General features: G+C 54.0%; 1 protein-coding gene across 1 annotated transcript; it reads left to right on the top strand.

Annotated features, from left to right (window-relative positions):
- The first annotated feature begins 935 nt into the window (after window positions 1–935).
- On the top strand, window positions 936–30,566 carry CYTH4 (cytohesin 4). The gene is made up of 13 exons (XM_019753012.3): window positions 936–1,094; window positions 9,035–9,117; window positions 11,043–11,107; window positions 12,389–12,455; window positions 13,939–14,057; window positions 15,393–15,473; window positions 16,901–17,013; window positions 18,869–19,017; window positions 24,906–25,017; window positions 26,483–26,559; window positions 26,917–26,988; window positions 27,341–27,495; window positions 28,802–30,566. Exons 1-13 carry the CDS (start codon window positions 1,076–1,078, stop codon window positions 28,872–28,874), a joined length of 1,185 nt encoding a protein of 394 aa, XP_019608571.1. The 5' UTR covers window positions 936–1,075; the 3' UTR covers window positions 28,875–30,566.
- Window positions 30,567–60,948: the final 30,382 nt, after the last annotated feature.

Genomic DNA, 60,948 nt, shown 5'->3' with positions numbered 1-60,948 from the left:
TGGCAGGGACGCTCCCAAAATCCAAGTTCTCAGACGCCAGCCAAGGGCCGAACTTGCAAACAAGCCTTCCTAGGGAGAGCAGTCTCAGACTTGCTATGCTAACACTTTTCTGCCCAGGGAATCATACCTTTCTCCCCATTTTTCTTTTTAAAATGACCCAGGAAATGGTTTTTTATGCCTCAGGTCTGGATTTGTTGAGAAAAATCTAGTTTACCATGGAGAGAATTTCAACAAGTTTCCTAGAAAATAACCTTGAGTTATGCAAGAACCTGTAGGTGGGGGGCGGGGAGTGGCAAGTTCAAAGCAGTTCATTGCAGATAAGTGACTTGCCCAAGGTCACAAAGGGCTGAGTGGCAGAGCTGAAAGTCATACAGCTGAGTCTAGCCCCAAAGTCTGTATGCTACAATAGACAGCTATAAAGGAGCTTCAGATTTGACTGTGAGTTTCCTAGTAGCCTGGGGGAAAAGGGAAACTGAACATATTGCCCAACTGGTCACTAGACGGGAAAAAGCCAGACATTTCATTGAGGAGAAGCAAAGCCCTTCCTAGCACTGAATTAATTTTTCTTTTCTCAAGGGAGAGTTGATGAAAGGGAGTTTGTGGGGGTGGAATCTATGGAGCCCAGCTTAGACTGTCCAGGTTAAGTGACCCTTCACTTTACATGTGGGGAGGTTGCTGATTAAGTACCCATTGTTCCCTGGTGAAGATTCTGTCCTCTAGTAACCATCTTCCTCTATGTACGTGTATATGTGTGTTTCTCTCGGTCTCACTGTCTTTCCCTTTTTATCCCCCAACCCTCCCCCCGTCTCTTTTGCCTATCCCTCCCTTGTTCACACCCTAAATGCAGAGTCTCTGCTACTCAAAACTGCTCATTTTTAGGAAGTGCTGCTGCTACGTCAAGAGCCTACGCATCAGACCCCAACAAGACAGGACTTCCTCCCTACACGGAGCTGGGCGGGGCAAGTGAGAAAGGGCCTGTGGCAGCCGAGGTGACACGTCTCTGCCTGGCCAACCCAACGAGCAGCTGGTCAGTAGGCAACGGGAGCTCAAGCCACCCTTCCCTGGGGGCTTCAGAATGGACTTGTGCCACCCAGGTAAGCACCTGGGGCCAACCTCTCTGGGCCTCAGTTTCCTCTTCTGTAGAATGGGGATAATAGTGCAGGTCTCACAGGATCCTGGAAGGAATCAATGTGTAAACAGATATAACAAGGGTGGGAAATGCAAAAGCAAGTTGATAAGCTCAGGCTAGCTGCCAGGTGTGTTCCAGGGGCCGAGAGTGCAGTGAACAAAACAGGCACTGTTGCTGCCCTCATGAACTTACATTCCAGAAGGGAGAGAGATAGTAAATATATGAATGTCATCTGTCAGGTGGTAACACAGAGACGGAGTGATCCTTGTGGGTTTCTGGAGAAAGAATATTCCAGGAGGAAGGAAAAGCCAGTGCAAATGCACAGAGGTGGCGCTGAGAAAGGTTGCTTGTGTTGAAGGTGACAATGCTGGTGACAGTGATGCCTATCTGGGTTCTACAAGAGCCCCAAAGCCCCTGTTTGGCCTTTTGTGGGGGTGAGGGCGGCCTTTGGGGGCACTGCAGACACCACCTAGCACCCATGGGGAGGGCCAGGAATAAGCAGCAGCGGGCCCATGGCTGAAACTCTCCCAGGGAAGCAAGACTGTGTGTCTGGAGGGAAAAAGGAAAGAAGGAGGCAGTACAGTTGGTGTGGGAGAGAACAGGATGGCGCTGTGTTTCTGTGAGGCAGAGAAGAGGGGCCCAGCGTCTGTGCCCCGTGTCTCAGGATGTCGCAGCATTTCCTGCAATTCCAGAAGACAAGGGCTGCCAGGAGCTGTCTGGTTGCCCAGGTCAGATGCCCTCAATCCTGTTAGCAACAGAAACCTTTCTTCAAACAAAACCTTACACAGAGCAGTCTGACCCCACCCCTTGGGCCTCCCCTCACCCCACCGATCAATTTCAACAACCCCGTTTACAGATGGAACAAAGGAGGCCCAAGAGGGAAACAGTCTTGCTGAAGCAGATCATTCCCCATCTCCCGAACAGGGATGATTGTCCTCATGATGCAAATGAGGAAACAGAGGCTCACTGTGGTGAACTGGAGGAGAGAACTGACTTGTCCAAATTCAGGCGGTCGGGAAATGGCAAAATAGGGACAAGCCCCTGAAAGGAGCGAGAGCCCAGGTTAGCCTGGGCTGTGGTGGGCAGGGGCATTCAGGGGAGGCCAGGAGGCGAGTCACTGTTTTGCTTTGGCTGGCCCTGGAAGGAAATGGATTCAGTGGGGTCAACACAAGCAGTCTGTTGGGAGATTTGAAGTCTCTGTTGACTGGTGCTTTTATAATCCATTCATTCATTCTATACATAGTCCTCTGGTGTGCAGGCCCTGTGCTATGCAATGCTGGGGACAGCACTAACCAACCCTGGGGAGATGCTGGTCTGGGGTGTTGGGGGAAGGGGGACAGATCTGCAGGACAATGACCCAGGGCAGATGTGCAGATGGGCACAGACCTGGAGCATGGAAGGAAGCGACTTTCCACCCGGGCAGGGGGAATCTGGGAAGACTTCCTGGAGGAGGTCAGAGAAGGTCATTAATCTGTTTTCCTGACTGGGTCTTAACCAAAGCGCCTCCGCGGCCTGGTCATTACCTCTCTCTGAGCTCAAATTTGTCATTTATAATTGAGTACTATCATCCCGGCCTGACCTGGGCAATGAATGGGGATTTGGAATCAGCCAGACTTGGCTCGGGTCCCAGCTCTGCACCAACCTGCCAGTGGTCATGATGGGCCTCAGTTTCCCCACCTGTACAGTGGGCAGGTGTGTGATAAAGGTCCCCCCAGTGTTGCCTCCCCTCCTCCAGTCATGGGTGTGTGACATCCAGGAGCAGGTCAAGCACCCTCCCCCACAGCCTGCCAGGAAGGTGAGAGGTCCAGGCAAGAAAGCCCCGACATAACCAAAGATAGCACTGGGCCGGTGCAGCGACTGACTGACCAGCACAGTTAAAAATAGAGGCAGCTCAGCCGCTGGGGGGAAGCCACACGATGCACCCTGCACCCTGCACCAGCAGGGCAGGCTGAGGCTTGGAGCAGGTCCCTCCCCACACCCCTTCTTGCCCAGTGGCCCTCTGCCCTCAGGGCCCCAGGATAGCACCCTCCTCCTGCCCTGGAAAAGAGGAAGCGAGGCCAGCTGTCCTGGAAGTGGGGCTGTAAGCAGAAGGATTTCTAAAAATACGATGGGAAAGAGGAAGGACAAAGGGGAAGTGGAGAGGAGTGGGGCAGATAGTGGGGCAGGCATCAGACCACGCATGGCTGGACTGAGCCCTGGGGGCAGAGGGCAGCCCCAGCCCCAGCATGGGTGGGGTCATAGTTTAAAGGCAGGCCTTGGGAGGTGTGAAAAACACAGAGCCAAGTGGGGGGGAAACAGAGCTTGGGGGGGAGTGGGGGGTTGACGACTGTTATTACCATGTTGTTATTTTTTGTTTTATTACTGTTGTCGTCATTATTATTGTTGTTGTTGTTGTTAAAAATCTACCTCCTGTGCGCTACCCAGTGACTGAAACAGGCCCGGAATCAGAAGCGGCCATTCTCGGGCTGTGTGTTTCTCACACTCCGTGAACCTCAGTGTCCTCAGCTCTGAAATGGGGAGAAACCCCCAATTTTTACCAAATAGGTGAAGGGTGGGAAGGCACCCATGTACCACATGAGGATTGTAGCAGTCTAGGGGCTGTCCCCACTGTCTCACAGGTTCAAATGCACTTGGCCAGTGGCACCTTCCGGGGTCATGACCCCAACAGAGGGGACAGTGGGCCAAGAGTATCCACGACTCCCTGTCAAACCACAAAAGGAGCTATTATATGAAGAGAAATGCAAACAGCCCCCTCACTTCCCCCCACACTGTCCCACCTCCATCCACACCTGTGCCTCATTGTCCCCAGCTCTGTGATATTGGCTTTGTTTAATTTCTTACCCCAAAGGGGCTCAGACTGTAGGCATCATTCTGCGTCTTTCCTTCATTCTCAAGCATGTAACTATGGTCGGCATTTCCATGTCAAAATATGCAGGGTTAGCATCTGTTGGGGTTTTGATGGTTTGTAGGGTGATATTCAGATGATTGACGTCAGGGTTGAGTCCTCAGAAGCCCAGATGGGCCTGGATGTGAATCCCAGCTCTACCCCCTTCCAGCCGTGTCACCTTGGGCAGGTCACTTAACCCCTCGGAGTCTCAGAGGTCTCACGTACAAAATGAAATTAGAAATACCTTCCTTCCAAAGCTGTCATCAGGATCAAATGAGATAGTAGATGGGAAGAGCCTAGAGCACACAGGGTCTGGCACATAGCTGGTGCCCAGCTATTACTCCTGTCCTTAACCAATGGCTGGGCTTGTTTATTGAGCTACGCAGATTCAAGACTTACTGCAGTGAGTGGTGAGAAGGTGAGAGAGAGGATGATGCCCAGACAGAGCCCAGGAAGCACCTGAGAGGAAAAGTAGAGCTCCTGAGCAGAGAGGAGAAGGAAGGGCATTCCAGCACAGGGAACAGCATGTGCAAAACCTGCAGAGGGAGAGAGCACCTGGGAGCAAATGTAGGGCAGCCAGTGAGGCCTCAAGCCTAGGGTGGGGGGCGGGGGGACACAGTGTGCGATGAGGATGGGGGGTACACCAGCAGGACTGATGGGCCCATAAGATTGGGAGTCATTATCCCAAGAACTATAGGATGCCAAGGGAGGCTGGATTGGAAGGGCAGAGTGGAGGCAAGGAGACATGGACAGGCTCTACATCAGCCAGAGACGGGAGCCCACGGTCTGGGTGAGGGGAAGGGCCATGGAAACAGGACGAACACAGATAGGGCTTGGTGAGGAAGGAGACTGTACTGCGGGAGACCCTGCTCGCTGCGCCATTTGTCGTGCGGGGCGTCCCGCGGGGTCTCTGGTCCCGCTCCCCATACAAGAACGCAGGATATGGTGAGGCCAAAAAGGAACACCCACGGAGCCATAGGTAGGGGAGTCATACCACTATATTCTCTCTGGCGGCACTATACTCTCACTGGAGGCTGGATCCCCACTGTCCGCAAACCGCCATCCACACTTGCCAGCCCAGCCGCCGTCTTCTTGCTAGCCCCCATTCTTCCCCTCTCTGCTAGCGTAGCCACAGCAGTTATATTAGTGGCCAATGGCTCACTGGTTACAGCTGACGGCCAACTAGCCACAGCTGATGGCCATCCCATCACAGTTGATGGCCATTTACTACCTGAGCCAGCACCTGTCTATGTGAGGCCGAGAGCCTGGAAACTACTTTCTGGGGCTCTGCCCCCACAGAGACATAAGGGTGAGAGAGGGGTGTGTCTCCAGCTGCCTCCTGGGGTTCCGGCCCGGGTATCTTGGGGACCATCCCACAGCTCGGGAACTCAGAAAAAATCGAGGGGAAATTCTAGGCCTTCCGTTTTGGTCGTAATGACAAGCCCCAATGATAAGCGAGATGACGGCCAGTGCCCAAGGGGATAGAAGGGTCTGAAACTCAGGGTGGGGTTGGAACTGAGGGTGTGCAGTGTGGCTCCTGGCCTGGAAGAGGAGCTGGGAGCTCAGGAGACCTGGTGAAAAGAGGAGTCATCCTAGGAACCAGCTACCAGAGGCCATAGCTCACCTGTTGACCATCCACATTAGGGATTATCCATTGAAATGCTAAAACCTGGCTTCTCTCAGACGAGCAGCCTCTAACGGTGCATTGCAGAAACTGGACTCAGGACACAAGCCCCAGCCAACAGAAAAACAATGGGAAGCATACAAACAAAAGAAAAAATCTGATCTTTCACCCCAGAGTCAATTAGAGGTGCCTGGGTTTTTCCATGAGAGCACTCAGCCTCCCTCCCTGTCCTGACTAAGGAGTTCCAGGTCCCAGCCTCTAGCACTGCTATGTTCTTGCTAATGTCTCCATAGAGATGGCTCCTCACGTCTCTTTTTAGTCCCTGGAATGTCCCCATAGCATGCAGAATGCACCTCTCTTGGGACAGAGTGTTAGGTGTCAGCAAACCAGAGTTCTAATCCCAGCACTGCCATTTCTTGGCTGTGTGACCTGGGGCAAATCACTTCACTCAGACACACTCTGAGCCTCAGTGTCTTAAACGGAAAAAGACTCACTTCACAGAGTTGTGAGGATTGAACGACACAATTTATATGAAGCTGGAAGCATGGAGTAAAAGTTTTTGATCTTAAAGTTTAATGGAACTCTTCTTGCTTTGTCTTCTGGTGTAAGGGCCACTTCCCCCATCCCCTGGAAACCAGGAACTCTAGAGCTGCAGAGCTGCTGAGTTGCAGGAACAGAAAGGAAAACTCCCAAGTGAGTCACTAGGAAACGGTACTGGATCCCCTCCTCCTCTTTGTTCTTGGATCCGTGTAGATGACTGGGGACAAAGCACCGTCTGATGGTCATTAATTTAAGGTGTCGAGGGTATCCTGAGCAATGGTGCCCATCCAAGCAGAATAGCATCTCCAAGCTGGCACCTCAGCTGCACCTCCAAGATGCTGGTCCATCGTTCCACCAACCCAGCGTCTTCTGGTGGGGAAACGCTGACTGGCCCACCAGGTCCTGTGGCCATATGCTCCTCCCACAGCTCCTTTACTGTAAAGAAGGTCCTTCAATCTAATGTAATGTCATGAGTGCTCTGTGTCAGCAGATCAAACCCTCTGGATATCCTTGGCAACTGATGCTGGCCGAGGCTCTGAGGGCAGGAAAGGCTACACCTGTCCAGAACGTGTGTGGATTCCAGTAAAGATGAATTGCTGGCCTCTGCAGCATACAAGGGATGCAGAGTAATCAATTTGCTACCAAGTTGCTAGCTGATCTTCTCAAGAAATAATGAGTCTCTGTTGCTGGCAGGTCAGATATTCAGCAGTGGCTCAAGGAGCCTGAGTGAGTGGATCTATGCATCGCCTCCACCCAGGCCACATGGCTATTTCATTCATGTGCCATTGTACCAACACTGGGCTGGCCAATCAGAGACTGGCTGATGTCAACTGGCCAGGTCATTCTGCCTTTCCTGTGGTAGATGCTTGCTGCGGTAATATAAATGTGCTTTACAAAAATCTTCCCACTCTGTGTCCATTCCCATAGGGCCACCCACTTCCCTCTTCCCCAGACCTATTTGTTCCCAATCTTCCAATCTTTCTCCTTTCCAGCCTCTGACCAAGAAGTGAAGCCATCCTTTACTGCCCATGAATGTATGTATATTCTTACTTCACATCACTTCTCTTTCCACATGAAATGGATGACCAGGTACCCTGCCCATTGGCAGGAATTCTCACCACTGTCTTTCTAGACTACTTTTGAGCAGGACTATATTAATATCTTTCCAGTTTTCACTTGTACCCAAACACTGAGCCACCCATCCTGAAACCAAGCTCAAGCATTTTCATCCTTTGTCAGAAGGTCACAAGGAGGGCACCCATGCAGACTGGATGTGAGCTGAGGGACAGGTCCTGGTGCAACAGAAGTGGATGACACAGGGGTCTGGGCCATCTGTCCATGGGGCTTACTAGAACCTGCTTGCTCTGCTCATGCCTGTTCTTAGGTGAACCACTTACGAAGAACTGCGATTGGGCTTGCTTGACTTTATAACTTAGTGGGTCAGACAGATCCATCTTGGTTATTTGCCCAGAGGAATCATTACCATATATGCTTGCCACAGTGTTGCAGGACCCTTCCTTCTGGGGACCCAGCCTCTCCTTCAATCAATAGGTACTGGGTCTGAAAACTGGCTCAGGTCCAGAAACAAGGCTTTTGATTGCAGTGACTGCCCTATGGGAGGGGCATATCCTTGGGTGAGACAGCTCCATTTGGCTGAGGTAAATTACTGGGGAGGGACTCAGCTATAAGGCATTAGCAAGCTATATTCCTAGCAGCTGGATGACACAACACAGCATCCATTATACATGTGTTGGACCCTTACCATATGTCAGATACTTGCTGGATGTTTGACAACATTCAACTCTTTTAATCCTAACAACCACACTCTAGGTAAGGATTATGGTTCATATTTCACATGATATGGATCACAAATAAGGACACTGTATTGATTAAGTTTCAGGTTTGGCTGCTGTAACAGAGACTCAGAATAATGGTGATGGAGACATTCTCAAAACCTATTTCTCTTTCATTGAAAAATTCAATTGGGTAGTAGGTCAAGGTGAATATGATGACTCTTCTCCACAGATGCCCAAGGCCCAGGCTCCTTTTAGCTTGGTACCCTGCCATTTCAATATGCAGCTTCCATCTTAAAGTCCAAGATGGCTACTCCCCATCTCACATACTAAGGATATCAGGACCACCCTACCACAAGCTCATTTTCCAGCCTCCCTTGCAGCTAGGTATGGCCATGTGACTACATCTGGCCAATGGGATGTGAGGCAAAATGATACACCACTTCCTGGCTGGGCAAATAAATGAATAAATGACAGACATGTGCTCCCATGAAGAAGTAAATTAAAGTTCCAGGGAAGGATGAATGGCTCCAAAAATATTTTATTGAGCATCTGCTGTGTCAGTTTCTTTTTAGCTGTGGAGGATGCAGCAGTGAACAAAATAGTTGAAGTGCCTGCTTTCACGAAGCTAAGAGTATAATGAGTTCAGTAGTGCACAGATCATTTCAGGGTATCTATACCTGAGGGGTAGAAGAAACAGTAATTTGGGTAGGAGAGGAGGGGGAGGAGCTGATTCAGACAAAGTGGTCAAGAAGGGCCTCTTGTGAGGTGAGTGGTTAGCTCAGTTGGTTAGAGCCTGGTGCTAATAAATGACAAGGTTGCCAATTCAATCCCTACATGGCCACTGTGCGTTGCCTCCCTCCTCATACAAAAAGAAAAAAGAAAAAAAGAAAGGCCTCTTGGAGGAGGTGACATCTGAGCCAAGTCCTGAGCGAAAAAGGCAAACAAGTCATGGGTTTCTGAAGGAAAGAGGACTGGGAGAGTTAGCCAGTGTAGCTGGAGCTGAGTGATGGAGGGAGGGCGGTGAGTCAGCCAGTAACCACTGGTTCACCTCTTTCCAGACCCAGCGGAGCTGAGCAGTGGAGAAACCGAGGAGCTTCAGCTAATCAAATGGCACCGGAAGCAGCTTCTGGAGGACATCCAGGTAAGTGCACACTCATACTCACAAATATACATACTCATGTCCACACACACGCACTTACACACGTTCATACTGACACACTCTCAAACCACACATATCCACAAACACTCATACATGCTCACACCCCTCCCACTCACTCCAGAGCCCAGCCTGGTCAGAGAGGGGACCAGATTCTAGCCACACCTAGCTTCAGCCCCAGCCCCCCGCAGTGGGGAAGAACAGAATTCCCACGGGACTTCCCCCACTCCTGGGCTCAGCTGCCAAGAGAGAGCCAGGAGAGTGGGGGAGGAAGGGCAGCCATGGATTAAGCCCCTCCTATGTGTAGAGCCCATCTGAGGCTCTATACACCTCATCGAATGGTAGGTTCTACTCTCCCCTGGGTGCCCTCAATCAACTCTCATCCCCATGATGGGCCTCAGCTTCATCCCTCCTAAAATGGAGACCATTTGATCAACATAACACCAATATATGCCCAGCACTTGCCAGTTCACCAGCTTTTCAGATTTGGCACGTCTGATTCTCAGCAGCCTAGAATGTGCCATGCTCAGTTCTGCCCCGGGGCCTTTGCACTCACAGTTCCCTCTGCCTGGGCCTCTCTCACGCTCTCGTTATGCTCCTCCTCATTATTTCATTCTCAGCTCAAATGCTACCTCCTCCTAGAGGCTGCCCTGATCATGCTGGTTAGCGCTGTTGGGACCCCACCCTCCACCCCGACACACGTCCACCTAAGACTCCAGGGAAGGATGAAAGTACCACAACATTCACTCAGCAAGTATTTAATGAGTGCCTATCATTGCTGTGATCATTTTCTGCACAGTGATTTCATTTCCCTGTGACCACCATGATCTCAATCCCACCAAACTGTGAGCTCCATGTAAGCAGAGCTTGGGTCTGTCTTGCCCACCACTGTATCTGCAGCCCAACAGTTAGCACATAGTAGGTACGCGATTAGTACTTGAGAGTGAGCCCCCATTTTCAGTGGCTCGGCCAAGAGCACATGGACAGGAGCTGACTGGGCTCAGATATAGGCTCCAGGACCCATGCTGTCCCTGGGTCCCAGGACAAGCACCTGGGACCACCCATCCCACAGATCTCAGGGGAGGTAAAGGAGAGTTGGGTGCCTTTTGGGGGTTCTTGCCAGCGCTCATGCTGCTGCCCTGCAGGGGGATGCTGGAAGAGCTGCCCGCTTGCCCATCTGCCCAGTGGTGGCAGTTAGCAGAGTGGGGGAAAGCCGAGACTTAGTCAGACCTTAGATATGTCACTTCACCACTCTGTGCCTCAATGTCCTCTTCTGTAAGTTCCACTGCGATTGCAAAGTCCCTGAGAAGAGGGACTGCGCTCTCCAGTACCTGGTGCACCCACAGTACCTGGCACACAGTGGGCACTGAGTCAGGGGCAAGTGACAGAGTAAATAGATGGATGGAGGGACGCTGGCGAGGAGCTCAGGCCTGCTCGAAGGGCCAGAATCTGTGCCTGCTGAACTGGGGGGAGTGGGGGCAGGTAGTGGAGCGGTAGAAGGAGTTTGGGCACAGGCAGGGCAGATACCAAGTGTGCTCCAGAAAGATGGCAGCTGGGTGGAGGAGGGCTTGTTGGGTGGGCTTGGCTAGTGGGCAGGAGACTTTACAGCTTCAGAGAGGAGAGATGGGAAGGCCAGAAATACCATGGGGCAAAGGGTGGGTACTTGGGAGCTGCCCACTCCAAGTCAGGAGATGCTGGAAGAAAGGGTACAGATAGAGGCGATAGTTGGTCCCAGGATTTTCAGGATATGAGACATCTGGGGAGGGGATCTGTCCGGACAGGGCCGTTTGGGAGTCATGCCCAAGAGTGAGAGTGGTTGTGGGGAAGGGTCCATAAACCCCTTCTGTCCTGGCCTCTGCCTCCTGACTCTCTCTCCCTGTCATGTCCTCCCCACCCCCGCCACCCCACAGAAGCTGAAGGACGAGATTGCAGATGTGTTTGCGCAAATCGACTGCTTCGAGACCACGGAGGAGAGGTGAGGGGCCTGGCCAGGATACCCTGGACAGCTGCCATGGTGGCTTCCTAAGGGTGTTACACATTATGAATCAGCAGAGGACATGCCTAGGCTGGGCCCTGGTAAAATCAGGGATCAGGCCCCCCAAGAGGAGGAGGCAGCGGGGTGTGATAGAAACAGGATGACCCCGAGACTCCATCCCAGCGGTCTGGTCCTTGTTTCCAGACAGCTCCCTCTCTTGAGAAACAGCCCCATCCTCCCACCTCCACCCAAAGCCCCTTTCAACCTACCCTGACCCAGCCCCTGACCAATGGCTGCCCATCCCAGGAACATCCTGGGATGGGCCAGGGAGAAGGAAAACTCATCCCCAAGGATGAGAACAGAGAAGCCAAGGGCCTCAGGGGTCCAGGAGCCCGGCTCGTGGCAGGACCAAGGCTGGTCCATGTCACCCCACCCACATGGTGTCATTCATTCCCCCCCTTCTATAGGAAGACCCCCATGGGCTTTGGACCCAGGGCTGGTCCCACCCCTCTCTGGGCCTCAGTTTCTCCACTTGTGAGATGAGAAGGTTGGTTCCTACATAATCCCCTAGGACCCGGGGCAGATTCCTACATCCAGTGTCCCAGGAAATCCCCACCCTGGCCTTGCCATCCCTTAGTTCCCTGTTGCCTCTGATCTCCTCCGCCTGTTTGGCTCCCTTCCCTGACCCACAAATGCACACGGGCACACCTACACCCACTCCTACGTGGCCCTGTCTCCAGAGTCCCTGGTCAGGCCCTAATTACAATGTAACATTGCCAGAGCACCTACCACCAGCTATTTTCAGCGCTTTTACCTCCCAACAATGCTGGGAGACAGGTGGCAATGTCGCCCCATTTTACAGGCTAGAAAACTGAGTTCCAGATAGATGAAATGACTTGCCCTAAGTGGCTGAGCCAGAAAGCGGTGGGGTGGGATTTGCACCAGGTGGCTGGCTCCAGAACTTGTGCTCTCACCCCCAGCTTCCCCGATTTCTTGCCCACATTCCAAGCACAAAGCCCCTCTAAATGCTCCTTCTGGCGTGACTCTGGGCTCCCCAGGCTGGGGGGCTGGGCCCATTGGAAGAATCTGGTGTGGTAGGTCTGAGAGGGTCCAGACCCTGCATTTCTCATGCTCTCACAGGTGATTCCGACGTGGGGCTTGGGGCCCCCTGTTGGAGGCCCCTAGGGAATATTGGCTCTAGCTGAGGGGTGTCCTCAAGGTCCTCAAGGGTCCTTGGGTATTGGAGCGGGGCTGCCCACACTGACTTCTTCATCTCTACAGCCGGGCAGCCCAGAAGGAGAAGGAGCAATGCATTGGGCGCAAGAAGTTCAACATGGACCCCGTGAAGGTAGGCAGTTTTGGGGGGGCTGAGTCCTGGGGTCGGAGTTGCTGCATGCCGGACCTCTTCACAGTGTTCTCTCATTTCCCTCAACGGGCACAATAACCCACCCTACAGATGAGGAAACTGAGACCCAGCAAGGCTCAGCATCTTGTCCAGTGGCCTGTGGCAGATCACGGCTGGGGCTTCTGTCACACACAGCACAGCAGCCTCAGATATGAGGTGGGAGCCAGGAGGATAGAATAGAGTCTGTGATGTCCGTGGACTCGGAGTCCTTTGACACTAGGCCTCTGTTTCCTCCTCTGTGAATAGGGCATTGGACAGGGGGGTCCTTAGATTCTGGGGCTCAGTCTCCAGAAGTGTCTTCCAGCCACTTGGCTGGTGGGGGGCAGACATGGGGTGCCAGCACAGAGCACTGAGAGCTAAGCTGCTGCTCTCCCCACCCCAACACCTCCCCCACTGGCCTCAGAATAGCCCCAGCCCTCACCCCTCACCCTGCTAGCTGGCTGTGGGGTCTGGTCCTTTCCTGCAGGAACTGAGGCAGGAGGAAGCCACAAACTGACATACAAAGAAGGTGGGGCAGGGCAGCCAAGGGGCCCTGGAAATTTACTGCTCTGGCTTAGAAGGCTGCCTCCTTTCCCTGTCACAGGCCCACAGTGTCACACACCCATTCACCTCCCACAGCTGCAGTAATCAGACCCCTGCCCCCATCCACCGGTGCCACACACACACCCACATATGCACACTAACTCACACTCCCACCCAAGCACCGGGGAGGGGCCACTGAGGGGTCCCCAGGGCCCTCTGCCTGTCACTCAGAGTCCCCACAAATTGCCTCCCATCTTCCAGAAGCTCCTTCTCCAAAAGGAGCAGGGACATGAAGGAACCATCACAGAAAACCAGACGCCAACCCCTGAAACTCCTAAAATTAGGATGACAGACTCCGAGTGCCTGGGTCTTGGGAAGAGATGTTTGGGACGCTGTCAAATTGGAAAAGCAGGTTCCAACGTGGTGGGCGTGGCATGTTCCCACTTTCATGTGGAAGGGGAAGAAAGTCACCACCATGGCAACTGCCTACCTCCGAGCGGTAGAACTTAGGCAATTTCCTCTCCTTTTGATTTAGCTGGGTTTTTTTTCCTAATTTTTATACAATGGACATAGATTACTTGTGAGACAAAATGAAACACTGTTTTTAAATAATGTGAACTTTAAGGGGACAAAAGGAATGGCTAAATCATTGAATCTTAAAATTATGAATTCATGGAATCATTGAAGCATATAATCAAAGAGCATCAGAATGAAAGGGACCCAGGGGAGAACCTGGCATGAATCTGGTTCATTCCAGGAACCCCATCTCTCTTTGCATGCCTCCAGAGTTGGGGAACTCACTACCTTACAAAGGCAGCTTCTGTTAAGGAGGGACACAGCTTCCTAGAACGGGCTGTGCCAGTGCCAGAATGCCAGTCCTCAGGGCTCTGTGTACCACCTCCAGGGCATCCAGTATCTCATTGAGCACCAGCTGCTGACCCCCAATGCCCAGGACATCGCCCGGTTCCTGTACAAGGGCGAGGGCCTCAACAAGACGGCCATTGGCACCTACTTGGGGGAGAGGTAAGGGGGCAAGGCCTTAGGGAGGCAGGGAATGCGGGTGTGCAAGTTTGTGCAGGTGAGAGTCTTTGTGTAGTGCGTGTGTGTATATGCGTGAGTGTGTGTGTGTGTGCAGGTGAGTGAGAGGGTGAATTGTGTAAGAAAAGTCATAATTCCTGGAGCTCGAGGGGGCTACTGATCACTCCCCTCCAGATTCTGAACCAAAACTTTCCTTCTTTCCTTCTTGCCTTCCTTCCTCCCTCCCTCCCTTCCTTTCTTCCTTCCTCCCTTCCTTCTTCCTTCCTTTCTTTATTCAACAAATAGATATTTGTTAGTATCTACTCTATGCCAGGCACTGTTGTAAGCTCTGTATTTATACCAGTGTTTAAAACAGACAAAACTGCCCTCTGGGAGGTACATTGTAATAGGGAAGATAGACCCCCAAACAGGTACAACATGTTAGAAAAGTTTAAATGCTTCAGCACACAAAGCAAGCAGGGAAGGGAGGTGAGAAGTGCTGGGAACCAGGGGCCGAGGGCTGTGATTTCAGTGTGCGTGGGAATGGTCTCACAGAGAGGTGATGTCTGACTGAACTTAAAGGAGGAGAGCAGTGTAGGCATCTAGGGGAAGCGCATTCCAAGCAGAGGGAACAGTATGTGCAAAGGACTCAGGGCAGTAGAACGCTGGCGGAACAGCAGGCTGGTGAGACTGGAAGAGAGTGAGGGAAGGAGGGAGGAAGTAGTAGGTGAGAAGGTGGGGGTCTATGGGAGGGGTCTGGGCAGAGGATGGTCTGAGCGGACTCCTCTGGCTGCTGGGTTGAGGGGGGGTGGCCTGTAAGGGACAGAGTGGAACTGAACCAGCGAGCCAGCAACCCTTCTCCTAGGCTCCCCAGAGGATACATGCCTTCTCCTGAGCAAGCAGGGGACACAGGTGACAAGAAGGGCAGCAATTCCTGACTGAAGAGCTGGGAAGAGAGAGGAAATGGAGTGAGGCGTAGTTGTCTCCATTTTAGATGAGGACACTGGTTTGGGAAAGTCCAGAGGCTTGAGTGGGGTCACCCAAGTAGGCAGTGACAAAGGAAGGATTTGACTCAGGACAAGCCACTCCAAAGCCAGATTCCCCTCCCGGGTGAGAGCAGTGCTGGTGAGCTGGGGGAGTGGCAGGGGCCTGCTCGTACGTGGGAGGACGTGGGTGAGGGGGCAATGTGGAGTCAGACTGATGTGAGCAGACCAAACAGTGGCTGGATCCAGAGGAGGCCATCTCTCCCCTCCTCTCCCTCCCCCGCGTCAACTCCCTCCTGGAGGTGAGTACCAAAAAGTTCCCCGGTGCATCCCAGCCTCCCTTCTGCCCCCTCCGCAGGGACCCCCTCAACCTGCAGGTCCTCCAGGCTTTTGTGGACTGCCATGAGTTCGCCAATCTCAACCTTGTCCAGGCCCTCAGGTGAGTGGTCCAGGGGACAGGGCCCGGCCCTGGAGGGTGGCACAGAAGGGAGGAGCTTGGGGGTCGGGGAATCACGAGCCACATGGCTAATAGCACAAAGAGCCAGGAGCAAAAATGAATGAATGAGGAATAAAAACGAATGACTGACAGTACCTGCCTCATACAGCAGAGGCTGGGTGAGATGATAGCCGTGGACGGCCTGGAACAGCACGTCTCATTACTGCTGCTAATATCACTGGTATTATTTCATTACAGCATTGTTATAACAATATTTAATCTTTGTAATTATTATGACTACTATTACTGCCGTTCCCACTACTTTTCGGAATAGTGCTGGTTTAATTTTATTAATACAGCTTGGTATATATTGCATTATTATTACTTACTATTTTCTAATTAAGAGAGTATCGTTCCTACTCTGATTTTTATCACTACAAGAAGCATGACAGTATATCAGTTAAGAGCACACGCTTTGCAGCCAGGCTGCCCAGTTCATATCCCAGCTCTGCCATTCACCCCTTGTGTGACCTTGGGCAAGTTGCAAAAACCTCTTTGTGCCACAGTTTCTTCATCTGTAAAATGGGGATATTAGTACCAACCTCATACAGTTGTGAGGACTAAACAAGAAAATGCTTAGACTTGGCCCATAGTAAGTGTTTAGGAGTCTTGCTGCTGCTTAGTGCCTGGAAAAGTGGCTCCCAAGAGGGTGCATTTGAGCTAGGCTTTGAAGGGTGAATAGGAGTTTTCAAGGCAGAAAAGGAAGAAGCCACCACCATCCAGGCAATGTGGCCTTCCTTCCAACTACCATGCTTTTTGAGGGAGAGGGGTAGTCCTCAATATTCATTCATTCATTCATTCATTCATTCATTCATTCATTCAACAAGCCTTTTACAGAGCAGTTCCTGGGTTCCCAGGCCTATGAGAGGCCCAGCAGGAGATGTGAGAGGAATAGGCACAGCCCTCGCCCTCAGGGGGTGGAATTTAAAGCTGTGGAAATCATCAACTTCCAGAGCTGGAAGTTTAGGTTCCAAGAAAGGAGTCCCACCCAGGAGAAGGCACTCTGCCCAGGTCCCATAGTCAGGCCATTGGACCGATGGCCAGGCAAGGGGAGCTGCAGAAACTGGCGCAGGCAGAAGCTCCATCATGGGCTGAGGCACTGGGCCACAAAAGGTGCTAGGACTCAGATGGGTAGAGGGGAGCGCACACTCATTCCCATATTCTGGAAAAAAAGGGGGCCATTTCTTGGAAACCTTCTGCATGTTCGTCAGGACAAATCCCTTACTCCCCACCATGAACCTAGATGGCAGGTGCAGACTCACCCATTTCCAGGCTAAAGAAACCAAGAGTGTAGAAGCAGAGCATCTTGTCCAGGGTCCCCCTGAGCGTCCCCACCAACCTCGCTGCCCATGGCCCTGCTCCTCCCCCAGGCAGTTCCTGTGGAGTTTCCGGCTGCCCGGCGAAGCCCAGAAGATCGACCGGATGATGGAGACCTTTGCCACTCGATACTGCCTCTGCAACCCAGGCGTCTTCCAGTCCACAGGTGCCAGTATGGGGTGGGACCCGGGGCTCCGGAACCCCTTCCACATTGCCAGCCACAGGTCTGCTTCCCAAAGCACCATGGCCACCACGCCCCCTCTGCCTGCCTTCAAGCAGACCCTGGGAGCCCAGATCATTTCACGAGCCCTCACTGAGCGTCAATTCTGTGCCAGGCCCTCTGCTGGGTGTTTGTTTGTTGGGCAAAGATGCTTAGGGCATGATCCTTGGAAGAGAAGGCAGGAAATAATGGAACAGGGGGTTAGGGCAACAACACACCTGTCTGAGGGCAAGGATGAGGGAGTCAGCATGTCCGGGATGGCTTCCCAGAGGCAGTGGGGTCTGAGTGGGGTTCTGAAGAATTAATAGGAGTTCTCCAGGAGGCCAAGGGGTAAAAAGGCCTTTGGGGCAAGAGTTCTAGTTCAAGCAAAGATCCTGAAGCACGAAACAGCCTGGGCAGGATACAGGGAGCAAAGGAGCATAGAAGGATATCAACAAATGTCAGTCCTCCATACTCTCCCGTACAGGGTAGATAAGAAGCCTTCATAGCAGATTTGTCCTGGCCTCTTCTCTGGATCTGAAGTTACCATAGCAACAACAACCAATTTTATTTACTGAGTACTCCCCTGCGCTAAGTGCTTTACTCATGCAAAGTCATTTAATCCTCACAGCCACACTGCGAGGTCTCTAGTATTCTCAGTATTCTCATCCCTGCATAGAATACAGATTCAGAGAGGTGAAGTGACTTGTCCACAGACACAATACTTCCTGGCTGTGTGTCCTACAGAGCATCTGCCCTGGCTTGTAGGTATATACGATTTCAGTGGTTGCTTGTTTTATTATCTGCCAGCTCCACCAGTCTAACTGTCCCACAAGGGCATAACAATATCAGAATTATTCACCAGTGAATCCCCAGCCCCCAGCACTTAGTAGGTACTCAAATATGTGTAGAAAGGAAGGAATTTTAAAGCACCAGATTTGAATCACAGTCCAACTACTTTTTAATTCTGTAACCTTGGGCATATTACTTAATGTGCTTGTGCTGCAGTTTCCTCATCTGTAAAACAGGGGTGGTAACAGTACCTTCCTCACTGGGTTGTCATGGAGATGGGAAGAGCTTAGCACAGGGCAAACAACAACAATGTTAGGTGCCACTGTTATCAGAGGTAGCATCACTGATGGTTTAGAACATAAAGCTACTTCAAAGTTAAAGCTCCGAACGTCACAGATGGGGAAGCTGAGGCTCAGCGAGGTCAGGGACTTTCCCAAGGTCAATCAGAGAGTTGGGGATATTAGCTGGACTTCCCTGGTTCTGGACATACACCACAGCGTAGTAGTCTTCTCCCTCCCAAAGGCGCCGCCCAGGCTCCCTGCCTTGCACCTGAATCACGGGACAGTCACTCTGGCTCCAGAAGCCCCACAATGTCAGCCAGATTACCAAGCAGCACGTGACTAAGCCCTGAACAGTGGTGCCAACAATAAGTGCTCTCCGAGATCCAAGGAGGCAGAGGACAGAGTGGGCAGAGGGGCTGAAAGGGCTCCGCGGGGAGGAGAGCTAACCGCTGGAGCTAAAAGGGGGTGTGAATGAGTAGAAAAGGGAAGAGGAAGCATGCCTGGCGGGGGCCGCAAGAGCACAAGTGCAGGGTGGGAAGGCACAGAGGGGCTTGGAACAGGACGGCGGGATTTTCTTGGGAGGAGTCCAGTGAGAGTGGGAGGTGAAGCCGGGCTTCGAATGCCAAGACGGGAGGACACGGTGGACCTTGGGGCCTTGAATGGCTGACCTTCAATCCCTAGAAGGGGCCAGGACAGAGGAGGGGAGAACCACCAGGGCCAGGACTCTGACCTGCTGTCCCAACCCACAGACACCTGCTACGTCTTGTCCTTCTCCATCATCATGCTCAACACCAGCCTCCACAACCCCAACGTCCGGGACAAGCCCCCCTTCGAGCGCTTTGTGTCCATGAACCGCGGCATCAATGATGGTAGTGACCTGCCAGAGGAGCAGCTGAGGGTAAGAGAGGCGCAGCCAGACCCAGCCCAGTCCTACAGCATATGGGCGGGGCCTGTCTTAGATTGACAGCCCAAGGGGGGCTGGGCTCCTCTGACATAGACCATCCAGGTTGGTGACTGTCGTGAGATGGACGACCACAAAAGAAGTTGGTCCTGAGATGGCTCTTCCTAAGTGGCCCCCATCTTCAGAATGATGGCCAGAGATAGACCACCCAGGAGGTCCCGCCAGATTTGAAGCTATGGGAAACTGGGCACCCTTCATTCACACCTTCCAGAAAGGGTGCAGCCCAAAAGTATTTCTTAGAATCCCAGATTCTTAGATTCTCAATGCGTCAGAGCTAAAAACCCTCACACACTGTGCCCAAACCCCTCCCTCCTTCACAAAGAAGGAACTGAGGTCTTCCAGCAGGTTGCAGGGCAGCTTGAGCGCTGAGCAAAACCCAGGCCTCCCGTCTCCTCATCTAACAGCCCCCACCCCTGCCACACTGCACCAGGCACTCTGCCTGGCATGGGGCAGACAGGGATGAATCACCCTGCCCAGGCCAAGTTCAGGGTCTGGTGGAATGATACACAAGTGAATGACAACCCTGGGTGATTCATGCTATGCTAACTATGGGAACACAGCTATGGAGACACAGGGGACAATACTGTCACTATCTTGGGGACAGGGGAAAGGTGCCAGCTTAGAAGACTCCACAGAGGAGGTCACTTTTGAACTGGGCCTTGACGGTTGAATGGGAGTTTCCCCAGAGGAGAAGCAGGGAAAGGACATTCCAGAAAGAAGAATTGGCCAGAACCCAGGCCTGGCATGACTGGGAAAGGGCGGGGCATCCAGTGTGCCTGGCTGGAGTGTAGGAGCGAATGGACACTGATGCGTGGAAAGGTGGGGCCAGAGTGTCCAGGGCTTCGAATGACAGCTTCAGGAGTTTGTCTGTTTCCTGTGGGCAACAGGGAGTCAGGAGCAGTTCTGTAAACACAGGAGTGAGATTCAGAGCCTGGCTCAGCAAAAACGAATCAACAGTTCATTTCTAGGATTAGCGATGCCCCAGAACTCCATAGAGCTTCAGTCCTCGCCAGGTCAGAGCCCCGCAGGAAGGAGAGAGTGTGAACCCCACTATCCCAGCTTAGCACCCTGTGTACCTCCTGTTACAAAAGTCTGGGGGGAGCCTAGGTCTGGAATGATTCTTGTGTCCCCTCCTTGTTTGAGAAGGGCGCCCTTTGCCACCACCCTCCTTTGTCCCCAGAAGAGAAAATTGATCATGGTGGGGAGCTCAGGTGAAATCTCTGCACCCCCACCCCCATTTGCCCTCTGGGTGACCTTGGGTAATGACTCACCCTCTCGAAGCCACCATTCCCTCAACCAAGAGAATGGGGCTAATGCCTGTGTCATAGAGCTGCTACGAGTAGTAATTTCTTTTAATGTAAAGGTCATAGCCCATGCCAGGTACATAGCACAGGCTCTAAATGGCGGCTTATGTCACTATTAAATAATTAATGATCATTTTAAAACCCCGGCACCTAGTAAAATGGCTGAAACACAAAAAGCACTTGAGAATTGGTGACTCATATCATTGTGGTACTCTTGGCAGGAAGCTGGGCTCACCTTGTCTGGCAGTTAATGAGTTAATGATAAGCCAGCACCAGTCCTGCCAGATCTCCCAGGTGCCACATTATTGCTTCAGCCTCCAAAGAGCCTCCAACATCTCCCTCCTTGGATATTTTTCCCAATTTAAGCCTTTTGTTGACAACAATAGGCTGCATTTGTATAGAGCTTGTGACTTTCTCCTCAAAGGACTTTCAGGTCTATTATCTCAATTTAGCTTCCAGCTCTGCCTGGGAGGGCTGGGAAGGGTTTATTATCCTCCTTGGCTTCCAAGAGAGGCAGGGACCTAGTGGGGAAAAGAACAGAGCGCTGGTCTCACAGGCACATCCAAGTCCTGGCTCCCCCACTTTATGGTTGTGTGGCATCAGGTAAGTGGCTTGACCTTCTGAGCTCCCAGCTCACAGGATTAGTGTAGAAAGGTAAGGTCTTTAGCAAAGTGCCTAGTGTATGTAGTTGGAGGGGGCTAATTAATCCAGAAGCTTCCCAGGGCCCAAAAGGAACCACACAGGCCTGTTCCTTGCTGTTCAAGGCTTTTGCAAATAGCTGCTGTGGATTAAGGAAGAGTATGGTGGGGGTGGGGTCATCGTCTCACCTTCTCTCTGGGCCTCATTTTCCCCATATGTAAAGCAAGGACGTGGTTTTAGGCACCTTCAGATATTCAAAGTTTGCCACTTTGCAAAAGGATTCTCCATGAAGCTACTGCAGCTTGGGCCCTGCCCAGGACACGTAATGCTTTCAAGTGGCCTGATTTATGAAATTAAACTGACGCAGATACATTACGTAAAGAGAGGTCACCCCAAGGTCTCACAGACCATGAGCGTGCGCATCTGGAAAGGCTTTGGAGAGGGGCGTGGTGGGAATGAGGGACAGGTGGATTGAGCAGGTCTTGCTCTGGCCATTGTGATGGGGACGGGACAGAGTGCCTAAGAGACGCAGGGCAAAGGTAAGGGGTGTGGACTCAGAGGACAAGAGATCAAATCCCAGCTCTGCCCTGATGGCTGTGTGATCCTGAGTGTGAGCCTCAGTTTCTTCATCCGCAAAGTGGGCTGATGACACTGACTTCATGATGTTCTTCTGAGAAGCAGAGATAATGCACTTCAAGTTCTGGCACTTGGCAGGCACCAGAGAAATACTGAGAGGAGTCACTCACTTTGAGAGGGAGCTAGGGTGGAGGAGGGGAAGAAGGAGGGCTCTGAGGTTACAGGTGGAGAAACTGAGGCCCGGGCAAGACAACGGTCTTCCAGTTTAGGGTATCTTCTGCTATTGGCAGTCCTGGACCTCCTGGGTCCTTGTCCAGGTGACTCCATCAGAACTGACCATATCTGAGCTCAGTCAAGGTTCTTCATGTACCCATGAAGTCCTCCCCAAAACTTTAGGCTGCAGGTACCATCCCTAGTTTACAGTGAAGGAAACCGAGCTCCAAGAGGGGTCGCTGGTCAGGGGGCCTCATAGTTTGTGAGGAGTTCAGATTCGAACCCATGTCTGTCTTGACTCCAGCGCCCTTCCCTCTTCAGAGACCAGAGGCACAATTTTAGACACAGAGGACTTTGCTGTGTGTCCCTGCTGACAGTTTCTCCCTGGCGAGAGGAATCTCAGCTCATGGAACAGAAAAGATCAGGGATCGATTTGACTTCAGATCAGTTGGCTTCAGGCTTGGCTAGATCCAGGGCTCGGGGAGGTCAGGACTCAGTCTGGTCTCTCAGCCCTCAGCAACCCAGGCCTCCATCTCAGCTTCCCTCTCCAACAGGCTCTCCCCAAGTTGTGGCAGAGATGGCCCAGGCAGCTCCAGGCTTCCCTCTTGCTTAGCAGTTTAAACTTTAAACTTAAGTCCCAGAATTAAGGCTTATTGGATGGCTTGGGTGACATGTCCCTCCCTGAACCAGTCACTGTGGGCGGCAGGATGAAATGCTCTGATTAGTTAGATGAGAGTCATTCACACCCCACCCTGGAGCCTGTGGGTGGCGGACAGTGGGTGTCAAGCCCCCTGAGCAACCTGGACAGAGAGTGTGTGTTGTGTGTGTGTGTGTGGGGGGGTGATTCCCCAGAGGAAAACTGAAAAGGTGGGCAGGGACAGATGCAAGGCCAGCAGAACCACCAGAAAGTGGCCGTTGTCTGTCTGATCACATCTACCCACACGAGAGAAGACAGCCTGGCCCAGTGGTTTGGTGGTGGCGAGTGCAGGGGTGTTTTCTTACAGAGCAGGGGCGTTGTTTACAAAGTACAGGAAATGTGGGTGAGCTGAGCTGTTTTCTTTGTGGGGGCAGAATGTGTAGGCTGATATGGCGCACGCAGAAGCTGCTGGGCCTCCTGTGGGTGCTGTAGAGGCTGCCGGCTGCTCTCCCGCCTGCTTCCTTGGGCCTTCCAAATATTTGTCTGTGCTGACAGCTTTGCTGACAAGGCCTTCCTGCTGCAGGCCTTTGTTTAACCAGCCTGTGCCACTTGGGAATTCCCAGGGCCAGGCTGGACCTGGGCGGGAGGGGCTTCCTGGCTGCTCTGGGGGGTGCAGGGGCTCCAAAAACAGCAAGAGGTTCCTGCTCTTCCCTACACCCACCCACCACAGCCAGGCTGAGCCCAGGGACTCTGGAGTCCATGTTCGGAAACACCTCTGTCAAGACCAGGAAAACCTGCTTCCGCCCTCCCTTCCCGCAACCCCCCCCCCCCCCATCCTCCCGTGCCCTAGCTCTCAGGTCAGAAAAGACCTTTCAAAACCAGCATGCTATTTCTAAAACTTTTGGGGAATCAAACAGTACTTATGAAATTTTTCAATTAAAATTTTGAAGAATCCTTCTGAACAGCAGCACTCACAAATGCAACAAAAGGAAATTATTTAATTATCTTAAGGATGGAGACCTAGTATTGTGTCTGATTTTAATAAGCAGACATAGACAATTTGGAATGGTTTTCATGGAACACGGAGCCCCAGAGAGTTCAAAACACACAGGGGTGATCCATCGCCAACATCCACAACTCACCCACAGGAAAGTCTCAGCTCTGGCTTGCATACCTCCAGTGACAAGGCACTTATTACCCTCCAAGGTTGCTCCTTCCATATTTCAGCACGTCTAACTGCTAGAAAGTCCTCCATGAAATCTGCTTTCTGGAACTCCCCATGCCCAAAATCAGAACCCACCCAGAACAGGTCTTTGCCCTTGACAGCCAAGGTCAGCATTCTACCCTGAGTCCCTCCTTTGGCCAGGCCTCTACTCAGTAACCATTCCCAACTTCCGGTAGCTCCTCTGTGTCCCCCCCCTGTCCCAGGATACACCTGCAAGTTTTGCTACTGCACCTAAGCGACAAGGAGACCCCTTCCCCATGGATGTTGACTAAGGAGGCCCTGACCTCAGCTGCTATGCCCTGCAGTATGCGTGTGTGTTCGTATGTACACACACACACATGCGCACACACACAGGTGAACATGTGTGGGGTGGGCAGTTTCCAGCCGAGTGTTCTTGTCTCCAACACCTTCAGACACAGGGATAACTGTCTTTGACTCACTCATCTGACCCAGAAGAGCAGTGCTGGGTAGTCGGGGTGCAGGCGGGGGCTGTACTCCTCCCTCCTCATCACCTTCCCTTGACTTGGAGAGGTGGGGCTCTGACCCATGCGTAGTCCATTTACTCCCCCCAGAACCCAGGCCAGTTAGCCTTGTTTTCTCCATTTATCGGATGAGGACACAGCAACTCAGAGAGGTTGAGGGACATGCCCAGGGTGACACAGCCATTGAATGACCGGGCTAAAATTTGGACCAAGATGGCCTGACACCAAAGCCTATGCTTTTTTCCTGCCATGCCAGTGGCTGGAATTCCAGATGGGGGTGGGGAAGGGACCGTTATTCCCTTGGTCAGCAAACAGTTGCCAACCTGCTTTAGCCCAGGCCCTGGGAAGCCTCGGGGTTATGACACCCAGGCCTGCCCTAGAGGAGCTCCCCGCATCTAGGGAGGTCAACCCCAGCCGGCAAACTGATGTTGAAGTATTGATAGAGTGGGGGCCATGGGTGGGGCAGCTGGCACCATCTCTCTGAGGTACTAACTCCCACTGGCTCTGCCCCACAAGAGCACAGGGGAAGGCATGACATAGTGCAGGGGCAGAGGAGCACCAGTGGACCTGGGAGACCCAGGCAGGGTTTCGCCACGAAGGCCAGGGACCAACGGAGGGGGAAGGAGGGGGAAGACTTTGCCCAGGGGTCTTGTGACCTCTCCGAGGCCACACTGGTCAGGCCAGGCCCAAGCCCCAGACTGCGATGGACGTCACAGCCAGGCCTTTCCCTTCCTTCTCTCTTGGGGCAGAACCTCTTCGACAGCATCAAGAGTGAGCCCTTCTCCATTCCTGAGGACGACGGCAATGACCTTACTCACACCTTCTTCAATCCTGACCGCGAGGGCTGGCTCCTCAAGCTGGGTAAGACGCACACTCAGGCACATGGGCGCACAGCTGAGAGACTCGTGCACACTCACTGCCATGCCCGCACACTTGGACACACCACACACACACACACACACACACACACACACACACACACACACACAAGTCGACATGTAGGCTCAGGGGGGAGTCGGGACAGCCCAGGTGTCCTGACTCCCAGTGCAGCAATCTTCCTACCCCATCTCTCCATCTGTCTGTCCTGGAAATGAAGGGGGCAGTGGCAGAGGGGAAGGACGAGCAGGAAGTGGGGATAAGAGACTGACAGATCCACAAACCCTTCAATTGCAGTTCTGTCTCTCTTCCCGGAAGAGAAGAGAGACACCTGCCCAAGGCCACACAGCCAGCAAGTGGCAGATTTTAGTGGGCAAAGGATGGGGTGTCCCTGAAGGATGGGGGGAGGGAGAGTGACAGGATGTGGCTCAGGGGAGCTTTCCCTCAACACAACTAGTGGGCAGGAGGGCCTCGGATTTGCAGAGAGGAGCTGTGGGTGGGTGTCATGGTCGTGGGGGCTGCGGCTGCAGAGTCTGGCAGGGGAAACACAGGGCCCAGCCACTTGCTCCTGCCCCCACTCACACTCCCGGATGCCACCCAGCAGGGGCATCCCAACCAGGCACAGTGGCCTTCAGAGGCAGGTGAGGACAGCGCCTCGTCTCGTGTTGGAGCAGGGGCCTTGGCCTGGGGTGTGCATGCAGGCCCTCCGTCTCTCCATGCCCACCTCCCAGGCCTGCCTTCTTGCCCAACGGACTGTTCTCAGCCCCGGGGAGGCTCTAAGCTGCAGATACCAGCCCTTCCACCCATGTGCTGGGGTCGGGTTGCTCAGCCTCAGCACGCGCACACACACGAACATATGTGGGGGTGTACAGGTCCCAGCCGAGATGTGAAATGGGCAGAATACATAATCACTGGGAGGGCTGAACGCATAGCAAAATGGCCAAGTGCTTGGTTGTGGAACTAGGACCCTGGGGTTCAAATCTCAGCTCTGCTGCAGGACCTTGAACAGAGACTTGGTCCCCTCATCTATATAATGGGGTTGCTAATGGTCCCTTCCTCCTAGGGGGTCATGGGGGTTAACAACGAATATTTTTTTAACCCTCATGAACATTGCCTGGCAAATGAAAAAGGAAACACTTGGCCCAGTGCCAGGCAGGGAGCAGGCCATGGGATCCTCCTAAGGGATAAAGCGGCAGAAAAACTCAGGGAACGGCCACCTGTCCTGGGGCCTGATCATGGGGGAGCCTCGAATGTCGGGTGAAGCAGCTCAGGGAAGCCGGTGGACGATGGGGGTCCCTGAGGTTTTTGAGTGAGGAGGGGGTAGATATGGGGGAAACTGTGTGGGGGCTCAGGGGGGAGCCCAGGGGGAAGCATGCAAGTTCCCTGCTCTTCCGTGGAGGGAAGTGTTAGTAGCCGGGGACTGACTGGCTCCACCGCTGACCCCTTGCAGGGGGCCGTGTGAAGACGTGGAAACGGCGCTGGTTCATACTGACCGACAGCTGCCTCTATTACTTTGAGTTCACCACGGTGAGTCTGCCCCTGCCCCCCACCCCCTTTCAGACTCCCACCAAGCGGTCAACTCACAGAGCTGGGGGCCTCTTTAAAATCACACAGTCCACCCCCATTTCACAGATGGGGAAAATTGAGCTACATAGAGGAGGAAGGACTGTGCCAAGGGCCAAGGCAGAGCCAGGGCTTAAAGTCAGGTCTCCTAACTCCTAGCCAGGGCTCCTCCCGTGCTGCTCCCCCTACCCTGCCAGGGCTGGACAGAGTCTGGGAAGATGGGTACACTCCTCTGGGGTTTGAGGAGCCCAAGTTCACTCCCTATCTTCTGCCTGAAGTCTCTCTCTGCTGATTTTGAACTTCTCCCCCGTTCGCCTGCAGGACAAGGAGCCGCGGGGAATCATACCCCTTGAGAACCTCTCAGTGCAGAAGGTGGATGACCCCAAGAAGCCAGTAGGTGTCGGGTGGGGCCTGAGCCCGGAGCAGCTGGGAGAATTTCTGAAACAGGGAGGGAGGAGAGGGCAGCTGGGCTCTCTAGGAGGCTAGGCATGCCCAGCACACCTTCCTGGGAGCTCAGGGTTGCCTCAGTCTCCCTCTTGGGGCCGTGGGCTCTTTGCCTGCCCCTTCACCTCTCACAGGAAGCAGGCCTGGGGCAGGTGGGTGCCACTGCTCGTCTGAGCTCTGGTCTTGCCCAAGTGCTGTTGCCCTAGTCCTCTCTGAGTCTCCTGGAGAGCCCACCCCAGCTGCCCTCCCCTCCCCTCCCCTCCCATCCCTGCCCTGCTCTCACCTGGCCACCTCCCCACAGTTCTGCCTGGAGCTCTACAACCCCAGCTGCCGGGGCCAGAAGATAAAAGCCTGCAAAACAGATGGTGATGGCAAGGTGGTGGAGGGCAAGCATGAGTCTTACCGGATCTCAGCCTCCAGCGCCGAGGAGCGGGACCAATGGATCGAGGCCATCCGGTAAGGAGTAGCCAGCTACTGGGGATGGGCTTCCTGTCACCTCCCAGAAGCCCCTGCTTCTCTCAGGGCCTTGTTTCCTTGTCTGCAAAGGGGGCTAACTCTGAAATCTCCCTCCTGGTTCTGGCATGCAAATCCCTCCCACCTGTGTTCTGTGAGCACCTCCTCTGCGCAGGCACAATGCCAGGCCCCAGGACACAGGGGAGTGAGGCACCAACTTCATGGGGCTGATGGGAGGAGCGGGCGAGATGTGGCTTGTAAAGCTCTCTGCCCAGTGCCTGGCACTTGGTAAGTGCTTGGGAATGGCATCCTTGTTAGCCCTGGAAAGACCTGGTGGAGATGGAGGCAAGGGTTTTCCAGCTGGAGGGACCAATGCAGGCAAAGATGGGAGGTCAAGTCAATGTGTGGCAGCCCCTCAGAGTCCTGGGTAGCTGCTGCTGGGCAGTGTGGGGGCAGGCAATGCCAAGCAGTGCAGGGGTCTGGCTGTGTAGGGACAGGGCACTGTGGGGGCTGAGCAGGAAGAGATGAAGCTGCAGAGGATGGCAAGGCCTTGGTCGCCATGGCAACAAGCTTGGGTTTCTCCTGGGGGCCCTGGGGAGCCACAGACTGGTAAATAAAGAAGGGGTGTAGCCCCGTGAGAAAGGCACGGTGTAGGGGCTGGGTTTATGAAGACAGGCAATGAGGACAAGTAAAAGGGAGCTGAGTGAGGGACAGGACGACAACCTTGACTGATCCAGTGGGGAGACGCAGGCAAGGGCGCACCCTGTAGGCCACAGGAGGACACAGGGCTAGTCTCTGGACAGGGGTCATGTCCCAGGGACTTGCAGGGTCTTTTCCCTCAGGCTTTGCAGCATCCCTATGAGGCTGCCAGGCTGAATCCATTCTCACCTCCATTTTACAGATGAGGAAACTGAGGCCCAGAGAGGGAAGGCCCTAGCCCAGGGCCACACAGACAGTGAGGGACAGAGCTAGGCCCAGCAAGCAGGTCTGCTGACTCTGCCCACGCTCTTTCCACCTCCTTCTGAGAGTCTCATGGGAGTTGAAAGAGGGGTCCAGGGACATTTGGGGACAGAATTCCCCAGGCTCTCTGTCTCACTTTCTCCAGCCCTGTTCATGGGACTCTGGGTTAGACCAACGAGGCTGGACTCACCCTGACGTGCTCCTGGTTGGGGTCGTCTGGCCTTTCCCCTGTAGTGGGGCAGGCTGACCCCTCCCTGAGAGACCCACACCCTTGTTACAAGCCCTGGGAGATAAGACCGCTTTGATGGCCAGCTCAGCCCTGAAACATTTTCACCTACTCTCCTTCCAGAGCCAGCATCACCCGTGTCCCATTCTATGACCTGGTCTCTGCTCGGAAGAAGAAGATTGCCAGCAAGCAGTGAGCTTTCTGGGAGGTGGTGCTGGGGGCTGGGCATCCAAGAAACCCCATGACTGTGGTACCTCGAGACCCACCTCCCACCCAGGGCACCCTGTCCTGGCCTGCAGACATCCTCACCCACCCCCCATTACTCCAAGTTGACAAGAAGGGGGAGGCAGAGCTCAGGAGGGTGGGTGGGAACCACCAAGGGCTCAGAGCCAGCAATGAGACCCCTCGGCACCCAGCTGCTGCCAGGAAAGGCTTGAGGAAAGCAGCTGAAGAGAAACCAGCCTCAGAACCCGGCCGCCTGTTCTCTCTCTGGGTCTCGGTTTCCTCTGCTGGTAACGTCTCCTTGATTCTGAAATACCATCAGTCCTCAGTGAGAAGGGCTGTGGGGCTCCGAAGCTCCGTTTCCAATATGCCGTGTGCCCTCTGCCCAAGTCAGACTCCTCCTCTGGTTCTTGGAACACTGTGGTGTTTGGATAGAAATGTCTCGGCCCCTCAGGCTCTGTGTTCCCCGCCATCCTGCCCAGTGACAGTAAGCACAGTCCCAGTGCAGCTTCCAGCGGTTGGACTGCTTCCTCCAGGCAGAAGGGCAAGATTGCACCAGGCCTCCCTAAGGATCTTCTGGCTGGAGATATCTGCACTTGTTTTACTGATCTGGAGGGGACTCGACTGAAAGCTGCTGGGGAGCTGAGAGCAGAGTGTCCATTTCAGGCGAGGACCAGGTGGGACACTTCAAGAAAATGGCTGAGAACATCCCAGACAAACGTACTCAAGCAGCATCCGGGGTACAATCAAGAAGCGAAACAGAGAGAACTTTGTGGGTGTGGTTACCAGGAGGGCTGCCTGGAGGCAGCAGCCAAGCCAATGAGGGACACAGAAGTTCGAGGCAGAGTCTCAGCCAAGGCTTCCCTACGAGACCTCTGAGCGGGGGTCCCTTGGTGGTAAGGGGCACCCAGCTGGATCCTCACATCCTGAAACCCTCTGCAGCAGCGATGTAGACAGTTGAGCTGACTTCCCAGCACACTGGCAGGAGGCTCTGTCTCCAGGGAGGCCCCAGCCTGGAGGAGGATTCCATGAATTCTCAGAAGCACTTCTCGCCCCCTCACTGGGGCCCTGGGGGAACCCCTGGAGGGAAGTTCCCTGGAAGGAAAGCAGGATATGGGGTTGCCTCTGCCCCACCACCAGCCTGAGTGGGTAAGTGGGAGTAAGGTGCATTCTCCAGGGGAGGAGAGGCAACCTCCCCTCCCCTCCACTCACACCCCACATGCACACCTTCCATACGTTCAGGATGGAGTAGCTGCCCTGTGAAGTGGTGAGATCCTTGTCCCTGGGAGTGTGCAAGTGCCTGGTAATAATATTGCACTGAAGAGGGTCTGGGTTGGGGGGCTGCAGGAGGAGGCTTTGCAGGATGCTTTAGGACTTCCACAGATCCTATGTCAGCCTGGGAGCTAAGTGCCATCTCTGCTACCTCACTGGCCCATTATGGGACATCCAGAGGTCATGGAAGGAGCACTGCTCTAGGGCTCATGAGGTCTAAGGACCTTTCCTGCCACAGGCATAAACTGACTGTGTGATCTTAGGACACTCCCTTCCCCTCTCTGGTCCTCAGCTCCTCCCCCATCATAGAGGGGATGGAATCAGTGATTTTCTGGGCACAAGTGGCTGTTTGGGAATCACTCAGAAGAGAAAATAAAACTTATGATCGACCTTGTGAGTGGGGCTCTGTCCTCTCTGTGACCACATCTGCCATCTTTGACTCCACCCTGCTCCTTCACCTTCATCGCCTTCCCAGCTGAGGGCAGGAGGGCCATACGTGGAAGAGTGGGCACTTGGAGGGCTCTGGACCCTCCTCCTCGGGACACTGGGGCTCCCACACTGGACAGACATACCTGGAGGCTAGATTTGCTACAGAGCTCCCTCAGATAAGCGGCAGGATGAACTGGTCCTCCCTAGGCTGAAGAAAGGCAAAGGAACTTCCCAACAGGCAGCACTGTCTAAAGAGAAAGAGCTGCTGCCTGGAAAGATAGGTAATAAGCTCCCTGTCTCTGAAGGGATGCAAGCACAGGCTGGCTCCAGTGATCACTTGGGGTGTCACGGAGGGGCTTGAATTCAGTAACCTTCATTTATTTGTACTTTCCGCCATATTTATTAAGTACCTCTAGTGTTCCAGGCATGGGGAACAAGACAGAATACCTGCCCACACAGGCCTTGTACTCTGGTGGTTCTGAATTCTAAGACTCTAGGCAGCCCTCTCCAGATGTGGAGGACACCCAAGTGGCTCCCGTACCTTAACCCAGCCCCCTGCTTAGGTTCCACCAGTGAGTCACCTGAAGGCCCTGGACCGATCAACTTCTCCATCTATTCCTTCATTTGGCCCCTGCTTATTGAGCATCTGCCATGTACCAGCTCCTCACGCAGAGCCAGGCATCCACAGACGATCAAGACAGAACCCTGGCCCTCAGAAGGAGCTCAGATCAGGTGGGGGAGACAGGCACGAAGGAGCAATGGCAGCTCAGGCCGACCTGTGCTGTTATAGGTGGGGCACAGGGGCCAGTGGAAGCTGGGCTGGGTAGAGGGGCAATCCAGGGAGGCTTCTCAGAGGAGCTGTGCTTGACTGTTGGCAGCCAGGTGGGGGAAAGAATACACACCTGAGACTGCAGTGAGTTCATCTCATGTCTGTTACCCGACACACACACACACACACACACACACACACACACACACACACACACACACGACTGTGAACCCTCGCAGGCCAGATTGTTACTGCTCAGTGCCTAGTACGCAGTAGGTGCACAATAATTATTGAAGTCATCTGAAAATGCCCCCAGGGCCTCAGCTTCAGCAGGTGCAAATGTCTGGAGGCACAGGGAACTAGGGGAAGAGTCGTGCTGCTGTGGGGTTGGGGGAGTGAGGGGAGAGGCAGGCAAGGCCACGTCACAATCCGGGAACCGGGTAGGCTCTGACTTGCTGGCCCAGACCCCCTTGCCCCTCCCTCCCCTGGGTGGCCTCTGCCGCTTTCACACCATTTTGCCACTCCTCGTTTTGGGCAGCAGGGGGCTCCCACCACACGTGAATGACAAGTTCCCACAAAGCGACCGGACTGGATCCCGACACCCGGCCTCTGGGAGGGATGGAACCCCTGCCCAGAGTAGAGCCTTGGCCTGGGCAGCCTGGAGAGGGAGGCATCTGGCCTACGAGGACCTGCAGGCTCGAGCAGCCCAAAGACATCGTGGCACAGATGAGTACGGCCTCCCTGCACCTTCGTGCTGGGTTCAGCCTGGGAGGCAGGATACCCAGCTCTCTCACTTCCTGGTTTGGGGCCCTGAACTAGTGGCTTACCCCCTCTCGGTGTGATCTCCCTCCCTGAAGGATTGGGCCGGGTGACCTCCAAGACACAAACCTTTCACGGGGACTTCCGTGAGCAAGGGGTTCTTAGACATGGGTACAACACAGCCCCTGCCCTGGGATGGACTGAGACAGGTATGGGGGTGGGGCGTGGCAAATGAGGAGGTGCCACAAAAGCCTCTTGCTGCAAAAGGCCACAGGGGGAATCGTGAGAACCAAACCGGGGGCCTGGGTTCAAGGTCCAACTCTATGGCTGTGTCTTAAGCAAATTTCCTAAGTTCTCTGAGCCTCATTTAATGGGAGTAAATATATGCAAAATACTTAGAACAGTGTTGAGCACCTACTCAGGTTATGGTAAGTGCCATTATTATTATTATTATTATTATTATTATTACTACACAATGTATACATGCCTTCTTGGAGACACAAAACAGGTTGCGGCCATTAGAGGAGGACAGATTCATGGGGCTAGGGGGCTGAAAATCTAGGAAGGCTTCTTGAAAGAGGTGCCCATTAAAGATAAACAGAGTGGAAGCCTGGCTCTTCAGCCGGTGGAACCAGGAGGAGCCAAGACAAGGATGCATAACAAGGCACGGTATTTCTTGGACTCCCTTGGAACCCCAAAACTAGCCCCAGGGGGCCAAGAGAATGCAAGTTTGAGGGGGGCTGGGCCCTGGCAAGAGCTGAGCTGTGTGCACAATGCTGTGATCCCTTGCATCTCCGAGGACACCGAGCCTCTTTTCATAAAGCTCTGACTGGAGAGCCAGTAACAGGGCTGCTGAACAGAGACCATCACAGAAAGAGGGAGGACAAACAGGATGCCCAGGCCTTGAGTAGGAGAAGGCAAAGGGAACCCATGCCTGGTGCCCGAGGAGCAGCAGTACACCGGCTAACCCAGAGCTGGCACTGGGGCCCTGCCCCTGGATGCCAAGGGCAGGAGATGGAGGACAGGCAGGCAGCCGTCTAGCGGCAGGTGTGAGAGACCTGCAGAAATTGATTTATTAGGGACAATGAAAGGAGCTAAATATGTTTGCCAGCTCAGCAATGACTCAGGCATTCCCTAGGGGTCCACAAAGTGTGAGCATCAAAGAATCTAAGACAGGCCTCTTCCCACCAGGGCTCTGCCAGCCTCAAGCCCCTCCTTCCTGGTGATAGAAGAACTACCCCCTGAGTGTCCTGAGGGCCTGGCCTCTGAAGGGCAGCAGAGACCCAGCCAGTCCAGTCTGCCTGCCACCATCACCCCCCAACACACACACACACACACACACACACACACACACACACACACACACACTGCCAGACCGCCTCAGAATGGCTGAAGAGCAAAGCCTCCTAGTGAGACACATCTGGGTCGAAATCCCGGCCTTGCCCCAAATTTCTGTGAGGTCTTAGACAAGTGGCTGGCCCTCTCTGGACCCACATTCACCCGAGAAGATGGATCCCCACTGAGCCAGGGCCCTATCTCCGCCTCCCTGTCTGGCAGTGTCATTGCCACCCCGTTCAGCTTATTCCAGATAGCCCTAAGCACAGTCTCCTCTGCCCAAAACCCACCAACTTCCCTCCAGGAGAAAAGCCCACTCCCACAGGCCCTCAAGTTAGGGGAGAACATGCTCCTTCAGTGCTGGGTTCCAGGCCGGTGCCAGGCTCCAGGAGAAACAGGGATGACTCAGAGAGTCTGAGGCCAGAGGCAGGGTAGACAGAGGAGGAAGAAATGACCTCGTCATGGGGCAAAGCACTGGGGGCTGCCGTAGAGGTGTAGGAAGGGGGCCTGCGGTGAGGCTGGGGGGTCGTTAGGAGGGGCAGAGGAGGAGGGGCTGCAGGGTGTAGGGAAGGACATCTGCCAAGCAGTGGGAGGGACAGTCCTGTTGTGAGAGACTGTGCAGGGAAATGCATGGAGCCCGCTGCCTCAGTGTGGCATGTTTGGGGAGCAGTGGACTGTTCAGTGGGCATAGAGGGGGCCTGACACTGGAACCGCAGGACTTGGAATTGAACAGAAGCCGGGACCAGGCTGGCCAGCTGAGTGGCACCGGGAGCTGGGGAAGGGCTAGCAGCAGGAGAGAGGGGGGCTGGAGGCTGTCTGTGGGAGGTCCCTCTGGCTGTGGGGATGGATTAAGGAAACACAGAGGCCACAGGGGCTGGAAGAAGCACTGAGGGACAGGCACTGGAGGAGCAGCAGCTTGTGCACAGAGCGGAGGAAGAGGGAGGAGGCTTGATGGGCCCCCAGGAAGAAGGCTTGTAGAAGGGTCACGGCAGCCCCAATAGCCCAGTGAAGGGCAGATAGGCAGGGCTGGTGAGCGGGAAAGTTTGGGGGGAGTGGGGAGATAAATAGGGTCACCGAGTTGCAGGAGCCTGTAGGACTTCCCGGGGGAGAGCTCATTCTGAAGTCAGATATGGACCCGGGGCTCAGGACAAGGCTTCCCCACCACCCCCTCTGTACCCTCTCATCTGCTCCTCCTCTACCTTCTCCCCCCTTTTCCTGCTTGACCCTCCCTCCCTCCCTCTCCTGCCCTATTTCCCTCTCCCTGTGCCCCACCTCCCTGGGTTCAGCCTCCTTCTTGGTCATGGCCCGAGGATATATTGACAAGCTCCGGGCCCTGGCCTACCTACAGAGCTGGGTTTGAATCCCAGCTGCCCTATACCCGACTGTGTGACTCTGGGCCATATACCCCACTGTCTCGGGACCTCATTTCCCCAACTCAAAGCTGTGGTTGGAGGCTAGGGACTCCCCATCAGCTAGGTCCCCAGAGTTTACAGGATGACCTGAGGGGACTCAGGCCCCTCTCTATGGCACAGACTGGGAAGCAGCTCACCTAGAAACCTAGGAAGCTACTTGAACCTCAAGCCTGCCCAGGAGAAGGAGGACACTTCTGTGGGTCACAGAAGTCCCTGGCCCTCTTAAGCCCACCTGGCTTCTCTTGAGCACACAGGTTCAGGCCTCTGCCACCTTTGCCACCAAAGGTGATATTTATGGAGGTCTCTCTTTATATTCTCCGGTGAGTTCTTAGCAGCAAGTGACTCTCACAACCAGCCCACAAAGACCCAGTGCTCCAGATTTCACCTGGACACCCCTGCCCCCACTCCATGCCCAGCAGCAATAGGTCACGGCCAAAGCAGCCAATCATGAGGCACTAACCAGGGCCAGGCCTCCGCCAACATGCTGCCTTCCAAACTCCAACACTCTCCAGGGTGGGCACTATTATCCCCACTCTACAGATAAGGGCTCGGAGGCTCACGGGGGCACCTGGCCCAGCTAGAAGGGCCTCAGCCAACATGGAACCAAGACCATCTGACTTGAGACCTGTATAAATTTCAGGTGGCCACTAAGTCATCGTCCAAAATGCGACTCTTCTGAGAGTGCTGGATTAGAGGGGATGCAGGGACAATAGGAGTGAACCAGGACAGCCCCAGGCACCCCAAGACATATGGTCCCCCTAGAGATTGGACATGTCTACAAGAGTCCAGCAAGGAAGAGGGGACATGCTAGGTGTCCCTGGAGGCTGGAACAGACGTGGCCTATGGCTGCTTAATCCTGAAGAAGCAAAAGGCAGCTATTTTATCCAGCGTAAACTGGGCTCCAGGCCTCTACCAACACCGAACTCCAGTGAACACTTCCCCTGTATTAGTCTCCCCAAGTGCTGCCTCAAAGGGGTGTGGTGTGGCCTGATCATGAGTGCAGCAAGCCTGGTCCACCACCCACCCTCTCCAGATACTAGCGGCCACTGTTATACTTTTGATGGGGTCTTCCAAGCGGGACTGAGAACAAGGACTCTGGAAAGAACCAGCACAGGTGTCAGGGACGGCCCATCCCATCCTTCCAGGACCAGCTGAAGGCCCCCTCCTATAGGAAGTCCTCCTTCACCATCCCAGCCCCCTCGCTCTGCTTCTACACAGGGCTCTCTAGCCCTTTCCAGGAGTGCCTGTAAAATCACCCTTCCCCTTCTTCATGAGAAAACTGAGACTCACAGAGGTTACGGGACACGTTCCAGGTCACCCAACACGGAGGCGCCATGAGGAAGACAGAGGCAGAAGGCACCACCTTTTATTAAGCATTCTTCTCTCGTCTGGTCCTCCCAGCAGACCACACGGCAGACAGAATTCTCCCCATTTAACAGAAGAGGATGTGGAGACTCAATGAGGCTGTGACTTACCCAGAATCCCACAGCCAGGAAGTGGCAGCTGATCAACTTGTTTCCATTAAGTTGTTGAGGCCAGGAGGACCGGGACGGGACCGCAGACAGTTTCCAGCAGAGGTGGAGGACTAACTCCTGCCTTCACAGTCTCTTTGATCCTTTGAAGCTAAAGCTTAACTCTCTTCTCTTCCTCCCTCCTCCAAGGGATGTGCATTTCATAAGAGTCCAGGGAGAATGCAGCTTTGACTAAAGAAATGATTTTTTAAAATAAAACGTCCCCTATTAAAAAAATAATAGGGGCAGCTGGGTGACTCAGTTGGTTAGAGCGCGAGCTCTTAACAACAAGGTTGCAGGTTCGATTCCCACATGGGCCAGTGAACTGCACCCTCCACAACTAGATTGAAAACAAGGGCCTGAGCTTGGAGCAGAGCTGCCGGTGGGAGGGCTCAGTAGTTGGAGCGTGGTGCTCATAACACCAAGGTCACCGGTTTGATTCCCACATGAACCAGTGAGGAGCAATGGCTTGAGGTTGGAGCTGGGCCGCCAGTGGGCAGCCGGTTGGCTCAGTGGTTAGAGCGAGGTGCTCATAACACCAAGGTCACTGGTTCGAATCCCACATGGGCCAGTGAGCTGCACCCTCCACAACTAGATTGAAAACAACAACTTGAGTTGTAGCTGAGCTGCACCCCCCATAACTAGATTGGAAAACAACAACTTGACATCCTGGAAAAACATACTGTTCCCTAATATTCCCCAATAAAAATAATAATAATAAAACATGCTCATTGGAGGAAATTGGAAAATGCAATGATCAGGAAGAAAAAACTTAGATCAAGAATTCTTCAACCTGATATAAACGTTTCAGATTATTTCCAGCACACCTGTCTGCTCTATGGGTTACGTCTCTGCCTTGCTACTGCATAGGCAAGTTTGTAACATTGCATCATGAACCCATATTTACCCCTGTGTACAAGTCAGGACAAGCTAGGTTATGCTGTGGTAACAAATAAGCCCCAAATCTAAGTGGCTTCACACACAAGACTTTATGTCTTGCTCACACGGTATGCTCAGTGCAGAGTTGGACAGGGGTATCTGCTTATCACAGCCACTCAGGGACCCAGGCTGAGGAGGTGCCAGCCTGACACAGGCCGCCAAGAGCACTGTCTGGATGGGACACATCACTTCCGGCTCACATTTTGTTGGCCAAAGCAAGTCACATGGCTACCTAACTTCAAGGGGGCAGAGAAGTACCACCCTACCACCTGCCCATCGAGAAGGAAGAACAGAAATATGTGGTTGGCTGCTCTAATGGCAATTATTTCTAGGGTAACTCATTTATCAGGACCAGTGGGTTTTCTGGAATGCTAGACAATCAGAGCTGAGACTGAGAAAGTCCCGGCAAAGGAGAACAAGTTGTTTTCCCTCACTGTACCATGTTACATACTCTTCACAAACTCACTTCTCAGTGACTGCATAAGAGTCCACCGAGGAGATGTGTCCTGGGTTTTCTCCTGAATCCCCTGCAGTGGGAGACTTAGATTGTTTCTAGTCTCACATTCATATAAATACCCCGTCTTAAATAAAACCTTGTCCCTCTGGCCTCTCAGAAGTGCAATTACTGGCCATTCTTCAGGCTCAGAAGACCTGCTATCTATTCATACTTCAAAAGGGATGGACCAACACACCTTGCCTTCCACAGCATGAGCAGGAGGTACCCACTTTTGAACACTCGCTGGAGCCCAAAGCAGTGATTCTCAAATCTTAGCATCACAATCACCAAGGGGATTTGTGAAACACAGATTGCTGGACCCCAGCCGAGAGTTTCTGATGTCATAGGTCTGAGGTGACGCCTAATCTTTTGCATGTCTAACAAGTTCCCAGGTGATGTTGGTGGTCCTGATCTGGGACCATACTCTGAGAACCACTGGCCTGGTGGTGAAGCTCCCTCACTTTGTAATCTGCCAGGCTATTCTGCTCAGCTACTCACCAGCTGTGTAGACTAGAACAAATTACATAATTAACCTCTCAGCCTCAGTTTCCTCATCTGTGGACTGGAGGCATTGTGATGATTTAGCACAGCTAAAATTTGCAGAGCTCTGAAAGGTGTGTCACAAGTTTCCGTTAAAGATAGTTGTAGTTATTCAGTGGTAGAATGAATAACTCCATGTGTTAAGATATTTGTTAATTTGAATGGAATTGCATTTATTAAAGTTCTTGTGCCTTTTACGTCTCTGAGTGGGAATGAATTTTTTCTCACATGGTGGTTAAGCATTTGATTTTCCTTTTTAGTGTGAGTTATCTGCTCCTGTACTTTGCCCGTTACCTGCGGGGCTTCTCTGTCTTTCCTCATGGTCTGCCTGGGCTCATTATAGAGCAAAGATAATAGATCCCATGGCTGGTCTTATTTTCTACAAAAATTTTCCAAGTTTGCTGCTTGCCTTTCCACTGAGGTCATTTTTCTGGCTTACAGAGTGGCCAAATCCATCTGACTTTCCCATTTTTATTTCCTCTATCACTTTTAAGCTTAGATTGGCTCCCTTCTCCAGCATGTGAAAAGTATAAAGGAATTGGATTTCGAGTGATGAAATTCTGTGCACCTTGACGGTTAGGGGTGGGGAGGGAGTGCCCTCCTGGCTCACCTCAAACCTTCTGGTCACAGGAAAGTCATAGTCAGAACCGTTAGAACTGCAGGCCTCTCGGCACTACCCATCACCCCACACCCGCAGCTCTGACCCCGACATAGCCATGTTGTCTGTCTCCCCAGCTGCAGAGGCCCCTCCGGAGAGGCTCTGGGCAGTTCAGAGTTGGATGGGGCCACTGGAAGTTCCAGTGGCTCATCCTCCAGCTGGAGATGGTATGACCAAGGCTGTAAGAAGTGGCCATAGGCTTGGGCCGCCAGTTCAGATCTCTCCTCCGGGGCTTTGCCCTGTGAGCTTTGCCTCTGAGTCTCTATTTTCTCATCTCTAAAATGGGAGTGATAATGCCCACATCACCTAAAGGGTTTAAGTAGATCAACAGCCACCGGTGCTTAGGACAGTGCTGGGTGCAAAGTGAGCCCTGGAGAAATGGGACTTGTTATGCCCAATTCTATTCCAGGGGCGGGGCGTGAGCCCCACAGCCTTTGCCTGTTTTGGACTGAATATCCAGCACCGCAGGCCCCAAGTCCCCAGGTCTCAGGAAATGACCCCCCAGTGCCTCAAAGCCCTCGCGAGTCCAGGCTTTGGAGCACGATCCCAGAGCCTTCGGCTGCGGCTCAGCCCATCAACCCCGCGCGGGAAAAGCGCCTCCGGACTCCGGGGCTTGGATAGGCCACGCTTGTACCAGGAGCGGGAGGGGGCTGCGTCACCCACCTCTGCCTCCTCCCCGCAGGTCTGTCGGCGCCGAGCCCCTGCAGACGAGCTGTGCCACCTCCCGCTCCCGCGCCAGCAGGAGCACTGCTGGGCCTGATTTCCATTATAATCAGCCACAGATCTCCCGAAGGGGCTGCGAGCGCCGCCGCCCATCGGGGAAGCTCCTGCGGCCCGCGCCCCCCTCCCGACCACCCCTCCCACTTCACTCCCCCACCCACCCACCCCCGCCTTCCCCAAGGAAGCTTCATTTTTAAAAGCTTTCGAGAAACTGTCGGCGAGAGAGATGCCCAGGACGTCGTCTTGGCTTTAAGGAGAGGGGGTGGCGGGGAGAGGCCACCGAGCTAGTCTAGACCAGGCTCAGAGGTAAAGGAGGGAAACTGAGACAACCAATGTAGGAGACACGTTTCCAGGCACGTCTTCACTGCGGCCTCACAGCGACCCTGAGAGTTGGTTCTCTGCTAAGCCCCACTTTACAGATGGGGAAACTGAGGCCTGGAGAAGTTTGAGGTCTTCCCAGCTGGTGGGGGGCTGGGCAGGGATGCCCCCTCTCTTCGGGATTGGTGAAGCCAGAGCTCATGGCCTCCTTCTGAAGAGGGGCAGCATGGGAGAAGGGTGCGAGCGTGCATCCTGAGATGACTGGACCACAGGGGATAGACAAGGGGACAGACGAAGCTGAGCCCATGAGAGGGAGGCCGAGGTTGTGCACAGCACTTGGAACCGTCCTGGTCTGGAAGTCCATGGGTTTGCATAACCGAGTTCCAACCCAGCTCCACCACCTCCCAACCACGGGAGAGCAAACTACAGCCCACAGCCAAATCCTGTCGCCCAACTGTTTTGGTAAAACCAGAATTATGCATGGTTTTTACATTTTTTAATATTAAAAAAAAATCCAAAGAAGAAAAGTATTTCCTGACATGTGAAACTTTATAAGATCCAAATTTCAATGTAGTTTTATTAGATGCAGCTATACCCATTAATTTTTGGTCTGAATACAGCTGCTTTTCCACAACAATGGCAGACTTAAGTAGTTTTGATCCAGAGGTATGGCTCCCGAAACAGAAAATATTTATTACTTTAGCCCCTTCCAGAAAAATAGTTTGCCTGCATTAAACGGACAAGTGGTGAACTCTCTAGCCTCAGTTTCCTCATCTGGACAAGTAGGAATAATATTAACTGAGGATTGAATGAAAAAACGGGCAAGCACCACACACAGTTGGCTCCCTTCTACTCCCCCACTGGAAATATGTTTCTTTTCTCCTAGTCCCTGCCCCTTGCTGCCTCCCCCTCCCCAATCACAGCCACCTGGATGAAGGTACCTTGAACACAAAGTACGCATCACCCACCCCTCATCCTGCTGGTCCCATTCCATGCTCACCACCTGAGCCCCTAGCCCCCTCCCCAATCAGTGACTGATCTTGGCGGGTGCCACCTCCAGCAACCAGCACAGTCCCTGGCACACAGTAGGTGCTCAGCAAGTATTTTCTAGGTGGATGGATGGGAGGATACTTTGCGGTCTTTCCCTTTTCTCCATTCCCTTTGCTCTGGCCTTCTCATCTCCTGCCAGGTCTCCTTGTCCGCCTCAAGCTCTCTCGCTTCAGAAAGGGTGGTCTGCCTATGTCACCCCTCCCCACTGGTTCCCAACTGCCCTCTCTGTGCAGGCCATGCTCCCGACACAGGGTGCTGAGTGAGCGCCCTTCTTCAGTCTTACCATACACCTAAACCATAGCACGTCCCTGAACCCAAGAAGCTGGATCAGGCCTCCAGGTGGTTGTTCATACTGTTCCCTCTGTCTAGAATCTTCTTCCTTATCTTCCAATGAGCCCAGCATCCTTTACTCGACCCCCCCCCCCCCCAAGACTCAGTGCAGGCCCCGACTCTATGAAACCTTTCTAGATCTCTCCGCCCCCCTCCACTGCTATCCTGGCACCGGTGGGACTTCAGTGCCATTAGGAATGTGCATGAATATAAATGCATGAATATGTCTTCTCCGGGTGAGCCTATGAGCCCCTGGAGGGCCAAGAGCATGATGTTATTTCTGTATCACCAGTCCCAGCAAAAGTATAGCCCAGAGAAGTCACTTAGTAAATTTTGTATAAATGAGTCCATGAACGAAGGAGGGAATTAATACAGAGGGGATCTTGTCCCTCCCTTGCTCAGTAACGTTCAGTGGCTCCCCAGTTCTCCTCTGAAAAGGCCAGCCACCCAGCCAGGTCTTCAGGTCTTCAAGCCCTATATAAAGTGGCTCTGATCTATCTTCCTGTCTTGTCTCAAACTGCAACCCCCAGGCTGTCTTCCCCAAACACTCCTAGCCTCCAAGCATTTGCTCTAGTAGCCTCCTCACTCACCTGCTTTTGTGCCTTTGGGAGCCCTGACCATCCTGGGAGACCCACAGAGCTTCAGGGACCCAGGGGCACCTAATGTAGGGGACCAACTTAAAGTCCTCAAACCCCACAGCAAAAGAGTAAGCAGGGGCTCTGACCCGGGTTCAGAGTGAATCCTGCCAATGTCTACAATGGGGACATTGCTGCACCTCTTGGAGTAAAATGGAGACTTACATCGCCATGTAGGGTTGCTGGGAGTTTAGAGATGCTGTTGTCGAAAGTTTCTGGCACATAGTAGGTGTTCAGTAAAGAGCAGCTATTTCTAGCCCTGCCAGAGCCCTCCTGCCCAGAGAGGAGGTTCAGGGAGCAGACCTAGAGCTCCCAACCTACAACCCCGACCTCCCTCCTGCTCACCCTCTCCCTCAACCCCGACTGTGCCTGCAGCCAGCGGCTGATGCCGCCATGGACAGAATGACAATGAGGACAGGACCTAAGCAAGCCCATCTGGGAAGCTGTGGGACAGGGGCTCAGAATGAAGACAGGGCTGGACAGGGACAGGGACAGAGGCAGGCAGGACTGAGGTAGGGGTGGGAGAGGGGCAGTGCCTGGGATAGGAGTTCTGAATGAAGATGGGGCAGGAGCTAGATAGGAGAGGGGCGAAGAAGGGCAGGGCTAGAGTGGCAAAAGCACAGGATGGGGGCTGGGGTGGGCCAAGGACTCCTCCAGGCCCCAGCAAAGGGCAGGCAGAATCAAGACCAGCCTATCTCCAGACTTGGAAGGAGGCAGGAGGGAGGGGTGTGGGAAGGGGGCAAGATGGAGGACAGGGTGTGGCCAGCACAAACTTCTAGGAGACAAGCCAGAGAGATTACTGCCTTTCCTCCCAGCTCATTCAAGCCCACATCACAGACGGAGGGTCCGCCTCCTGCCACATGCCCTACTCATCCCACGTCCCTTCATCCCACCCTCCCTGTCCTGCCTCTGACCATGCCAGTGACCCTCCAACGATGCCTGTACTTACCTACTGCAAACATTTCATCCTCCCAGCTCAACTCATCTCCGGTCCATGTCCCCTGACTCTCCCAGCCCTCAGACACTTCAGCCCCGACCTCTAATGACCACCTCTCCCTCTGCCTCAGGGCTTGATGCTACTGGGGTTACATTCTGGTGGTCCAAGGGTGCATTTGGGGCCCCCACAAATGTGCTTAGTCCTCACAAACATTACAGGGAAGCTTCCTCACCTAGTAGTTAAGCCCATGAGCCTAGGACTCTGCTGCGCCAGGCTCAAGTCCCAGTAGCTCCATTTTCATATAGTAGGTGCCTCATAAACACTGGATCTCCCCCTCCTCCCATTAGTTGCTCAGGATGCACACGGAGCAGGTGCCCAGTAGTGGCTCCTAGGCTGCGCTGAGGAGCTCCCCTGTTCCCAGTGAGAGAGTCATAGGTGTCTCTCCCGTCTTGCCTGCCAGCCCAAGCTCAAGCTGTCCATGTTGGGAGAAAGGCCCATTGCTCATTCCTCTTGAGTCTCTGCAGCTCCAGCAATCAATCGGTTGCCATGGAAACCAGCCCTCCAGTCAGAGGCAGGCACTTCTTGGCTGAGCTAGCGCCACCCACCCACCCACTCAGGCCAGGCTGTGTCCCTTACCTAGGACTGCTCTAGGGGAGACAAAGGGCCCTAGCATAATCTGAGGGTACCTGCCTGCATCCTCAAGACTCTGGGATCCCCAAAGAGAGAGCATTTTCTTGGGAGGGGAGAGCAACCCACTCCAGCTGGCCTCCTAATTTGTATAAGGTTCATTCTCACACATCACTGCCCTCAGTGCTTAAAACAGACCTGAGAGGTGGGGCTCATTACCCCATTGGGCAGAAGGGAAAACTGAGGCCCAGCTGGAAAGCCAGTGGAAGCTGGGCACATACCCACTCCCTGAGTCCCCATCTCCCACCCCCTCCTTTCTGGCCAGAGGAAAGAGGAGGTCTTGGCCCCACTACAGCCAGCACCTGCCTTCCCACTAAATCCGCCCCTAACATTTTCAGTGCCCATTAGTGCCAGGTCCACCAGGGACCACTAGCCAAGATCTATGAGCCTACCCACCCACCTGCTTATCCATCTATGCCCGGCTGCAGCCTCCAGCCCCAGTCCCCCATCTTCCCACCGTGCCAGCCACATTGTGCAGAGTCCACGCTCTGAGTTAGAAAGCTCCAAGTTTGACAACTGGCTCCTCCCTGCTGAGCCTGAGTAAGCCAGCTAACCTCTCTCAGCCTCAGTTTCTCTGTTTGGAACATGGGAATAATTATCCCTGTCTTATATGGGAGTGGCGGAGTCAAACAAAAGATGTAGAGACCTTAGCACAGGGCCTGGGATAGGGCTCATACTCAGTAAACGCAAAGAAGCCCCTCTCTCCATCCCCATGGTGCCCTCTCAGTGCCCAAAACCATCCGCTGGAGCTGATCTAAGGCTCCCACAGGGCACCCTGGCTAGGAGGAGGCAAGAGGCAAATATTGCTATTATTAATAACCAGCCCAGGAAAATATCAATTACAGATGAGTTTTACTGAAGGGCAGCAACTTGACCCCAGGCATAGTCAGGAATTCAAACCCAAGTCTGTCTGATTGAGACCTGAGCCCTCTCTACTGCAGCCCAGCCTCTCCTGGCCAGTCCTGCTGCAGCCGGAGCCTGTCACCCTAGGCTACTGCTGCCCAGCTCTCCACAGTGCTCAGCGTTGACTGAGGACCTGCTGTGAGGCTGGCATACTGGACACCCACACCACCTATAGCCCCATCAGGGGTCACAGGCTACAGAAGGGAGTCAAGGGGTGGCTTAGGGTGATAGGGAGACTTCTGGGAGGAAGGAAGAAATTATTTTCGCTCCTCAAGCTGGAGTCCTGACACCACGCAGCTGCCCCTGATGTCCAATGGTTAGAGTTTTTGCCCTCTGCCTAAAAGTCCCCGTTGACCAAGACCTGTCTGCTGTCTTACCCAAGGATGCTGCATGGAGAACTATCTGGCCCAGCACCTCAAGCCCAGCTCAGCAGGAGTCAATTGTCACAGCTCCACTCAACCTGACTCCAGCATCCTTCTCTTCCCTGCCAGCCAGACTCCAAACTCAGCGTTCTCTCCTGTCACCTTACTGAGCACCTATTATGTGCCAAGACACTACATGAGGCACATTTACAAACGGTAGCCCAGCCACACTGCTGGGCTGTCCTCTCTTAGAGATGAAGAAGTGGAGGCACAGAGAAGCTAAGTGGATTCCTCAAGGTCACACAGCTGATAAATGCCAGAACCAGGATTTGAACTCAGGTCTACGAGACTTCAAAGGCCATTAAATGGATGCAATACCTGAAGGAAGACACTGGGCCTCCTCTACTGGGTCTGCCTCTTCTCCCTACCCCCTTCCTAATGACTCCTGTAGGACAGGATAGAACAACTTGATTCCAATTATTATCATATTTCCACTTCCCGCTTCCCTCCTCCAGAAAACAAATTGATTCATCAAATTATACCTTTAATCTGTCCTGGGGAAGGGAAGGAATGAGCCTCACCCCACCCCAGGAGGAAGTGAGGCTGATAATCAGCCCACCTGTCCATGTACTGGGAACACTTCCCTATGTTCTGCCCTCCCGTGATTGAACACTAATTGCCACCATACTCTCAAATTGAGGGCTTTAATTTCCCAAAATGAAACGTACATTTCAATCAGTTCCTCTCCCAAACTATCCCTCCTGAGAGGAGCCAGGACCAGAATGCAAACTCCTCAAGGCCACAGACAGATGAGCCTACTTCCTGCGAGCTCATCTTCCCCCTTCCCCACCACTGCCACTTCTGTCCTTCCCAGGTACCTCCTGGGGGCGGGGGCCCTGTGGGTACTTCAAGCATTCCAGAAGCACCCAAGAGATTCCTACAATTGTGGGCTCAGAAAAGTGAGGCAGGGCCCCCCAGCCCTGGAATCAGAACCAAATGACAAGGGTACAAGGATGGTCAGCCACAGGCCGGGTCACAGCTGCCTGCTCTCCCAACACCATCCAGGTCAGCCTGGTCCTTAGATGTTTTATCTCAGCCCAGCAGAGGGCAGAAATCTGGGCAGGGGGCCCAGTAAGGGAAGGACTGGGGAGCAAATGACCTCCCCTCTCTGGGTCTCAAGATGGGGCTGGGGAGGGGCTCAGAGTCAAGAGCTGGAAGGCTCTTTGTTCAGTGCCTCCCAGGCACAGGTCTGAGGGTCTGCAGATTCTCCCACTTGGATCCTAGGGGTGCTGGCTCACCAGGTCTGAAAAGGGGTCCAGGAGCTGACGTTTTTTTAAAAAACTCTGCAAATGACTCTAAGTGCTGCTGGAGTTTGGGAACTGCCAAACTAGTCCAGCCCCCTCAGTTGACGGATGTGAATGTGGGCCCAGAGAGGGTGAGTGTGGGCTCAGGGTCACACAGTGAGCCAGAGAGTTAGGCCAGATGACCTAATAGCCCTTCAGTTCAGATACATCAAAGAAGGAGGTAAAGACATAGAGGGAGGGGAGGAGGGCTCAGGTGTGGAACCCATTGTCAGGAGAGAAGGTTTGTAAAAAAATAACATAGGGGGTGGTTGGTTAGCTCCGGGTGTTCTTAACAACAAGGATGTGAGTTCGATCCCCACATGGGCCACTGTGAGCTGCGCCCTGCACAACTAGACTGCAACAACTATTTGACTTGGAGCTGATGGGTGCTGGAAAAACATACTTAAAATAAATAAAAGTGTTTTTTAAAATGGAAATTTTAAAATAAACAAATAATATAAACGGAGCCACTTTAAAATGGACTCAGAGCTGCCATCCCAGAGGAACTGGCTTGTTTGTCTTACGCCTCAAACCTTTGAAATGTTAAAACAGGGCAAAATAACCTTTGGACTGGGCCTAAAGCAACAATGTGTTCCAAAAATCTCTTTGCTAGGATAAGAAAGCAGATACGACGACTACCAGACTGAAAATTAAAAACATTCTTTAGAATTAGAGTCACCATCTTATGTTATCTGCACCAATAGAAATGTTTTCCTCCTGTTGATGTCATTTTCCCCTTCTCTTTCTCATAAATACCCATTGCAATACATCCTGAGTAGCTTTGAATAGCTAGTCCTTTTTCTTTTTTTTTTTTTTTTCCAATCTCAGATAAATGCTTGTTACCTCTCACCTAGGCCTTTTATGTTTAGGTTAACAGGTCGCTGAGCGGTCCAGAGCCAAGAACCCTCAAATTTCCACCTGGAAACCACATTCCCTCCCCAGCGTTGGCTGTAGACCTTGAGCAAGTTACTCCTTCATCTCCAGATGCAGAGGGGCTGGGGATCTGCAGGGTCCGGTCAGGCTCCAGAATCCTCCAGCCAGGCCAGCTGGTATGCTTGTCACCCCCATAATCATCCTGGCGACATTTATTGAGCATTTACTCATTCAAGGCACTGAGCTAGCAACCCGCATGGATGACTCTTTTCTATCCTCTCAACCATCCTAAGAGGGATTTTTTCCCCGGTCCCCCAACCCTTACAGAGGAGCAAAGTGAAGCTGGAGGAGGTAGATCTCATGGGAGCTCAAGCAGTGAGAAACAGCTGTATCTGGATTCGAACCCATGGTGGGTCAGTGGCGCAGTGCTCTAGGACCGGGCAGGGCACAGGACCCCGGCGGGGTGACGCGCAGCCGGGGCCCAGAGCTCTTTAGCCATGCGCTGGGGTCCCTCAGTAAAGCTCAGCGACCCCTCCTGGGCGCTTCGGGCACCTACCTACAGAGTCAGACAAAGAACAGCTGGGAAGGTGGAAGAGGGGCGATAGGGCCCCCAATGCTCGAGGACCTCCCCTCCCTCAAGCCAAGGGAGTGAGAGGAAAGAGTGCGAGTGCAGAATGTGTGTGTGTGTGTGTGTGTGTGTGTGTGTGTGTGTGTGTGTGTCCAAATAGGGGTGGCGCCGTTCAACACAGAGAGTAAGGAGACCAGAACCTCGGAGGGAGAAAGGCCCTTAGTCATCTTGCCCCCCCCACCACCACACACACAACACACCCATTTTACAGGTGACTTGTCCTAGGTCAGACGGCCATAGCAGGACGAGAAGCTGTTGCTCTCTGCTGGGTTTCCAGACTTGACTGAGAGGCTGGGAATTGGGGAACAGGGGAGGGGCGAAGACCTGGCCGGGCCCCTAGAAGACAATTTGGAAGTGGGCAGAAGAGGACAGCCAGGAAGCGTCCTCAGCTTCACCATCCGCACCCGCCCGAGCGAGCGGAGGCGACAGGAGACCGAGCCTCGCCCGCCCCAGCTCTTCTGACGCTTCCCTCTCCCGCCCCGGCTCGCGCCTCCGCGCTTTGCTGTACCCCTACTCCCTGCCGGGTGCCTCCGCTCCCTTCCCCCTTCCTGGAGAGCCCCTCCCGCCTCTTTCCCGAAACAGATCCTCCCCACCCCCACCCCACGGGTTTGCCGTGGTGCTCGCCCACCTCTCCATTCCTGCAGTGCGACCCTAGACTGATGTCTTAATCTCTCTAAGCCTTAGTAGTAGTGGTCTGGTATAAAACAGATGTAAGAGGGGGGAAAAATTCAGAAGACCCAAGTGATGGAATGCCATCTTTAACGGGTTAACAGGGGGGAACTGTGTGTGTATGCATTTGCTTTCCTATGCATACGTTTGCTTGTCTCTGCGCAGACACCCGGGAAGGAAGTGAAGTCGCAGGCGAAGCTGGCTGCCTCCAGGGAGGGGGACCTGGTTCCTGGGGGACAGCACAAGGAGACAGAGACCCGGTATTGCGCACACTTGTCTTTTAAATATTGAAATATATAAATGCATTAGCAATTCTATTTAATAGATTAAATAAAACGCAAACATTTACCAAACTAAACTTTAGAAATTATACTAGTACCTGAAGGTGTTGTGAGAATTAAGCAAAATAATGTGTTTGAAGCAGACAGACTCGCAGAAGTGTCAGTAAACCATCCTATTTTGATTGTCACTGGTGACTCACTGACTCTCCTGCTCTCAATGTCTGTGCCCCCTTTCTCCCCCACCTTCTCCCTACTTCCTCTCCGGTCTCCCTTCCCTTCTCTCCTCCTCCCTGCAGCCCCTTACTGTGCCGAAGTACCTTCTCCCCATCCCCCAGCCTATCTCCTGGGAGGGTGGTGAGGATGTGTGACAGTGGAGCAGGGCTGCAGTGGAGCCAGGGGAAGGGATAGGGGCAGCCGTGCCTCCCACCAGCTCCCAGGACCCCCTTCGCTTGCGGTGTGCACACACAGCCTGTGACAGCATCATGAGAACCCCCTCACACTGCACACTACAGAGCCCCCTGCCTACTTATGTCCCTCTTCTCATTGACACGCTCCTCCCCTCCCCTCCCCAGCCTCCGCCAGCTCTCCTCTTCATGTTCTGGGCAAGAATATAACCAGAGACGGCAACAAGTAATCAGTACCCGGGAGGGTTTTCTGAGGTGCAACCCCACTCCCCCGCCACGGTCACTCTCCTTTCTCCATTCTGGGAGCTGAAAGTACTAACCTACCCGCCTTCTGTGAGATCAGTCTGTGCCGTCTGCAACCATAGCCCAGCCCCTGGGCTGAAGCCATAGAGACTGGGCTGACCCATCTCTGAGTCTCCAGGACCAGTGGGACAGAGTGACTGCTGAAGGATCAGAGGAATGACAGCAGGTTCAGGCAGAAAAAGGCCAAGCAGGGTCCAGTCCAGACTTAGTGCCACCAATGCTGCAGAGAGACAGCCCCCCTGTCTTTACTTCTGGCTTTTACCACAGACCTGCAAGGTCAATGTGATTGGTCCCTTTACCAGATGAAGACACCGAGGCTCACAGCGATAAGAGACTTGTCTAAGGCCACATAGGCAATGTTTCCCAGGCTCCCCTATCAGTTGGCTTCCAGCTCAATTCAGCCAATGGGAGATCCTGCTGGGAGCCTGGAAGGCAGGAGGAAGGGAGAAAGCAGGGTGTCTCTCCCCTCTCTGCCTTTTTCGGGCCAACTCCATATCCTTCAAGGCTCCAGCTGCCACTTGAAATGCTCAGCCTGGTTGCATGGTCTTAGAGTCGGGTAATACCAACCCCTTGGCCTAGGGGAATCTCTCCTCCATGTCCCCTTCTAACTCTCCTAATCTCCCGTACACGAGTCCCCTGTGGTGAGTCCTGAGTGTCCAGGCCTCAGCCCATTTGACCCCACTCTCACTCTATATGGCTGCTGCTCCCTCACTTCCTCTAGGTTTCCCAATCTCACCAACATCATTTGCACCTCTGGGCCATGTCACATGCTATTTCCTCTGTGGAGACGCTTCCCGAAGTTCTTTGCTTGGCTCATCCATCCACCGCTCTGCTCAGCAGCCTCTTAAGGAAGGCCTCCGTCATCGCCCCGTCTTAATCCAGCTTGCTTCTTAGTCCCTCACAACGCCCTGACTTTCCCCTCAAAGCCCTGGGCACTGCCTCAGGTTGCACATCGTCCGAGGATTTGCTTAATGTTGGCTCTTACTGTTTGGGCCACAAGCTCAAGAACTCCAGGTGAGTAGGGCACATTTGCCTTCTGCGCAGCTGTGGCCATGACCCCAGCATCTGACACTGCTTGGCATAGTCATCCTCAGTCGATACTTGTTGAAGGAATGAATGCGTGAATGAATCTGTGGAAGGGTCATTGGATAGCAGGATTCATAGACAGACACAGATGAGCCAGATCACAAAAGGCATTAAGTTAGATTAAGAAGCTGAGTGGGAGCTGGAGAAATCTTTGCATCTCCCCTTCCCTCACCAGATATCTGACTTGCTTATGTCCCCCAGCTCACACTGAGAGCATAATAAATAGGTTTCCCAGTTCCTAAACACTTGCCAGCCACCCTGACCCTCTTCAAACACACATACACAGAGCCTGGGAAACTTGAGGGGGAAGGGAGATGGGGGGCTGTGTAGGCAGTGAGGGTCACCTGGAGGCCACAGCCCAGATCAGACTCTGCTTTGCTCAAGGCGGACCCTCAGGCCATGTTGCTCTGCTAGCCTGTCCCCTCCTTTACCCGGAAAGCCCCAGGGAGAAGTAATGTCAGTACAGCCTGAGGCAACCGCAGGGTCTGGTCATCCAGCTTAGCCTTGGAAAAGATACTGGGACCTGCCAAGGAGCGTGGTGGTCCCTGACGCATTCCCACCGTGGGACTGACCCAGCCCCTGGGCCCTCTCTGGCAGAGGTAGGTGACTCCCCTGATGTGTGAGCACTGTACTGGGAGTCTCTCAACTCAGGGGTTCTTACGCCCTTGGGGCCTCGGACCTCGTAGCTTTCTCTTCCTCGGTGAAATGGAGGAGTGACCAGCGAACTGAGACACTCACAGGGATGTAGGGAACAGGAAAGAGGAGGTGGAAAGGATATGGCATAGGACAAGCTTGGGGGAGCCCCATGGTCTCTCTGTGCCTCAGTTTACTCATCTGTTAAAAGACGTCATCTGATTATGCTGAGCCCAATAAGCCAGACACAAGAGGACAAATAGTCTCTAATTCCACTTACATGAAGTATGTAGAATAGGCAAATTCATACAGAAAGTAGAATCCCGGTTTCCAGGGGCTGAAGGAATGGGGAGTTTGTGTCTCACGGGGACAGAGCTCCTGTCTGGCAGATGAAAAGTTCTGGAGATGGGTGATGATAATGATCACGCAACATTATGAATGTGCTTAGTGCCACAGACTATGCACTTAAAATGGTTAAGATGGTCAATTTATGTTATACATATTTTACTATAATTTTTTTAAATACAAAAAAGGGGGTTTAGCCCCATCCCACAGGGCTGGCTGGGGCTCATACCAGGGAAGGGTGTGGAAACACAAGCTGAGGGTCTGTGTCGGGCCATGGTAGTGTTAGGGCTGGTGGGAGCCCTGCCTTCCTGCTAGGGCCTGGGGCTGGCCCTGAGCTCAGGGCAGGGGAGAGAGCAGGAGGAGCCCGAGGACCCAGTGAAGAGCCAGAGAAAGAGGTGCTGGGGTCTCTGCCAGCCAACTCTATCACCCAGCAGTCACTTCATCGCCTGGTCTGCACCTCCGTCTGCAGCTTGGCAAAGTTCTGTCCCTTCTTCTGGGGGCAGGGCATGGATCAGCAGGCCCATTTTCCAGGGGAGAACACTGAGACCCCAACAGGCTCAGGGAAACCCCACAGTCAAATAACCTGGGCTAGGGTAGGTGGAACCTGTGACCCCACTCCCGAGCCTCTTCTGCTACATGTAAACCCAGACCAGCGCCTGGGAGCTGATTTGGAAACAGGCACTGCCTGCTCCAAGTCCTGCTGGAACCCGGCCCCCTCCCATTCCTAAGTATCCCGCTTAGTCAGCAAATCTCTCAGGTGTCCCCTCCTTCCCTTCTCCACAGCAACCACCCTGAGAATATTCTCACAGAGAAGAAGTGGGCAGAGGAGACTCCAACAAAGCCAAATATCCCTTCGAGAACCTGCTGTCAACCTCCTGGGAGGCTCTGGAGGAGAAATAGCAGAGTGGGGTGCTTGCCGGGCCTCCTGCTCTGTGATGGAGAGCCAGAAAGAAGGTGGTGTAGGTGGGTGGGAGGCACCGGGAAGCCAACGATTTCTATCACAAATCCCCATCTCCGTGTGGCAGCTACCTCTGAGTGAGCACCTGTTGAATGCTCAGGGGCTCTCGTAGACAGGTAAACCTTGAGAGGCCGGCACCATGGGTACTACCCCATCGGACAGAGAGAAATGAGGCCTGGGCAAGGCAATGGACATGGCTCCATGAAGGTCACAGCTGGGCTGGGACTTTGAAACCACAACTGTCTGAAGCTCAAATCTGAGAGAGACAAGGACAGATGGAGATAGCCAGGGAGAAACGGAAGGACAGAGAGAAGTGGAAAGAGGGACAGAGTGAGAAGGATCAGGAGAGCAGCGATCCAGTGTCATCACCACCAGCCGTGGGGGCAGCGATATAAATGGAAAGTAGGTGCTGAGTGGATCGACGTCGCTGCCAGGAGAGGATGGAGGTGGTCTTGAAGGGGCCAGGCCTGCCTCTGAGTGCTCTGGCTGTGGTTGGGGGTTCCCCAGGAGCTGAAGGGGGCTCAGTATCCTGCTCCATTGCTGTCCACTTTGCAGCTTGCTGCCCCATCATCATGGCTGGTTGCCATGGCACTTGCCCTCCTTCCCTCCCTGCCCACCCAGCTTCAGAGGCAGGGAGAACTCACCACAGCTGGGCAGCGCCTGCCCTTCCCTCCTAGCTCAGGGCTGAGTCCATGGTGCCCCTTAGCTTGGGCCCAGATTTGGGGGAAAAGTCTGAAGACCGGGGTCTTTGTCCCTTCTCTGCTACTGTGTGGCCTCGGACAAGTCACTTTCCCTCTCTGTGCTGTTTCCAAAAATGGTTGAACGTTTCCCAGATGGTTCTGGTTCTGGGTCTTTCATGCTATCTGACACCAGCAGCAGCTCAGAGAAAGCTCTTTGGTACCATCGGGAGAGCACTGATTCTGGAGTCCAAACAGAGGATTCAAATCCTGACTCTCATCTATTCATAAAGTATCAGAAATACTGGTTTCCTTGGTGACTTCTAACCCTTGACAATTCTAAATCTTAGTTTCCTCATCTGTACAATGGGCCGAGGGAGGAAGCGGCACAAATGAGGCCATTTAGGGGAATTCCTCCTACAGACAGATCACAGCCAAGATCCCCTTCCTGCCAGGGCTCTGTAGTCAGACCTAGGCTCAAAGCCAAGTTCAGCCACTTACCACTTGCATCACCCAGTAGGGAGCCCTGAGAGCCTGGCAAAAGGGTGGCGCTCCATCTGTTAGGTAGGTGCCACCCCTAGCCTCCCTCCTTCTGCCTCCCTAACCCTCCCCCGGGAGAGGAGGCTTGGGTCTTTAGAGGCTAAGTCTTCCCTTGAAGGCCCCCATCCTAAAAAGTGCAGAGGAGACGGGTGAAACAGAGCTTTCTTCACTTCCGTCTTCTGCTCCAAAACCTTCCGTGGCTCTTTAGTGTCCTCCAAATGAGCCAAACTTCTCCCAGGCTTTCAGACCCTTCAGAACAGGACTCACCTGCCTTCTGTCTTCCCCTCCCATCCCCTGTCTCTCCCCAACCCCCTAGCCAGGCCTGACTCCCCAATATCCTGGGAGCAAGCCAATCATACCATCCTAGTTTACTCAGGCCTTTCCCCTGCCTAGAGGGCCACCCCTGTCTCCTTAGGGATAAGGAGAGGACAGGGAGAAGACGGGGCCAACCTGTCTGATGAGAAGGGCAGGGTCCCTCCCCTGCAGGGCTAGCCCAGTCCAGGCAGGCGCACGTGGAGTGTGGCTGTCCTTCTTTGGCCTTCTCCCTCCAGATCCCACAGCTGCCCCTGGGTTTTTTCCACCCTGCTCCTCCGGAAATCCACTCAAATTTCTCCAGAGGCCTGGGAGCCTCTGGGCTTCACTGTTGATTTTTCACAAGTGATTATTGGCGGCAGAATTTGTCACCTGCACAATGAAAGGAAAATGAACCTTTCATCAGAGCCAGCCTGCAGAGGCTTCAAGAGATGGAGGAGCTGGATGTAGGGCAGGGAGGGGTGGAAGGAGAGGGAAGGGTAAGGAAGCCACATTCATATGGCTACTCTATGCCAGGCCTGGGCAGACACATCCCTTTCAAGCCCCTGTTGGAGTGGGGGGAAACTGAGGCACAGAGCTGCCCAAGGTCCCACAACAGCTAAGGGACAGTCCTGGGTAAAGAGCTTAGCTATGCCCACTCAGCACCCCATTAATGCTGGCAAGGTGGGTCTCTTGGGGTTCAAGTCACAAAAGCTGTAAGAAATATGGCAGATGGTCTAGTCTGAGGCCTCCTCCATTTCTCAGACAGAGAAACTGAGGCCCACAGAGGGGCAGTGACTTGCTAAGGACACACATTGAGGCCTCACAGGGTAGAGACCAGACTGAGGGCTCCTGCCAGGCATCCCCAGGAATAAAGACATGTAAGGCAGGTGGAAGTCCCCAGCCCAAGGTCTAGACCACGCACCCCTTCCTCCCCTTCCCCCTACAAAACCATGGGCTTTGTAATCCCAGCTCTCACTAGATGATTTGGGGACAACCTGCCCACCCTGAGCTTCAGTTTCCTCAGGGACACTGGGCAGCACACCGGCCCATTTCTTGATCTGCTGAGAGGACAAGCCTGCCCCCCGCCCCCGCCTCGCCCCCACCAGGCCGCCTCCAGTCTGAGATTCTGTCTCTCTCTCAGCCCCCAAGGCTCACGGTCTGTGTTTCCTGCCTCCTCCACCTCCACCTTGGCGAGCTTCCCGCACTGCTACTAACCCAGCGTGCCCCCTCCCCAGTTCTCCCGCTGCTCAGTGCTGTGAAGATGATCAAAATCCCAGCTGCCAAGCAGTGAGGGAGGAGAGGCGGCAGACAGCAGCCTCGCTGGCACTTTTCATCGTGGCTCAGAAAGCTCCATGGCCCCCCAGCCTGCTCAGCCTCTCCCACTGACCTCAAGCCACGCACCCTCTCCCACCCCCCAGCCCCTTCCAGGCCCTCAACTCCTTCCCCCGTCTCCTCTAGCCAGAACCCCCTTGCACATCCTCAGGGCCCTCTGTCTCCCTAGTCCCCATCTTTCTGAGTCTCCCACCCCCACACCCTTCCAGCTACTCAGCCCTCTCCAGATCCCTCCAGATCTCCCCAACCCTCCTCCCCCCAGCCACCCCCACCTCTAGCCCTTTCTTGCAGCATGTTTCTGGGTCTCCGAGGCCTGTCAAATAGGGAGTGAGGCAGAGCAGTGGGGGGAAGGTGGAGGGCTGAGCATTGCTGAGAGGACCAGGGGCTGTGAGAGCCACACTGGGCTCCTACCTTGCAGTGGCACAGCCACCATCTTTCCCATGGCCCAGTCACAAGGGCCCACCACCCTCTTCCCACCCCGAGTGGCAGGCACCTTCCTACACTGAGCTGGCTGCAGTGTCCACACCCATCACCACCGCGCACACACACACAATCCTGCAGATACATCAAACACACATAAATCTACACACACATACACCACTCACCCAGGAGCGCTAAGCTCGCCACTAAAGCCCCTGGCGCTGCCCACTCTCAGAGGCCAGGTGGACAATGCCCTGGGAGCTAACAGACAAGGCTTGGGATCAGGGTACCCCTTATCACACCCTAGGAAATTCTGCTCAGAGCCCACCTCTGCTGCCCTCAGACAGGCTGCCTGCCTCGCCTGGTCCTCATCCTGGTGCCTCGGCAGGGAGCACCCTCTCCACTACTCCTTCCCCATCATCCTCAGAAGTCACCTCCTCCAGAAAGCCCTCCCCTCACGCTCTGTGTGGTGACTGGACGGTAGACAAGCTTTGGACCCAGGCTGATCTGGGTCCTCTCCCTGTCTGGGACCTCAGGTAAGGTGCTCCACCTCTCTGAGCCTATGTGTCAGTTATGTGTGAAATGGACTGATAAATGCCAAAGTCCTGGCTCCCAGTAGGTGCTCAGCAAACCCTGAAGCTCACCCCTCTTCCCCTGTGAAGGGCTATCCAGTCCTTCCTTTTGTCCTGGGCTTGGCTGTGACTCTTACATGGCAGGGAGGTGCAGTGCTAAGCCTGTCCTAACCGGAACCCTCATCCTGACTTCCTCAAAGAAACCCACTTACCTCCCTGGCTAGGCTTTGTTTTGTTTGTCATTAAAATGGGACGACAGAGCCGATCCAGAAATGATATTAGAATTAAATGACAACTTGGCAGCCACCATTATTTCTGAATGTAGTGTTGAGACCCCTTTTGCCCCAGAAGACCTCCAGCCTGGGCATGAAGTGGGCACTTCCCAGAGTCTCCCACACCAGGCCCCTGGGTAGGGCTCTAACTGAGGGCCCACGGGGAGTGGGGGTGCCCTGGCTGAGGCTGGGAGCAGGGACTGCCCCAGCCAGGGGCCCAGAGTGCCCTCTGGCACTGCACCACCTGCCCACTCTCCACCCCTGCCCCACCCCTCCTCACCTCTTTCAGGCCCTTGGAGGCCCTGGAAGCTGCTCTGTCCCCACCCCGCACCCCTCCCACCTTTCTCCTCTGATTTCTCTTTGGAATCGTTTCTCCAAAAGTTCATTTTGAAAGAAATCGATTTTCAAGCTGCTTGGAGATGCAATTTGGTTTTTCATTTTGAAGAAATGATGGTTAAGGAAAAGTTTGGAGACGTAATCACTGTGCAAGGCCATGGAAATAAAGAATTCCTCTGCCCTTGGCCAGAGACTGGGCGGCCTGTGTGCATTCCTCTCTGTGGCGGCAGAACACAGGTGTACACAGGAAGGCACAGATTCCATACACACACGTACACATCACATGCACACACACCACATGTGCACACACACACACACACACACACACCAGACACACTGTCACGCACATACATGATACACATACATGTGTGCACTTATGCACACATACACATAGCCGCCACTCAGTGAACAGCCTGTACCCACCCCTCAGGTATCCCCAGCCACCTCCCAGCAGCCCCCTCAGTAGCGTAGGGAGGGGGCACAGCTGGACGACATTAACCCCCAGCTCTCCCTGCCTCCAGCCCCCAACACCCCAGCGCACCCTGCTCTGGGTCCAACCTTACCTTCATTATTTCTGGGAAGGCATGGCTTCCAGGCCTGTTCCAATCGTCCATTCCAGATCTGAAGCTCCAGGGATTCGTAATCAGCCCTCACTGCCTCAGTCATTAACCATCACGGGCTCCCTACTGCCTGGCTGGACAAAGATCGCAAACACAGCCATGGACAGAATAACCCTCATCTCCTGCTGCTGAAGCACATCTGCCCAGCTGCCCCTGGGCCTGGGACGGTAGCCTCCATGTTGTGGATGAGCTCAGAGAGGCTGAGGGATTCACCCAAGTTTGCACAGCTGGTAGGTGCAGTACACACACACACACACACACACACACACACACACACACACACACAAAGACACACACAGGCTAGTCACAGGGCCCCCGCCTTCCCATTATCAATCCATTCTTTCGTATCTGGAAGATTTCCAACATTATCTCTCTCTGAAAATGCAGATTCCCCTGGGAAAGGTATAATATCCGAAACTCTAAGTCAGGAGCCCCCAAATTCCTTGGATCTGGGGCCAGAGGAGACCCTAAATTCCATCTAGTCAACCCCTCTGATATCCAAACGCCCTTTCCAATATCCTTGCCTTCAGCCATCGGGCCTGTCTTTGCACACAGAGAGGGAGAACACAGCCTACTTCATATGTCCTAACTAGGGCCTTCCACACTCAGCAGAGACAGGCACGGGGATGGGGTGAGGGGACATGGGGCCCTGTGCTGAAGGGGGAAGGGATGAAAGGCTTCATGAGACGAGACAGAGCAAGGGAGGAGGCTGAGGCCGGCACAAGATCAAGGAGTCCAGGATCTCTGGCTCCCCCACAGCATGTGATGGCCTGGAAAAGGCCCAACCCTAACCCAAAGAGGCCTGGGCACAGATCCCAGCCCCACCACGGAGCTGCCCTGGGGTCAGAGATGGGCTGTCACCTCTTTGAGCCTCAGTCCCCTCATGATGGAGCCAGGGGTCTGCAAGGGGCTATGCAGTATGAAGGGCGGGGACTGACCAATGGGTGGACAGGCGGCCCTGCCTTGGACTCCCCCGGCAGGGACGGGCAGCAATGGAGTCGCCAGCGCACGAGGCACAGCCCCAGGGACCAGCCAGGCCCTCGGCCCAGATTCCCTGCCCCTGCCCCAGTTTGGTCGACCGGCCTACTTCTGCTCAAGGATGCTTAGAGGTTCCTGAGAAGCCCCCAGGGGCCCCGCCCACCTCCAGCCTTAACTCCATCTTAGACCCACACACTCGACTCCCAGCTCAGCACAGGGTGAGCCCCAGCATGGGGACCCCCTTCCTGGACCCTCCCTCCTCCTGGTTTCCTCATCTATCTGTGAACCACCACTTATTTGGGGGGTACCAGCACATGTGGGGCCCTGCAGGGCACACACGGCATCCTGCGCTGTGCTCACACCCCACTCTCACCACAGCCGTCTTATACTGCCTGCTTCCTCCAGCTCAGAACATTCCAGGCTCACTGCCTTCAAGGCTTGGCTGTGTCCACAGGAGTTAAGGCTCAGCTTTTGAGTTTCTAAATAAAAATCTGAGACTTGTGTCAGCAAGGAGCAGCACTGAGAGGAAGGAGATTCTGCGATCGGTAGGGTTTGGTGGGGGAGGAAGGGCTATTGCCAGTTCAGTGGTGGCAGGGCCCCTGCCCAGGAGAGGAGCCTCGGTGGGTTCTGGGATCCAAGGGGGAGAGGAGGAGCCCCCAGCTCTGCCCAAGGAGGTGGCGTGTGCAGCACCTGGCAGTCTACTGTGTTCCTGGTGTGGGGGCTTCCTGGGCAGAGTGGGGTGCAGGGGCACAGAGAAAGCTATCTCAGGAAGAACACAGGGACAGGGAAGGCTAGGTGGCACCAACCCTGTGACACCCTAATCCTGCCAGGGGACACTGCCCAGCTGATCTCCATGAGCCAGAGCCCGTGGACCTAGACAGGGCCCCAGGAGCAAGTCCAAGGAGAAGCCCCATGTGGACTGAGTTTGTCTAGAAGGAGCCAAGTAACAGAACCATGTAAAAAGCAGGAGCCCAAGGGAAAGATTACCTTTAGTTCCTATAAACTCCTGCAGCCTAAAGAAAACCCCTCCTGGCACCCGGAGTGCAGCTCAGCGAGCAACAGGTGCTGGGTGGCTACAGGTGGCCTCCCTTGGGGTCTGAGGGGAAGGTGGACACTCTGGGCCCAGCTGGCTGAGCACATGCCCACTCTTGACCCAACACTGCTGAGGAGCGGGGTGAGGCCGACCCAGGTGCCCTTGGGGGCCGGAGGGGCCGGGCTGCCCTTCTCCTCCCTACTTCCCTCGCCCCTCCCTGAGATGGTTCCCCAGCGAGGCTGAGTGCGGTGTGTGATAACAGAGCCCCCATTCCTGCCATTAGTGCTAATGATTCCAATCAGCGCCGTGGGGGGGGGGGCGGGGGCGGCTCTGGCCCCCAGCCAGCCATGTACCCACAGTGTCACAAGTGCCAATTATCTGTGCTCCACAACACTCTGCCGCTGCAGGTGGAAAGGGCTTGCAGGGAGGCAGGCAGCAGGCAGACGGTACCCAAGCACTTTCGCATGGCCCAGGGAGGAGGTTGGGGCCACCCCACCTCCAATCGCCCCAGAAGCCCCCTTCCCTTCCCCTCAGGATTCTATCTCCCTCCTGTGCCTGAGAGTCTGAAGGCTCATCCCGTCTCTGCCTCCTGTTGGCTGCATGACCCCAGGTAAGTGCTTCTTCTCTCTGGGGCTCCTCTCTTAAACCAGGGGGTGGCATTTCTCTCCATTCCCTTCCAGCTGCATCATCCTGCAAACCCTCCTCCCACCAGTGTCAGAGTCCACCTGCCTTCCCTAAGGGACCTAGCTTCTTCCTCTCCCCCTCCTTCCTACCTTTATCCTCCTCCTCCTCTCTCTTCCCTCCCTCCTCCTCCTCTCTCTTCCCCCTCCTTCTCTGTCCCTCTCCACCCTCTTTTCTCTCCCACCGCTGCCCCACCCCCAGCAGCCACCTCTCTCCCTGTCAATTAGACCGGCTCTAGCAGGATGCTCAGAGAGCCTGCTAGGGCACCCAGCTGGAAAATTGGGTGTCTGGAGCTGCCTAGAATCCTAATGCCCCAGCCCTGCCCTCCTCCTCCCTCACCTCTCCCTGTGTTGCAGGGCTGGGCGCTAAGGATGATCCCATTCCCCTTGCTCCTCCCCCTTCTCCCAGGCCTGCAGGCCCCCCTCACTTCTCCAGTGGGAGCAAACAAGTTTCCACCACCATGCCCCACTATCCCCTCCCTTGAGCTCTGGCTGTCCGCAGAATTCAAAGCTTGGAAAATAAGGCACTGGGCTGGTAGTCCAGAGACCTCTGTCCTGGCCAGTCCCCCTCTCTGGGCCTCAGTTTGCCCATCTGTAAAATAAGGCTCCACCTCAGAGCCCTTCCGGCTCAGGCTGAGTGGTCTCCAGATCTTTCAGTTTTTCATCCACAGCAACAGGCTGTCATCGGTTCGCTCCATACCTACTCTTG

The sequence above is a fragment of the Rhinolophus sinicus genome, chromosome 1, assembly GCF_057876585.1.
Source record: "Rhinolophus sinicus isolate RSI-liver-muscle chromosome 1, RSI-T2T, whole genome shotgun sequence".
Taxonomy (NCBI): Eukaryota; Metazoa; Chordata; class Mammalia; order Chiroptera; family Rhinolophidae; genus Rhinolophus; species Rhinolophus sinicus.
The sequence above is the reverse complement of the archived record's forward strand: the minus strand, read 5'-3'. Positions and strand labels throughout refer to the sequence as shown.

Excerpts from the sequence above, each read along its gene's own strand:
- CYTH4 (XM_019753012.3), top strand. Across the intron at positions 11,108-12,388 it reads TTCGAGACCACGGAGGAGAG|CCGGGCAGCCCAGAAGGAGA; the intron begins GTGAGGGGCCTG and ends TCATCTCTACAG. Across the intron at positions 12,456-13,938 it reads TCAACATGGACCCCGTGAAG|GGCATCCAGTATCTCATTGA; the intron begins GTAGGCAGTTTT and ends TACCACCTCCAG.